We start from the raw sequence: 72,089 nt of genomic DNA on the forward strand, positions 1-72,089 counted from the left end.
AGGTGCGGGGACTAAAATAGCGGCAGAGGATGTGCGTCGGGTTCCAGGTCTAGGGCTATTCAGGATGGATAGCAGCTTCGGGTCCCCAGCACTCCTAGAGGGACACAGATACAGTATTAATTCGGACCCCAGGTAGGCCCCACCGGACCTGGCAGCACTCCACCACCTAAGTCCACACCATTGATGTCCCTGCTGATGTCACAGCAGGGCACTGAGGACCGCAGAAGGATCTAGTACCATGGCCGCGATGTGCCTCACCCACACCAGAAAGGCGTCAGCAATTCCCAGCCCCGCCAGAGTTCGCAGGTGCTCACCTCCTCAAACGTGCAGTTCCTGCAATCAAAGGGTGGCCGACCCACAAGTCCACAGCAGCACCTCAGAGCACACTCTGGCCCCAAAAAGGGGGAGTGGTCGGCTGGAGGCTCCACGGTCCGATCCGATTGTCAGTCCTGCAGTTAGTGCTAAAATGCTGACAGGTGCAGGATATGCTGAGCAGCCAAGGCCCGGTGCGTCACTCGGGAGGAGTAAGATGGCATCTCGGCCTCGGCACCGCCCGTGGCTTGGACTTCTACCCATCGACACAGGTCCCACTCTAGTCGGCGGGATCAGAGGTTCCGCTCCCCTGCTAATCAGCCCCCACCGGGGGGAGGGGGGGTTGGGGGGAGAGGGAGGGAGGCCTGCACCAGCGACTATGTTCCAGGGCATCTACAGTCTCCAGGCAGCAGGACTCCCTCGTCGGACACACGGGACGCCCATATTGTCACCGGGGCACACATCTATCTCCGGCCGCCACGGGGCCTTTAGCAGCGTAATTGGGCGTTGACTCGGGCTCCGCACACACTTGGGGCAAACCAAGGAAGGTCAGTGCGATTCTATTGCGACTTTGTTGCAGGATTAATTAAGGACTAGTGGTGGGCTGCAGGAAGCTCAGTTAAGGCGTGTCCGCCATGTCGGACCGCTTGGCCACGCCCCCGTAACTTGTTCTTCTGGTAGACGTCTAACCACAGATTCCACACCTTAGAAGAGATACCCAAGCAATACCTCTCTGAAGAGGAGTCTTCAGACAGGCTCAAACCAGGAAGTTCTGGAGGACAAAACAGGCAAAATACTCATCTCGACGGACCAAATGTCCAAGCAGTAGTGCTTCGTGACGTATGACACCCACATGGAAGCTTGGCAGATGTCCAGGATAGGTACCCTTTGGCTCTGTTGGAATGGGCCCTCTGGAGGCTGCTTATTAGCTGGTGCGTAGCAGATTGTAATGCAGAGTGCAATCCGTTTAGCGATGGCCTGTTTCTGCACATTCTTGCCTTTTTACTCTCCAGTGAACCCAATGAAAACTGTTCATCCACTCAGTGTTCTGTGGCACTATTGATGTAAAAAGAGAGAGAAGCGTTTTTGGGTCCAAACAATGGAGTCCATGTTTTTATTAGTAGAATGAGGCGGGCGAAAAATGTTGGTAGCATGATCCTTTGGCCGACGTGGAAAGGAGTCACCACTTTCAGTAGAAAGTAGGCCCAAGTCCAAACGACCAGTTTGTCTGGTTAGAAGCTGGTGTATGGAGGTGTAACTGAAACAGCTTGAAGCTCACGGAACATCCTGCCGATGTAATGACTACGAAGAACGCAGTCTTAAGGGTCAGTAGCTGCAGAGGACAGCTATGTAGGGGCTCGAACAGGGAGCACATAAGGAGTATCAGGACCAAACTGAGATCCCATTGGGGCATGAGAAAAGGTGTAGGAGGGAACAAGTGTTGCAGACCCATAGGGATACCTGTCACAACAAGTGACTTGAACAGTGAGGGCTAATCCAACAGCAGCAAAAAAAAACATGATGGCAGGAAGAGAAGCTTTAACTGTACCAAAAGAAAGGTTTTGACAGGATACCAACAGCACCTCTGACAAGGAGGCAGAAAGTGGATTAACATTAGAGGAGAAACACCAAGCTACAAAATTGTCCCAATGATAGGCGTATATAGTTTTTGTTTGGGGATGCCTGGCTGCCAGGATGGCATCACAGATCTCAGAAGATCAAAAACATGTAACAGTTGCCGCTCAATCTCCACGCATGAAGGTGGAGCGTGTCCAAGTTCAGATGTAGGACCCTGCTCAGTTGCTGCAACAGGAGGTTCTTCTTAAAGGGCTCGCGGATTGGAAGAAGGTGCTCCTGCTCAAGAGTTGGGGATACCAAATCCTCAGTGAACAATACAGAGCCACTAGAATGACTTGGGCCCAGTCAGACCCGATCTTCTTGAGAACCCAGGTCAGGAGTGGCATCGGTGGAAAGCGGTACAGGAGGCCCAGGTTTCAGTCTAATTGGAACACGTCTCTGAGCGACAACTGCTTTGGAAAATCCAATGTGAAGAAGTGCTTACATTGCTCATTCTTGGCAGTGGTAAATAGATTGAGCTCAGGTTTTCCATTTGTGAGCAGCAAGAAATGGACAGCTGAATTGGTCTGCCCTGGTGTTGAGAGATCTCGCCAGGTGCTGCATGTCCTGGAAGATGTACTGAGACTCCAGCTAAGTCCAGAGGCGCAGAAACTCCTGGTACAAGGTCCACTACCCCACCCCGCTTGGTGCAGTATCACATGGTATTATGCTCCAGCCTTCCTTTGATGGATAGGAGGAAGGCATTTAGTGCCAAGCTAATTGCTTGCAGCTCCAGAAGGTTTATCTCTGCAGGAGATCAGTGTTGTCTAATCTCCACCTCCCACAAGTGGCTACCCCATCCTAGTAGTGGTGCATCGGTCACCACCGTCAATTCTGGGTGGGCAAGGGAGAGGGGTCTACTGTTGACCCAATCACGGTTCACCAGACACCACTGCAGATCTTTTGCATGCTTCTCCAAAATCTGGACTAGATCAAAAACACTGCCCTGATGCTGAGCCCACTGGGACTTCATGTCCCACTGAAGAGCACGCATATGCCAACTGATGTGCTTAACCAGCAGCATGCAGGTGGTCATGAATTCCAGGAGTCTCAGTTAGTCTCACCAAATCCAGAACCAAGGCTGAAACATCAGGACCATAGCCCAAATGTCCTGGACTCTCCTCTCTGGAGAGTAAGCGTAAAACTGTACCGTGTTCAGAGTGGCTCCAATGAAAAGGAGCAACTGAGGAGTCAGGTGTTACTTCACCATGTTAATAGTGAGCCCCCCTTACACCTCAGAGGCCAAAATTAATAAACTAATTAGATTTATCAACTTTCTTCAGATATTTATTCACAAAACATGAATAGGGTATTTAAGATGTCCAAATCTCCAGGCAGTTTAACAGCAATTGACTCTGGCTGCTCCTGGTGCCTAAACAACACAAGTAGAGCCTTTCCTGAACACTGCAGTGTCATTGACATCTCATATATTGATAAAGCCCATGACAATATAAGATGGCCTGACTGCATCGAACATCAGCCCCTCTACTAATAAAGCATACAGAAAAGTAAGGTTGCCAAATTCTAATCCGTATTAATTATTCTGTTTCCCTATCAGCTTATACTTTTGACAAGTTACTGACTGCTAGTAAACCTGGATTACCCATTGACACATGTCCTCCTACGGTTGTTCTCCAGCTTAAAAAGAAACTTTGAGACCATTTTTTCCTGCACTTCTTTAAAAGTTCATTGCTGGCGGGCAGAATTCCAGTATCCTTGAAATCACAGCTATGGTCTATTTCTTTTTCTTTAAAGCCTTTATTGAAGGCTGAAGATTTGGCAAATTTTCGGCTGATATACCTTTACCCTTTCTGGTTGGAAACCAAGGGAAATAAATATATGGTGTACATGCTTTTTTTTTTTTTAACAATAAACGGAGGGTGGGTGTACACTGCCTCACATCCCAGCACTGTTTGTTCCAGTGCATTATGGTGAATGCAGTGCATGATAACACTTACATCAGTTGTAGTCTTCAGTTTTTCACTCTTGTTGGTGCAGCCGATGCTGTATATCTCTAGACATGTAATTCTGAATGTATTCCATCAGTAGAGAGCAGCAAGTCTTTCGCGGAGGGTTGCTGGAAATGCTGCCCATCTCTGGTTGGAGCACCTGCACCCAGTCAGGTCATTAACGCAAGGGAGCCTATGCAAAAAAAAAAAAAAATTAGGGTGGGCACACACTGCCTCACATCCCAGCACCAAGTTTGCCCCAATGCATTATGGTAAATGCCTTGTTGCATGATAATTCTTCAGAGGTAATTTAGGTTTTTTTCAAACTTACTCCTGCTTCATTCCCTTCCAGCGCGCTTTTGTCTGAATATGTGACTGTAGGAGTGGCTATCCTGAACCAACCTGAATTACTACAGATAGTGGCTCTGTTGGTTTTAAATACTGCTGACGAGCCATGCAAAATCAGAGCACAGTCGATCCCATTAACTAGAATGACATGCCAATCTTCATATTAAGTGTTAAGTGTTCGAATTCATCGCTTCCTTTTCTTTAAGAACTCAAGTCTCTTATTTGTCAACATACACCGGCACCATCGACAGACCCTCCAGAGTTTGCCCTGTCCCACATGATTTTCAACCTACGCCTTGCACGTCTTTCTTCTCCACTGCATGGACAAACTATTTCCTGGTCCATGTACACAGATGGTCTTCTGGGTCTGATGGAGCTAATGGGGTTGGCGTCGGAGATTGGGGGGGGGCGGGGGGGGGGGGGGTGTCCTGTTTCTTCTCCATTACAACCAGCTCTTGAGCTCATTCAGAATCAGAGATGGGAAACTGCCTAAAATAAAATCGCTCCAAACTGGAAATATTTCCGGTTTGGAATTAACTCAACTTTTGGGATTTGGCATTTTGGAATCCGAGGAAGGTCCCATATCATATTCCCATTGATTCAGTCGGGAATTTGGGAGTCCACATGGACTTGGATTTGTTTTTAGTGCCCCAAATTGACACTGTAAACAGATCCTGCTTCTTTCATTATAAATTTCTGCGCCAACATTTCACTTTTTTGACCTACTTGAGTAACTATGGTGGTCAGCATATTTGTCAATTTGAGACTCAATGGTTGCAACCTGGTCTGTATAGGTTTACTACTCAAATCCTTATTATGCCTGAAACATGATTTGGTTATTCTGGAGCTAGAATAATCCTTGGCTTTAAGAAATGTAAGCCTGTGTCTGCAAACCTGAAATGTTGGTACTGGCTTCCTGTTTGCAAGAGGATCTTTCCATGTATAACCACTTTACATGTGGCTCGTAGAGTTTCATTTCAGAGGTGGGATGTCAGTCTTAACTATAATGCCAAGTTATTTATTTTTTAATGTGCCTAAATGTACGCCTTGGAGATGGAAAGATTCAAGGTTCAATCATGTGGAATTTGTTTCCACTCTATTTAAAGAATCAAATATTCCAGCTTTTCAACACCATTTGAAGACCTGGTTGTTAAATGACTGATTCAATTAACTTTTTCTTAAGGGTTTATGCTGAGCTTTTATCAGTGTTGCTGGACATAGAGTTTCATTCCAAAAGAAGCAGTATTGTAGGTTCCCTACATACAAAAAAAACATATCAGGCTGCTGAGATGCTACTCACCACCACACCAAGAACAGACATCATATTTTCATCATCAATGCAAAATCACACACCTCTGGCCTCCATCTTCAGGGTCAGTTCAACCTTAAATCATGCTCACTCTCCCCATCCCCCAACAGCACAGATAATCGCTGTGCAACCTACAATCCTTATACACCTAATAGAAGGACTGGTGTAAAGCAAATGAACGAACAGTAAGCACATTTCAAACCAGTTTAATAATACCAGTCTTCGAACTTTGTCCAATGTGCTGCCATTTACAAAATATATGTTATGGTATCAAGTGTGGGTAGTAAATATCAATATATGAAAAAATACATGTCTATTCTGCAAGCAATATGTGAAATGTAAAATAATGCATTGCTTCTCATATGTACAAAATATTTTCTCCATTGCTCTTATAAAATCAGGTATTGCTGAGTTTCTATCCAACAAGTCAATATTGACCTCAAGTGCGACGGCATTGAAATCCCTGGACGCAAGCCTGTTAACATATAAAAATATATATCTTATGGAAGGTGCTACAGAGCAAAGGCAGATGCAGCACAGGCCAGACTAACTGCCTGAAAATACTTTGTGCGGTGGTATGGGAATAGGACCAAAAGTCAGAATGTAATACTGGGAAGATCAGTGTTTAGACCAAAGTGGTAAATAGATTATGCCGCAAAGTTTGTCGCCAAGCGTAAGTCTGAATATTTCACTGGGCCCAAACTACCGAACTGTCAAGAGAATGGCTAGGAAACAGGCCAGCTTGCTCTGAGAGTTTTTTTTTTAATTTGCTAACTGGAGCAGCATTTTAACCAGTAAAGTAAAATTCACCTCTGACCAGGCATACTAGCTACACACTGGTATCTTTAAATAAACTCCTCAACAATGAAACAGGACTATAATCTTAATAACTTTGCCGGCCTAATTTGTGGGAATTCTGTGGCAGATTGCCTGCCTGTTTTGTAAAGCCTGATCTGCTCTAAGGCTTTCAGGGATGTGCTTTTAATTTCGTTTCAGAGAGCAAAAAAGAGTGACATAATAATGTTAAAGGAAGGGGCAAGGACTCATGAGTAAGTTGATACAGGGAGGAAGAAAAGATAAAAATATTTAAAGACTACTCCAGTTTCAAGTGAAGTTTATGAACGATTCAATGTGAAACAGTTTTGTTAAAAATAAATAACCTTGGAAGGGTAATCCCTCAGTTAGGTTAAAGCGTATTTTTGTTTAGTAGCTTTCAAGATCACAGAATAACCATTGAGGCAGAAATCTAGAAAGAATGGACATTCTTGGGGTCTTGAAGCTGACAACCAAAAATATCTATTTGTCTGCTAAGGGGGTTACCCTCATAATAATTCATCTTAAAATTAACACTGAGCATTAAGTAACACATTCATGATAGTAGGAATTTCCTAATGGGAAGCATCTTTTAAAAAAACAAATAGAATGCCAGCGGTTACTTGATTTCAGAGTGCCCCTAAAATTGGCGTATTTTCACAAGATTGCACAATTCTAGTCAAGTGTCAAAAGTCCAGACTAGAACACAAGCTCCTGATTGTACGTGCAACAATTTACCAGAACACATAAGACTGGTGTACAGGGAGAAACCAAATGGAGGGAGCCTGTTTGACGCCAAACTTTACAAGTGGTCTTATTCCAGCAGAAGCGTTCCTCGCCAGTGACCCGGATGCACAGCAGTGCTAGATCTTGATGAACAGGACACCGGCTACCACAGAAAAGCCAAGAATGAGCACAATGAGCTTGGGGATGCGTTGCTTGCTAGAGTTCAGTTCATGGGGTAGGATCTCAAGGAAAGTAATGTAGATGAAGGTGCCCGTGGCTATGCCCTTCATCACACTGCGTGTCAGCTGGTTTACCGTGTCGCCCGACTCACTTAGGCTGACACCTATACCGATTCCCAGTGGTGACATAATGGCAAATAGGATCAGACAGAATAGCACCACACGGTGACGCAGCCGGCTCTGTACCAACTTTAGGGTCAGGCTGAATGCAATGATGGACTTGTGCAGTAGAAGTGCCACACAGATCTCAAGCACCTTTGAGGAGTCCTCCTGAAGTCCGACAGCCAGGCCCTCGAAGACCGAGTGCAGAGAGAGCGAGAAGACCAGGATGAAGGAACGCAGGGCAGAGTGCGAGTTTAAGTCTATATGAACATGGACCTCACTGTGGCGTCTGGATTCGGGCGCTGGTACATCGAGCCAGTGTGGGGCCTGGACATTGCTTTCAACAGATGAGCCCAGCAGTGCTCTGGTTTCCTCCAGGCCCCCAGACTGATCTTTGTAGGCCAGGACGATCTGCTCCATCACCAGGATCAGGAAGAAGCCCATGGCAATGATGAACTCCTGCAGTGGGAACTCGAGCTGTAATGAGAAAGACTGGTGTCAGTAGTGAATAAGCAGAGGCGGCAAGACAGGTAACGGGCTCCAGTTTATAAAGCAACACAAGCAAGGTCTCCGAAAGAAACAGAAACACAGTAGAGGGAACACCACTGGTGGGAAACTCAGGATGAGTGGCTGCGGTTGGAGGTAGAAAGAAAGAGAAGGAACGAGACACACCACCAGAACGATAAAGGAACACAGGTGAGCCCTCAGTGGAGAGGGAAGTCGAGGAAGATGGGAAAGAAAGTGAAAGAATTAGAGAGAGAGAGACTCTTAAGACTAAGCAAATAAAGCAACACTGGCAGGGCATTTGTAGATGCTGAAATTACAGACAGTGGCCTTCAAAGTGCCTGAGCAATGAGGGTGGAGCCTCCAGTGGAATAGAGATGTATGTTGGTGGGGTGTGCCCAGAGGGCAGCAAATAAAGACAGAGGGCCTTTTAGAGGATAAAGCAATATAGGAATATTTTTTTCAGGACAATGCCGAATAAACCAGGCAGTCTATAGCGGGGGTCCGGTAGACAGAGGTCTCACATTGATTGAGAAACACAGAAAATGGGCTCTGGGACAAAGAGAAATAAACATAAGGGCCTCACAATGAGAGAGAATACAGAGTCATAGGGTCCTGAAAACATGGAACAATTTAGGCAGGCCCCATAAATGAAGCAACAGAGAAAAGTGGCCAAGTGAGTGGCTACTTAGGCAGGGCCACTACAGATAGCATGTGACAAATACAGATCAGAGGGCTTCGAAAAATGAAGGACTAAAGTCAGGCTACTCTGGAATATTGACAAATCCAAACCAGTGGCTCTCATAGGATGGGGCTTTAATGCAGGAGTGCTCCCAGAGAGTAACAGATACAGCCCAGCCTTTCAGAGGGTGGAACAGTGCACTACGGTTTCTTCAGCAAACAACGCTATATAGAGAGGAGATCATTAAGACAGCGGGCTTCAGGAGAAAGAGCAACACAAAAGGAGGCACCACATGTAGTAAAGATCCAGATAAGGTGGCAAAAGGAAGAAAGCAGCAAGCAGAAATCAGTCAACAAGCATAAGAAAGACAGAAGCTTCTCCGGGAGAGATTTGACAGAAGGAGCAATAAAATGGGGTGGTGTTGAGGGGAGGACGGAATGGCTACTCAGCAAATAAGGACTGGTCTGGGGCACCAAGAAGAAGCATGTATAGATCTTCAGCCTCCTGGAAGTTGGAGAACTACAGAAGGGACTTGAAAGGAAAGAGTGCAATGCTTCATAGGTCCCCCAGAGAGGGTCGTCTGGCAGCTCAATCTACTGTGTAATAAGTGGACAGCATATTTTCAACCTTGCATTAGGTCCTTGCACATGGCCAGTATGTGAAGCAGTGCTGACTGGTCTTTGGACATAATGGGTGTGCCAGTGTAAAGTCACTACCCAAGTCTTGGCCTGGGGACAAGCTCTACCGCTAGTCTGACTTGCACCTGAACCACATCACCATTCCCATGTTTCCTTCATAGATGACCATCTCTGTTCTTGTTCTGACAAGTGTAATTATTAGTTTTCTTTGTGGTACTAATGTTTTTTTGTGAGTACCCTCTGCGTGTGCTTCCATTAATGCTAACAATCTGAGTTGTAGGCACTGCTGATTTTCTCTGCAGTTGGGCACTGTTTTTGGTACCACACTTGTGCTTAGCCTGCAGAAGCGTCTGTTGGAGTCCCATGGTTTTAAGTCTTCCAGTTTTCTCTCTAGGTACAAGATGAGGTGTTTCTTGCATGCTTTTTATTAGCCACTGCAAGTGTTTTTCTTCATCTTCAAGCCTACTCTTAACTTCAGTTTGATGGTGTCTCTCAGTTCAAGAGTATCATCCACCTCTCTGCTGAACATCACTTCATTTTACATTTTGAATAGCGGCTCCATTGACAGATGGTTAGCCCTTTGTGATAATGGTAAATATGAATCCAGATTCAGACTGTGGGAGATGGCTCCTCAGTGAGACAAACAAACCTGGGACCTCTAGGGAGATTTACACTGCAGACAGATCTCTCCTACTGCCAACAGTCTCTCTTTAGTGTATTAGTTTTTCAACAAACATACTGGCAATTTCACTTCCGTGAACAGATGTTTCTATACGAATTCTATGAGTCTATGGAATTCCTTTAACTTTTATCAGCTTTCTCTCAAATACTGCAGCCTTTGGTTAGGGGGCAGTGGGTAGCTGGCAAATACCACTTGTTACACATCCAGACAAAACGTACAGCCCAGCTGCCAAGTCTCAGATCCATGGAATCATGAGGTATGCAATCTCTTGTTGCTCGGAGAGGCCTGTGTCTTCCCAATAACAATGCCTCACTTGGCAGCCCGAAGAATCAGAAATTATGTTGGGAATGGTATCCTATTAGAAAGTGACGGCTGTTCTGGGAAAAGGCGAATACTGTGAAAATATCCATTACCAGAATTTCCTTGTTGCCGAGAAAGGAAAAGCAAGACTAATGCAGGAAGTTGTGGACAGGAAAAGGGCTGAAACAGAAGGCAGCTTCTCGTCTCTAGGGAGGGACTGCTGGCCGAGGTTTGAGCAGGAAAAGCAGCGACAAAAAAGGTGATATAAGCATTGCAAGGGCTTAGGTAGCTGTGCACTCATGGTAAATAAACACTTTCTGACACCTGTGTATCTTCAGACTGGGCGCCGCGCCCTCTGTGTGTCTGAAGTGTACCCTGAGAGTCTTGTTCCACAGTGTAATCTGAGAATGTACCAAAAAAGAAAAAGGTACCCCCTAAAAAAAATTATTCTAGGTCTGGGAAAGTTGGGAAAGCAAGACACCATGAAACAACATTTCCCACATGACCTGTATTACTTAAATAATAGCTCAGAGTGCCCAATGTCCCGACCATCAGCTACTACAAGAACATGAAATTGGTTTGTGTTTTTATTTGTATTTTTTCAGTTTTTATTTTAGTGGTAATCCTACCACATTACTCAACTAAAATATTAAATACATTATTTGTAATCATATTACCCATATACATTTTTAATAAGATGTTTCTCAGAATATTTTCCAAAATTACATATATACCAACTCAAAACACGACCTCATATTTACATACACACTTTTGTTTACATTGTTAGATTAATTTAAATCTACACCAATTAATTTATGTGCACTGCCCCATATACCAATTTACTCACTCCTTCACTCACCAAGCAAATATGTTCTCACTCCAGCCACTCATTCATACTCCAACCTCATGACACAAACACAAAAGATTACAACTGGGAGAAATCTCTAATTTCTTTTTAGGTATTGTGGACTGGGGTTTCCCAAACATACAGTCAACGCACGTTTCGGTGGAAAGAGAGAATATCAAACTACCTTCAACAGGACTACACGATCAACACCATATCCACTGGTGAATCAATATGGGGAAATCAACATTTCAAATTGGTCTTTGTCTTTTACTGAATGAGTCTCTTCTTTTATTCGTGTTCCATTATATAATAATAAAAAGGTGTGGAACAAATAAAAGTTTTGTTATCTAAAAAGAATCCCTCGCAAAAAATAAAATACATCAGTTAAACGTAAAAAATGTCAATGCAAGCATGGGGCAGCCACGTTTTGTTTTTTTCTCCATTTTTACGTCTGGCATTAGTAAAGGCACTTTGATTTTACTAAGAATATTTATAGTAGACTGACTTATGGGGGCTTTTTGTCAGTCCTCTTCATCCATTCGTCTGTAGTAGTCTCATTCAGGTTTTTCTTCCACCTTCTACAGCATAACATTAGGTCCGCCCAATTCATCCACTGGCTAACTTCACTGTGAGTGAGCGCATTCTGGTTTTTCACCAATTACACAATCACATAAAACAGGTCCATTCATTACCTGGGACTGGTTTAACAGGGAAGTTTGGCTTGTGAAGCCAGACAATATTTTTGCTTATAACCCACGTTTATTTCTTATATTGGCTGAGGGTCCGACAGCTCCTCAAAAATAAAGTTTTACCAGAACTATACAAGCAATGATAAATGGGAAAGGATTTGCATCATCTCTGCCAATAAGTATTCTGTTTGTGGCATAGACTTTCAAAAAAAGAATAAAATAAGAATTAAACACTGTACAGCTTGCGTACCTTGCTACGGACTTTTTTTTGTTTTTAGAATTCTCTTTATTAGTTTAAACTGAATGATCAACAACACTGCCGATATCATGAGATATGTTTCCCAGTACGCAGGACTTTGCCAATTCTGGCTGAGGAAGGGATGTAACAACTCAGATGGAACTACTTCTGAGGAAAGGTAAAGGATTATTATATTAGCAAGAGAAGGAAAGAGCACTGAAACACAAGACTGAAGGAAGTCAAGGCAACTGGACATGGGTCATTCATTGAACCAGCATGCAAACCTATTTAATGTCCGGTGGCTGCAGTGTACGCGCAGCATGCAAGTAGCTGACTTCCTACACTTTTCTCTCAATTTGAAAAACATTGTTACAATTCAGTGCACAGCGGTTTGCCTAAAACAACTAAATTATGCTGTGGTAGACTGTACTCTCTCAGATACAAACAGAGGCAAAACACACAGTACCCGCAGGCGTTGTGTTCTGTAAACAATGCCACAATCATGTGCCTGCATCATGTACTCAGTCTGTGCGCACTTCCACAAAACCCTGAACATGCAAATTTCTTTAATCATTTTTATTTAAAAAACAAAATTGTCATAATACTGCAACAAACGGACATAACAAGGTCTGCGCTGCACTTCATGCATTGGCTAGCTGTAACCTTTGTGTTAAGAAAAAATAATTAAAGCTGGGTTAGAATTTTTTTATAACAAATTGCCCAAGAGACCCCGGATCCCATAGCTTAATGAGACCACAGAGTTCTCCAAGAGAATACATTTACATGGTATTTCTATGGCATTACCTCTGCAATACTATATTTATATACAGAGGTTTAAAAAAAGAAAGTATGTTCTCTTAAGAATCTATGGTATTGAATATTACAGAGGCGATGTCATACGCTGCAGTGAAGGTTGACACGGCCCTTCAATGCAAATCAGATTTTTGAATCCTTAATAACTTGGCTTCTCCTAGACCAATTGTGGAGGAGTATCTGAGTTTCTCCCAATTTGGTACATGGTTGGCTAACTATTTGTCACGGGTCCAGCCCCCAGGAGCCTGTTACGGAAGACTGGTGGTCCGCCACCCCCCTCACACCCTGCACCTTTTCCCCACAGCCACAATTCGGTACTTGGTATGGGAACCCCGATGACATCACGAAGGAATGGTCCGAGGAGAATGAGTGCGGCTCCTTTAAGGCTTGGGACCTTGAGCACGGGACTCCACCCCTGATGACGTCAAAAGCAGGAAGTACCGACACGAGGACGGACGGCGATTCCCAGGCAGAGGAGGAGGACGCAGGACGAGAACGAGGACGAGAAGAAGACGGAGACGACAAGCCAGGAGGCCCACGGTTGGACGCTTCGCCCTGCCACGCGCCCACGGGAGGAGCGTGGCTGCAAGAGGTACGGGGCCGGGTCGCGGGCTGGGTTGGGAGGCGGAGGCAGCCACCCCCGTAGACATCTCCCGCAAAGAACCCTTCCCCGAGCACGAGCACTCCTAGCCACAACCAGTATCTCGAGCACTGTGCACTGGGTGCGTTCCCTCACTCCCGGTCCTTGTAGACGTTCCCAAGTTTAGTGTATAACTCGTTGCTTTCTTTTCTTTCTGGGTACACCGCGAGACGCCTGGGGCAACACCTTCATGAAAGTGAAACTACCAAGACCACAAAGCAGCGCGACGGGACCTATTATCCAAAGACTGTACTGTGATATCCATGAAAAGAACCTTTATTCCAATAAAGCCTTCCTTAAAACCTCTCTTGAAGGCACCGGTATTTCTAGTTGACCCTCCAGAACCCCCTCAGGTGGTCGATATCCCTGTAAACCCGGCACCCCCGGGACACTATTCAACAGTTATTTATTTAATTCAAGAACTTCCGGCCCATCTCCCTGCTCCCTTTCCCGGCAAAAGTCACGGAGAAGATCGTCAACAGACAGCTGACCCACTACCTCAAAGACAACAACATCCTGGACCTGTCCCAGTCCGGCTTCCGCAGCAACCGCAGCAACCACAGCACAGAGACCGCCCTCATCGCCGCCACCGACGACATCAAGATCCTTATGGACAAAGGAGAAACAGCCGCCCTCATCCTTCTGGACCTAACAGCAGCCTTCGACACGGTCTGCCACTGCACCCTAACAGCACGCCTCTATGATGCCGGAATCCTAGAGAAGGCCCTGGCCTGGACCACATCCTTCCTCTCCGGCAGAACCCAGCGTGTCCGCCTCCCACCCTTCAGCTCCAAGACCACCGATATCATCTGCGGCGTTCCACAGGGATCATCCCTCAGCCCGACGCTGTTCAATATCTACATGGCACCACTCGCCCGCGTCGCACGACAACATAGCCTCAACATCATCTCTTACGCCAACAACACCCAGCTGATCATATCCCTCACCGAAGACCGCCAAAGCCAACCTCCACAGAGGAATGAAGGCCGTCGACGAATGGATGAAGGACAGCATTCCTCAACGACGACTCGGCTTCTACACCCCCACCCGCAGCCTCCGCTCTGCCAACCTCGCCACAGTTCCACGCATCCGGAAGACCACCGGCGGCGGCAGATCCTTCTCCTATCGCGCTGCCAAAACCTGGAACACTCACCCTACCAGCCTACGACAGACCCAGGACCTGCTGGCCTTCAGAAGACTTCTCAAGACCTGGCTTTTCGATCAGTAGCAGCCCCCCTCCCCCAAGCGCCTTGAGACCCTCACGGGTATGTAGCGCGCTTTACAAATAAAATGATTGATTGATTGATTAAAACACCAAGTTTTTCATTCGTGTATAATATGCGATTTCCAATAGATTCTATTTTAACACTCTGAAACCACTGAACAAATGGTCACCAAATTAAATAGCAAGGTGGCCGAACCATTGTTGAATGCCCTTTTTTGCTTTGGTAAAAATCAGTTCAGCAGTTTTGGAGATGGAAGACAAAACAAAAGTGTCTAGTGTGCAAGTCAAAATATGTATATTTTTGTAAATAGTTCAAACTATGGATAAGATTGGAAACAATGAAAAATGCTAAATTGTACATGTATAGCACTTTGCGCACTGGAAACAAACAGCCCCAGAGCTAAAAAATAATGTAAGGGGAAAAAAAACACACACAAATGAGCAGGGGGAGGGCCAATGCAGCATATCTTTCTGCCTTGGGTTCCGGGGGCGGTCGTGTGTGGCGGGGCTTTTGTATAAAAATATATATGTGACGTACATTCGGGCCAGACTGTATGCAAACAGGATTGCATTTGATCTTAGAGATTGTTCGTAATAGGCGTGGGTTTTAGAAAAGGAGGCTATCGATTTGAATGGTAATACCAACAAATGTGTGCTGGATCATCATGCCTTTTGTTTAGAAACTCCTTCTTTTCTGATACAGTTCAAACTAACAAGTCAGAGAAAAAACTACTTTCCACTTCTCAGGAGTACGTGTTGTACCGGACATGTTGTACCTGTGGCTGCAAGGCAAAGATGAACTTTTAGAGATCTGTCTAGGAAGGAAGGAGGAACAGTAACACTAGCTTCCGAATGCTTCTGAAAAGGGGCGATGCTTTCTGATTTTGTAGCGAAGCAAGACTAGCATGAGGGACTCATCCTCCTTCCCAAGACATCACTCACAAAAATGGTATATAATGTAGTAGTGCAGGGATGGAGTCAGACACACAGACTGACTGCTGACCAGAGATGCTGAATGACTGGGTTCTAACTGCTGATCCAATGACAGCATAAAAGGTACACAGGCAAACAATTTTTTGATTAATTTTTCTCTTTTTAACTGTGAAATGAATTTTATCAGAAACATACGTAACATGTTTACTTTTACTGTGTTTTGACATTTTGTGTACTTTTATGGTTTTTCCATTGTGAATAAGCCGAATAAAGATTTATTATTATTATTATTATGGCTTGGCATAATACAAGCTTAGTAAACTAATACAGCCTCATAAACTGAAAAGTTAACAACATTTTAGACACATTGAGTGTAGAACAGACTAACAGGTTAGGGATGTGTGATTAAACCTGATTGGAGCCTATTTTAATTGTGCTCTTATTTGCCTATTATCTGCTGAGTTGATTATAATTATGAACAATGTGATACACATTATTTATAAACAAATAAATAATCATGGACTGCAAAATACCACACAATCAATCAGGAGTTTGTGTAGCGTGGCTACTCCCCCTTGAGGGTCTTAAGGTGCTGGGGGTGGGCCTTCTGATCCATCTGGGAGTGGAGGTTCAGTCATAAAGCCAGGTCTTGAGGTCTTTCCTGCATTAGTTCAGCGACAGGGATTGCCTGGAGGTGGAGGGGCAGGGTGTTCCAGGTCTTGGCAGCGAGGTAGGAGAAGGATCTTCCTCCAGTTCTGGTCTTGTGAATCCTTGGGACGGTAGCCTGGGCAAGTTGTGTGGAGCAAAGTTGTCTGGCGGGTACGGGGAATGCATGGCGGTGGTTCCGATATGCTGGTCCTGCGTTGTGGAGAACTTTATAGGCATGTGTGAGGAGCTTGAGGGTGATTCTGTTGTTAATTGGGAGCCAGTGGAGTCGTCGGAAGTGTTGTGTTATACGGCTGCAGGGAGGATGTCAAGGACCAGTTTGGCTGCAGCGTTTTGGACGTTCTGTAGTTTCCAGAGCTGTTTCCGGGTGACGTCGGCCTAAAGTGCGTTTCCGTAGTCAAGTCTGCTGGTGATGAGTGCGTGGGTGACGCTCTCTGGATTCTGTGGGGAGCCATTTGATTGAATGTCTTTCGAAGCAGGCGGAGCATGTGGAAGCAGGATGAGGATATGGCAGTAATTTGGCGGTTCATTGTGAGCGAGGAGTCCAGTATGATGCAGAGGTTGCATTTGTTGTCATCCCAGGCTGAGGGGGAGGGTCCAAGGGTGAGTACTTTGTGGTCTTGTCCGAGTTGAGCTTGAGGCAGCTGTCTTTCATCCAGGTGGCAACGGCCTTCATTCTGCTGTGAAAGTTGATTTTGGCAGCTGGGGGTTCAAAGGTGATTAGTTCACACATTAGGAGTGTGAACTGATTGATAGGTTTAAGGATAGGGTTCCATCATATCATCAACCGAGGATAAAAGGCACTCTTACAGGTTTATCCGAGTCCTAACGCTTCCTGTCTAACAGAGCAAAACTCACTTGTAGAAGAATGAGAGACAGACGCTTGCAGTTCTTTTTTCCAAAAAGGCTAAATTTCCTGTTGTGGCAAATGGGAACTACAAGATGTGATCCCAATTATTTTGGGAAAGGCACAACAGCTGTGCTCACAATTCAGAGTACAAGCAAACGAACAAATGATGGAAGGAATGCTGAACAATACAAACATTTACCCTCCAGTCACAAAGATCTGGGTTTAATCCATTGTTATTTTGCTCACCACACCATCCAAGGTTGGACCCAGCCATATACAAATCAATCTTGACCCGGCTTCTGACCTCGTCTGCCATTCCGGCACCCTGAGAAGACGCCGCATCGCGGTCCGCCCTCACCAGACTGGAACCAGGACACCTCACGATACCTGCCCAGCCCTGACCGCACTCTTCAGAACAGAGGACATTGCGCAGCGATCCGTGCATTGCTTCTCCAACTGAGGCCCTTCCGGTATATTAACTTACATCTAGGAGGACGGACTACTAAAGAGCATGCTGTCCCGCGGTCTGCGTCTATCATCTGTTAATAAGGATTGCTTACGATTTTAACCCATTTTGGAGCGTAATCACTAGAACTGAGGAGACAGTATTGCAGTGCATTTGTACCATCTCCAAATAAGGACCTGCCGGGAATCGGCTGTTATCTGTCCTGCATCTATTAGAACGGAGGACGCTGCCCTACAACTCTCGTCCCCATTTATCAGGACCGCTGGGGCATGTATCATCGTTTGACCTATAATCGACTGTGAGACTATCTACGCCACCGAATTTAAGGATCATTTCCGGATGGTGAATCTGTCCTATATTTTCTCAGCGTCCCCATTTGAAATAGAATCTGATTACTTCGGGACGCCAATCCAACGCCCTGTTCCCTCTTGGTGTGGAGAGAGTGATCTTGTCCTGCCCTCTCCCATGGCCTTCCTCGCCCTGACGAAGATGCAGCCTAAATAGGCACCGCATCGAAACGCGCGTCGGCGTGAACTACGTGGATGGCTTTTTATGTAGCGCAAGCTTTTCCATCCCATCTATTGTGCCCTGCCTCCATGTTATAGTTTCAGTCCGATTGGCCATTGAAAAACCTCCCCCCCGGACTGTCATGCATCCCCTTGTTGGTTTGTGTATGAATGTGTAAATAATTTGCTGAATGATGTTATGAATGAGAGTACTTGCTTTGGATGACTGTGGGAGAAAGTGGGATTTGATGAAATGATTTTGATTGATAAATTCTTGTGACTCATTGTATATTTATAATCTATGTTCGATCAACTATAAATAAAATATATCTATTTTTCATAGAGAATTGTTTGGACCTTGTGTCATTCTATGTCTGCTCTGATATGGCTACCCTTGTCACCTCTCATTGAACATGAGGATCCTCGAGTAGGACCTTACAATTTAACCCTGGCAGGGTTCTGTTCTTTTCTATTTTGCCGGCTTCTGATGGGAACAGTCCAGTCCGAACTGCCAAGCCATGTCCTCCCTGGATCCCTCATCAGCATGGTCACCTGGCTGTTGAGGGGTGATACCCCGAAACCGGTACCAGGATGCTTGTTTCTGGTCCAGTATTAGCTTACACTGAACTGTCACAAGATAAACTCTCTCGGGTACAACCCGGCCAGAACTCACAAATGTGTGGCAGAAACAATTAATTGTACACTGCTGAAAGCTCGTTAGCTTATAAAAAATGCAGTGGAAACTGCTGACTTTTTAGACAATGTTAACATTGATTTTGCCTTTGTTAATGAGTCTTGGGCAGACGCTGCCTCAATTCATATCCCCCCCCGTTACTCTCTAATCAGTCTGGATTGCACTGGCAAGAGAGGCCGCGGTTTAGCAATTCTTTTTAAAGACAAATTCAAGATCAAGTTTGACCCTTTATTCTATCCAGGCTGCGAAGCCTTGGTTTTTAAAATTGGTCTTTATAATCACTATTCTTTCAACAGTGCCCTTATTTATAGACACCCCCCCCCCCCCCCCGCTCCACAAATCTTTTCCTAAACATGGATAGTACACCATGGGATATCAAAGCCCACTCCGCTGATTTTACTATTCTTGGTGATTTCAACTTTCATTTGGAGAATGAAGAGGACGGCACATGTGACCTCATTGCTTCATTTTTTTTTAAAGACGTATTTTATTGATTTTCTGCTTCATACATACAAAGATACATTTCTTTTAATACTATAGTGGCGATTTGCCATGAACTGTGAATCTCCTCTTAAACTAGGTATATAAATTGGTCATGTTTGTAGCTTCATGCCTTTATTACATTCTGTTAAAACCCTTCTTCTACGTCAATTTTCTTACCCCAACTCCCTTTCTTCTTGAAGTGTTCCCTCCCTCCACCCACCCCAACTCTCGACGCTTAGAGTATTAATAGTCCTGTCTTTGAGTCATGCTCAGGTGTTACTGTGTAGCAGTCTTCCTGGTGTCCCGGTTATTTCTCGGGGCTTATTCTACGTAGTGGAGGGCGGTATCTGGTCTTCGTGTGTTTCATAATCCCTCAGTGCTTGCACCAGCGTTACCCATGCAGCGGCCGCTTCCAATGCCTTATCGTTGTTTAGTCTGCGCGCCTGCTGATAGCGTAATGTACTTTCACTGTTTGCCCATTTTATGAACTCGCAACACCATCTCCTGCTAGTAGGTCCCCCTGTTGCCTTCCAGTGCTTAGTGATTTCTCGCTTCGCTAATATGAGGCCCATATCTACAAATTTGCTCGTTATCTTGTTTTTGGATGTGTGAGGAAACCAATGTAACACACTAGTGGCTATATCAAACGTCAGCTGTTGTTCTGTAGTGTCATTCAACGTTGTCCCCACCTCTTCCCAGTATGTTCCCAGCATTGGGCAGGACCACAGCATATGTTCTAATTCTACACCTGCTCGCGCACATCTGGGACATGCCGCCTCCTCTGCTTTAAAATATTTACGGATTTTACCTGGTGTTAGGTACGCTCTGTGGAGTATGTAGAAGTGCACAAGCTGGAATCTAGCATTCCTGGAGCTCTTCCAGGCCCTGCGCACTATCTGCGACCAGGCCGTATCAGGGATATCTTTCCCTATGTCCATCTCCCATTTTCCCTTTAGTGTCTCCAAAGGTGCTAGTCCCTTGTGAAGCATTCTGGAATAGAGGCATGTGACTGCTTTGAACGTCCCAGCCGCCATCATAGTATACTGGCAAGCCATGGTCATCTTGGGCTCCGAGAGCCCTTCTCGCCAGTGTGCCTGCATCGCCCATGTCAATGCCGCATGTAACAAGTAGCCTCCCCTGGGAAGGTCAAATCTATCCCTCAGTGTCTGGAAGGGTAACAAAGCCCAATCCTCGTAGAGGTCTCCCAGCACTTGTAGCCCCGCCTCCTCTCAGGCCTGTAACTGCGACCAGTCTCCACCATGGGGCAATGCCGTGGCCATCCCCAGCGGGATCTCAGGTGCATAGGGGTGTAGGACTCTCGCTCTTCGTTGGGACCGGTTCCAGCATAACCGGAGTGTCTTCTCCTTCGTCGACAAATCTCTGAGGTCTAGTCTTTGCTGCAGCGCTATGAACGACAACACGTGGCGCGGTATACCTCTGCCTCTGTGTTGCTCTGGGCCTCTATATTCTCTTGCAATTGCTTGTGTTAACACTTGTAGCTGAGCAGCTAAGTCCGGGACTGCCAGTCCACCCTCGGCTTTAGGCCGCACTAGTGTAGCCTGCGCCACCCTTCTCCGATCTGCGCCCCAGAGAAAAGTTACCACTAGTGACTTCAGCGTCTTAAACATGGAGCTCGGGATCCATATTGGTAGTGTCCTGAAGTAGTACAGGAAACGGGGAAGTGCTATAATTTTTAACAGGGCAATCCGGCCCATCACTGATAGCGGGAGGGTGGCCCAGAAGGCCATGCTACTCTTCAAGGCTCGCACGCTCCTACCTATATTCCCCTCCAGCATGTCCTCGACTCTATGGTATATATGGACCCCCAAGTATTTCAGGCATGAGGGTTCCCATCGCACCTCCCAGTCCGTGGTGGGCTGGGTTTCGCCCCGCCTTACCGGAAAGAGGCATGTCTTTGACCAGTTTACCCTTAGTCCCGAGATGTCGCTGAAGCCAGTTAGCAATGTCCCGACCCTCGCTAGTGCTTCTTTAGCATCCTCCAGGAACAATAACAGGTCATCGGCGTACAGCGATATATATTGCTGCTCATCTCTGCCCCTCAGGCCCCCGTAAGTGTTTCCCTCTCGTATTTTCGCTGCTAGTGGCTCAACCGCCAGTGCAAACAATAGCGGGGAGAGCGAGCATCCCTGCCTCGTGCCCCTCTGGACTGGGTATTGCTCCCATATCAGAGTGCCCACTCTTACTCTAGCCATCGCTGATGTGTATAGCACTTTTGTCCATTGTATAAAGTCCGATCCCAGGCCAAAGCGTCCCATTACTCTATATAAATATCCCCACTCGAGGCTATCAAAGGCCTTCTCTATGTCCACCGATAGGATCATTGGGTGTCGTGCCTCAGGGTGGTCATCTTCCAACAAGCGCACTAGTTTCCTAATATTTGCGGCAGTGTGTCTGGTCGGTATGAACCCAGCCTGGTCCTCATGTATCAGTGTAGTCATGAACTGCAAGACTCTGGTCGCCAGCACACTGCTTAATATTTTAGAGTCCGCGGTCAGCATCGACAGCGGCCGGTAGGATGCTGTTTCCGTGCTATTCCGTCCCGGTTTCAGCAGTGGGATCACTAGCGCCTCTCTCATTGATTGGGGTAGTTGTCCTGATTCCTTCGCCTCTTTATAGAGCTCCTGGAGTCTTGGCGCCAGGAGATCGATATACTTGTCATAAAATTCTATAGGCAGGCCATCTACACCTAGGGTTTTATTACGGGCCATGCTCTTGATGGCTCTCCATATTTCGCCCAATTCTATTTCCTTTCCCAATTCTTTCGCCTGTTCGCGATCTACTTCAGGCAGTTGTATCTCCTCTAAGAAAGTGTCGATTGAGGGGTCCCCTGCTGTCATTGTATTTGTGTATAATTCTTCATAGTATCTCTGGAAGCAGTGTAGGATCTCATTTTGGGTGTTAACTACTGTCCCCTCCTCTGTGCTTAGTTCTAGTATCGGGGAGCCTCTTTTAGCAGGGTCGGCCAGCCAGGCCAATAATGTCCCTGCCTTGTCCCTCTCCGCATGGGTCCTCGTTACATAGGCTTTATGATCGAAGCTGCGCTGGCGCTCGACTTCTGCCGCAACTGCCTCCTTCGCTAGTCTAACCTAGTCTTGTAGTTCCGGGTGCCCGGGTCTCGCCAGTTCTATAGTTCGCAGTTTACTGTCAGCTACAGTCAGGTCATTTAATAACACTTTGCGCACTCCTGCGTGTTTTCCTATACAAATCCCCCTCACGATCACCTTGAAAGCGTCCCACTCGGTTGCTCTCGAGGTCGTCGAGTTAGCGTTCTCCTTGAAATAGTGGGTAATTCCGTCTTTCAGCCCCTCAGAGAAGACCTGGTCATCTAACGTCTCTGGGTGCAGCCTCCAGGTGGGTATACATGACGTCCCAGTCATCCACTGCAGTGTGAAAAGCAGCGGATTATGGTCCGAGATCGTCCTGGTTAAATATTCAGACTGCACTACGGCCGGCAACACTGTAGGGGAGCACAGCACCGCGTCCAGTCTGACATGCAGGTCGTGCATCCCAGAATAAAATGAGTAGTCCCTATCCAGCGGGTGCTGTCTGCGCCATACGTCAATCAGGTCCCACCTCGTTTGCCAATCTAGCCTGCCCTTGGATAGTCTGTGCATTGGTGAATCAGTCACTGGGGGATGAGACCTATGCAGCGACACGTCTGTAATGGAATTGAGGTCGCCGCCCAACACTAGTGGTCCCGCTAGGTAGCTTGCCAGGCATCCTGATAGCCGAGTTAAAAAGCCCAGCTGGTCGACATTGGGTGCATATACGCTACAAAGGGCTATATCCCTGCCTCTAAGTTTCCCTTTGATGGCTACAAATCTGCCTTCGGGGTCGATCATCTGACTAGTCAACTGAAAAGGGACTCCCGCCTCACCCAGATTAGAGCTCCTCTAGCAAAAGCTGAGTATGTAGTGTTATAAACTTGGCCCCTCCACCTCCTCTGCAGTGCTATTCCCTCAGCTCTCGTCAGATGAGTCTCTTGGAGCAGTGCTATGTGCACCCCCCTACGCACTAAGAAGGCATGGATTTTGTGCCGCCGCGTCATGGTGTGGAGCCCTCTCACATTCCAGGTTATACATCTTAGCTTAGAAGTGTCACCCATTCTCCCATTCTGGGTAGTGCAACATTAAGCATGACCCTGCGTGTGCGTCAATGTCGATCTTACCCCAAATTATCCTAGAGTTCCCCATTCCCCCCGCCCACCCAAGAACAGGACCTAGCAACAACCATCTAGTTCCCATCCAAACCATAACAAAATTCAACACTCTTCTAAGCCCAGCAGTAGGCACTGTGGGCATGCCTTAAGTGCAATGGAGGGGAGCTGCACGCCAGATGACAGCCGCCTTACTTTCACAATCCTGCATGATCCGCTAAGCCCCTTGGAATTAGCGCCTGCGAGAGATCCCCCCCGCCCCTCCAACAGCATTCGGTTAATCAACTACCTTCTTGTGTCCTCCCCACCGGATGCCCTTCATGGCTATCCCTGCATGGTGCAGCCGACCCCCCCAAGCCCAGTTACCCCTCATCCATCATCCCGTCTGCCGTCTTTGGTGTGACCTTCGGTAATCGATCGCCGTCTGCCTCGGAGTGTTCAGTGTCAGTGCCAACATTGTCTTTTTCCGACTCTGTGCCTTCCGGTGATGTGGGCCCTGGTGCACTGGACAACGTGGACACCGCTGTTAATACATCTCGGCGTTCTGCTTCCGTCTGTGAAGAAGACGGTCTCCTCAGGCCCCGTTGTCGATTACGAAGTCGTCTCGACTTCCACGGTTGGAGCCCTTCTGCGACCGTCTGTACTGTGCGCTCAGTATTCTCTCTTCCCGCTCTGTACAGTTCTAACCAAGCACAGACGTCGTCTGGGGTATCAAAGAAGATCGTTTTGCCATCCACAATGATTCTCAGCTTAGCCGGGAAGAGGAGAGAGTATTGCAACTCCTCCTTACGCAGCTCCCTTTTGACGGCCAGGAAGGAGGTGGGACGGCGCTGGGTTTCATAGGTATAGTCAGGGAATATATTGACCCGACTGTTCTCCACCTGGTAGGGGCCATCCGTTTGCGCCTTTTGAAGGACCGGATCCCGGTACTCTATGGGCCCTTTCCAGGGTGTAAAAATTGGAAAATCCGGGGGGCGTGGCTACGTGGGCGAAGATGGTGGACGCAGCTTGCTAAAGCTCCCACCGGCCCGTCTTTATCCGAGTACTTATCCTTGCTTCCTGACCCGATTCCATCACCCACACCACCGGCAGGAAGAGCGGAAGGCAAGTGGAGTCGCCCGCTGTATCCCTTGGAGCTCCCGGATCGCTGGCGGAGCCGTGCTCGGCGACATCAGTCTGCGGCCTAGTCCCTGCAAAGGAAGCCGGGGCCTCGAGTTTGGCGCACCCCGGCTGGGGGATCTTCGCGCCGGCCCGCCATCATCCGCTTCCCCGGGGCGGGCAGAACTCCCCTTCCTAGCGGAACACTGCGCTGCTGACGGGACCCTCCGGTAGTGAGGGGGGCCCGCTCTGACGACTGGAGAAGGCCGGAGGGAGTCGCGGCCTACTACGGGGCCGGGAGACCGGGACCTCGATTTTCGGAGGCCTCCGGGGATACCGGCAGTGGAGTGGCTGCCGGGGCTTGCCTGGGCCAGTGGATCGCTCGACTGGCGGACTGCCCCTAGGTGGCGGTGGCTCCGCGGAACAGTGGCTGGGTGCCTGCCGACCTTGCTGCACTTGTGGGACAGGCTGGGAGGAGCAGAGGCCTGCATCCTGGTCGGTAAGCTGAGACCGGGGCTGGGTGCACGCGAGACTGAGGCTGACCAAAGGAGATATTTCTGTGCCAGAGGTACACCGCTGCGCTGCTCTCTGGTGCGGACCCCCCCCTGGCCATTTCACGACCAGTGGCACAGAGCTTGATTGGGGTGGCCGACGGGCTCCTTTGTTCCCCCCTGGGTCGTCCTTGCAGAGGGCGGAGGTGGTGCAGGCGAGACGCCCGAGGACTTAAGGACCCCGCGGAATCGGAGGTGGACCACTGAGTGACCCACGGTTGCCCAGCAGGGGGGAGTCGGGGAAGCTGCCTGGTGATTTATTTACGCTGACCCATCGGCGCTGCCCAGACCTGGTTGGGAGCTGCTTTGTCTCCGGGGGCTGCGGGACCACGGACAGATCCACGTATTGGTGTGGGAGGGCCCCCCTGCCCCCTCTGTGGACCCTCTTGATCCAGTGCTTCACAGTTCCACGCAACTATGACCAGGGGAGGTGGTGGCCCGGCCAAACAAGGACCCATTGACAAGTTTACAGGGCCCAGTGGGGGCACTGGTGCACCCGGCGGTGGCGGAGGAACTGGGCCGGATAATGCGGCACTTATGGCGGTGATCACCCAGTCCAGAGATATGCTGGACGCGAAGATTGGTGCAGTGGGTGCAGACGTAACTCTGCTGCGACAAGATCTGCGGAATGCAGTGGAGCGGATTACAGAAACTGAGTCGAGGATATCGGTAGTGGAAGACGATGTGGGGACCCTGAAACGGAAAATGGCGGCGATGGAACAGGCCCACAAGAACCTCGCGACCAGGGTGGAAGATGCTGAAGGTCGCGCACGTAGGAACAACCTACGCTTCGTTGGATTTCCGGAGCGATGCGAGAAGGACAATATGGAGCTGTTTCTGACCCAATGGCTGGAGAGCTGGCTCCCCACAGGGGCCCTTTCCACTTGCTTTGTGATTGAACGTGCACATCGCGCCTTAACTCAGCGGCCGCCGGAGGGGGAGCGACCCCGGGCAGTCATCGCCAGATTGTTGAACTATCATGATCGGGATGTGATTCTCCGAGAGGCGAGAGCCAGAGGCACCATCATGTACGAAAATCGGAAGATAATGATCTTCCCTGACTATACCAAGTTGGTGCAGCAGCAGCGTCGCTCCTTCCTCGACGCTAAGGCCAAATTGCGAGGATTGAAGATTCAATATTCCTTGTTGTACCCGGCCCGCCTGCGGGTTATCTATCAGTCCCGAACCCACTTCTTCGATTCCCCGGAGGAGGTCTTCCAGTGGACCGACGAATCGGCGCCGATCAGGCCACATGCGCAGCCGGGTCTGAATCCTGGTGCCCCTGGAGGTTCGACGCAGGATCGACAGGGTAAGCCGGCCCGACAAGGCCGTCAGCGGAGGTCCCGGTCGAGGAAGAGGTCCGCCTCTGCCGGCGCGACCCAGGATAAGGGGACTGTTGCATCCGACCAATCTGACGATAACATTGGAGTCCATGGGTGAGATTGCACTGCTGCGGCTGCCTCGAGTGACTGGGAGGCCCACGGTTGGGCTTCATCCCTAGAAGTGTGGGCACTGTTTTTGATGCTAACTCTCTGGAGGTTTTGTTGTAATTTGGGTGGTGGTGAAGGGTTTGGAAGGGACTTGTTAGGGCCTTCGACTACCACGCGCAGTGGTTGTTGGCTGAGGGAGGGGTGGGTATTGCTGTTCTTAAGGGGTGTTGGGATCCATTGGTATGGTTAGTCTTGGGCCCTCTGTTTTGGACCCGGGGCGGCCCATGCCGCGACAGGTACTTCAATGTTCTATGGAGTATGGGGATGGGGGGTGTTGGCAGCAGGGTTTGGGGACGGGACATGTGGGCGCAGTGATGATTGGGAAAAGTAAACCTATTGGGGTAGTTTCTGTTGATGTTGGGAGGGACTGGGAAGGGCGGGGGGGGGGGGGGGGGGAAATGCACGTGCTGATTGTTATTGACCTGAAGACAATGTGCGGTGGGTGGAAGTGGCACAGGAGGCATACTTATTGGACCTCGATTGACTATGGCTGATTTGACTCATGGACTCCCCGGCGAGTCCCTACGGATCATCACTTGGAATGTCAGGGGAATGCTGGATGCCGTTAAAAGGGGGGCTGTTTTGCGTTGGGGGGGAAGAGGGAGGCAGCGGATGTACTATTGCTCCAAGAAACTCACATGTTGGGCACTAAAGTACTTAGTTTACAGAGGTTTGGATACCATCAAGTCTTTCATGCTGGGTTCGCCAGGGGCTCTAGAGGTGTTGCTATTCTGGTGCACCGCAGGGTGGCCTACGTTCATGAGAAGCAGTGGGTGGATCCTCAAGGCCGTTATGTCTTTATTAGAGGGATATTGGGCACAGAGCCGATAGTTTTTGGAAGTGTGTATGCTCCCCCCCCCCCCCTGCAGTGGGCCCTGTCCGAGAACCTGTTTAAAGTGTGGGAGGATATCCCGGAGTCCCTGGCGGTGATTGGAGGGGACTGGAATGAGGTGATGGATGTGTGTGTGGACCGTCAGAGGCGACAGGGGGTGCTTGCTGGCCCTTCCCCTAATTCCCCTACCCGGCTACAGGCCACGACTGAGGGACTGGGATGGGTGGATGGGTGGCGACATTTGCATCCAACGGTGCGCGAGTACACATATGTCTCTGCGGTGCATGGCTCGTTCTCGAGACTGGACTATATGTTTGTGCCTGGAATATATCTGCACAGGGTGCGCGAGGCTGCGATACGTCCGAGGGGGCTCTCAGACCACTCCCCAGTGTCAGTCACAATAGGACTGCTAACGAAGCGACAACCCTTCAGGTGGAGGATGTCGTCATGGCACCTACAGCAGCCCACCTATGTCCAACATCTACGAGAAGCCGTCGCACACTACTGGCGGGAAAATCTAGTGGGTGATATGGATGTTGAGGTGGTTTGGGAGGCCATGAAACCTACTATACGGGGGGTGGATATTGCATGGTGTGCCGAGGCCCGCCGTAGACGACGAGAATCGACCGCTGCAGCTGCCAGACTCGTAGAGGACCTAGAACACCGTAGTAAGAGAGGGGGAGATGAGGTGGCGCTACGGTTGCTCCTCCAAGCACAACAGTCGTACGCCTCTATCTTGATGGACGAGGCCAAACTGGCGTGGCTGGCCACGCGGAGCAGAATATACCAATGGGGAGATAAATCCAGTACCATGCTCCATAGGCTATGTCAACGCCGTCTCCAACCGGTTACGTTGCCGGGCCTCACTGATGACAGCGGAGTGACGATCACTGACCCAGCTGCACTTGCAGCGAGTTTTGCTGATTATTTCCAGTCACAATATGCCCCACAAGATACTCTCCACGCAGACGATATAGCTACATTTATTGATGACTTGCCGCCCCGGGCGGTGTCTGACGAGGCCAGGAAGGAACTTGAAGCTCCCCTTACGGCCGAGGAACTTGGGGAGGCGCTGGGTCAACTTAATGCGGGGAAGGCACCGGGTCCAAATGGCTACCCCTGTGAGTTTTTTAAGAAATTCCAGCTCCTCCTGGGGTCCCATTATCGGAGTACACTGGAGGTTGCACGAGAGAGGGGCAGATTGCCTCCGGACTGGCGGCACGCCGAGATCGTGGTCTTCCAGAAACCTGGTAAACCCCCAGACAGGCACGACTCGTATCGCCCCATCTCATTGCTTAATGTGGAAGCCAAAATACTGGCAAAGGCGCTAGCGAACCGCTTACTCCCGTATATGGTGGAGCTGGTTCATCCGGACCAGGCAGGTTTCATGCCACACCGTGCGACACGACACAACATCCGACGTGCACAGGCGGCGTTTGACGCGATGGGGACTCTGGGGGACAGGGCGGCTTTGCTCTTGGCAGACATCCATAAGGCGTTTGACTCTGTTAGCTGGGCGTACCTTTTTGCACTCCTGTCCCGCCTCAACCTAGGCCCAGTGTATCTGTCCTATATATCATTGCTCTATACTGATAACACGGCGGCTGTCAGGGTTGCTGGGGCCACTTCGGAGGCGTTCTCCATTGGACGGGGGACCCGTCAGGGGTGCCCCTTGTCCCCGTACCTGTTTGCTCTGGCCATGGAGCCTCTGGCTTCCTGGGTGCGCATAGATGCCCAGCTTCGGGGTTTTGTCTGGTCCGAGACCCTTTTCGACAGGATTGCCTTATACGCGGACGACGTCCTCTTCTTTCTCACGGATTTGCGTCGCTCGGGGCCCCGAGTGCTAGAAATCATGCGCATTTTCGGAGAGGTCTCGGGTCTCTGCTTGAATTTAGGCAAGTCCACCCTTTGGGTACTGGGAGGCGCGGCGGAAATAGACCCCTGGGCGATGGACTTGCAGCATGCCACTGAAGGTCTGAAATATTTAGGGGTTTTCCTTTCCGAATCCACCCATGTTACGTGGGAGCGCAATATTGTACCCGTGTGGGACAAAGTTCAAGAGGATGTCAAGACCTGGTCCCGAATGCCCCTCACCATCTTTGGTAGGTCAGCGATATTTAAGATGGTAGCTCTTCCGCGTCTCTTGTACCAACTACAGAAGTACCCTCATCCTATTCCTCCCCAGTGGTTTCGGCAGGTTAATTCTGCCTTGAGTCGCTTTCTGTGGGTTGGAGGCGCGGCTAGAGTGGCACTAAAGACATGTTTCCTTTCCACATATTGTGGTGGATTGGCCACCCCGGATCTGTTATCCTATTATCAGGCCTCGCAGCTGCTCGTGCTCAATGAGTGGTGGTATGGCGACAGAGGGGACCCAACATACGCCCTGGAGCGCTCCTTGATGGGAGATCATACATTACACACGATCCTCTACTCGGCCCGGCAGCGGCGGGGGTTGCCGTGCGTTACGAAAGTGGTCTTTGCGGTGTGGCGACAGGCACTACGTCGTATGGGTTGGTGGGGTAGGCTAACAGCTGAGACACCGCTATGGCACAATGGACGCCTACCCGAACTGATGACGCTCTCCGGGTTTGATGGCTGGGAAGCCATAGGTATATCAATGTTGGGACATGTCATGTCCGGTACTACTCTTAAGTCCTTTCAGGAACTCAGCGCGGAGTTCGATATGCCCCAAACTCAGTTCTTTCGTTACTTACAATTTCGGCATGCACTTACACCAAGCGTTGCGGACCTGGACTCACTCCCGGAGTTTAGCCCCATTGAAGCGAAGGTGTTCATGGGAGATCTTGGTACTAAGAAGATCTCTCGCATCTACCAGTCGATGGTGACCCACTGCTCATCCACCCTGCTCCCTCTGAAAGCGGCCTGGGAGGTTGACGTTGGTCCTCTAGATGAGGATGACTGGAGGGAAGCCCTAGAGTCCCCGCGCGGAACTGCAATAGCGATGCGGCTTCGCCTGATTCAATTCAAATATCTCCATAGATCTTATTATACCCGAGAGCGACTCTGGAGGGCGGGACTGATTAGCTCCCCGGAATGTCTGCGGTGCGGCGCGGCTGTGGGTACGCTGATACATACTGTGTGGTCATGCCCTCGACTGATTGGATTCTGGAGGGGCGTATGGAATTGCTTGTCTGAGGTTTTGGGTTGGGACCTCCCACGCACTCACCGTCTGGGCTTACTCCACGTACTCGAAGGAGTTGGTGGGAACATATACAAGCGCCACCTGTTGCTACTGGGACTGGTGGTGGCCAAGAGAGACCTGGCCAGAGCATGGAAAGAAGTCCGAGCCCCCCCCCTGTGTGCATGGAAGGCTGCCCTGGATTATTATATGGGACTGGAGCGGCCGATTTTTGAAGCGAGAGGCTGCCCCCGTAAACATTTTAAGATCTGGAAGAGGTGGGCGGAATATAGGGGGTTGCCGCTTGATCCCCCTGCGGCGAATGAGGAGGAGTTCTAGGCAGAGGTTCTGAGAGGGCCTCATTACTGTGTCACACCTCACGACCGTTAACAACTGAGTTTCATTCTACACGTGCATGGGGTTAGGGTGGGATACGGGGTGGGTAGTGGGGTAGTTGGGCCTTTGGGGATGTTGGGAGGGATAGGGGTAAAGGGAAGGGTAGCCTACTTTGCTTTATGCTCAATTTACTTAGCTTTACAATGACAAACATACAATGTGTTACAATGTTGGTGGTACTCTCCTGATTGTGGGGAACCACGGCTTTTGCTCTGCCTCCCTTCAACTGAATAATAAAAATTTTGTTGTGAAAAAAAAAAAAAAATTGGAAAATCCCTCCGGCACCACCACGGTTTTAAGCCAAGTCTCCAGGTACTGGACCATGTCCAACCCTTCAATTTTCTCCGGAAGTCCCACTATTCGGATGTTGTTCCTGCGATTGCGCCCTTCGGCATCCTCCGCTCTCCTTTCTAAGGCAACCACACGTTCCATTACATCGGTCATTGAATTTTTGAGGTCCTTCTGTAGTGGTTCGATGACCTGCAGTGCTCCCTCTACAGACTTGACCCTGTCGGCTAGCTTGCCATGATCAGCTCTCAGCAAGCCTGGACCCGTAGCTACCTGCGCTATGTCTCGCTGGAGCGCTGTTCGGGTGTCCGTTATTGCCTCTAGAATTTTATCCAGTTGCTGTTGCAGTTGCAGGTGGGGGTCTCGTGCCTGCTCAGTTTCGCCCTTCTCTTCTTGGTCGGGTAAGCTCTCTTCCGTTGGTGGCTGGGTGCCGCTTTTACTCCCTTTAGGTTTCCCCATGTCCAGGTACATTCAGTTCGATTGGTGGAGACCCCTCCCTGTACGTGTTATTGACCAGTCGCACTTTCGGTGCTATCCCACTTATTCGTCCTCCTCAGGCGTGGCCCTCTGCTTCTTTCCGTTAAGAGGTCTAACGCGGCCTTGCACTCGGCGTCGGGCAGCACAAGCAGTGAACGTCCCACGCCAATCGTCGTTGGGTGCGGCTGTGTGTGGGCTATTGCTTGCTGGGCGCGCCTCTCGGGTTCTCACTCACCCCTGTGTTGTCCTCTTAGTGTGTGGTCTCCCAGTCCCCTCTGCTGATGGGCTCTATGGTCGCCATCTTGGATTCAGTCCTGAGGTTAGAGGGCTACTACCAGAGCTCCAGCAATTATTGGTTCTGGCGCTGTTGATTGTTCCCAACACCCTTTGTACACCAGGCGCTGTGTCCTGCTATGCTCCTTCCCTTGTGTCCAGCCTCCCTCCTTACTGGGTTGCTCTCTGAAATGGTAGGCAACGTCTCTCTCTTGTTTCCCTGTCCCTTCAGGGGTCCACGCTGCTCCCCCCCTCTCAGGATCGCTCCCCTAGGTCTAGCAATCGCTCCCAGCTCTTGTTGCTGCTTTCCCCTTGCCTCTTCCGCTTTTGCCGATCTCACTGCTCCTGACTCCGCCGGTATAGCGCAGCTCTCAGGCGAGTTGGTTCCTTCTCGCGTGATAGCGGGAGTATTCAGGCTCTTTGGGTCCCGAATCCGCTCTCTCCTGCGACGTGCACTGCTGTGTCTCCGTGCTTTCCAGGCCTGTGTACTAGGAGGAGGAGGGGGGGGGGGGGGGGGGGGCTTTTCTCCCTCCCGATCCTCCGATCGCAGTCGCCGCTCCTCCCCCGCTGGCCGTGGGTGCCGGTGTGCGGGTCGTCCCCTCCTCGGGACTTGCAGTCCGCCGTTGCCTCGCTCGCCCCTGGCCGTTCCCTCCGCGCCGGGTCTCAGGGCATCTGTCCACTCACGTGTGCGCCATTTTTGGGGTCCGTCTTCGCAGCTCACCGGTCAGCCCTCCAGTTCATTTTCACGGGCCTCCAGGTCTCCTCTACCCCCGATTGTCTCCTCCGAGGGGGGGCCTTCGTTTCCCCTAGCGCCGTGTGCAAGGCGGGGGTCTCGAGGTCTCAGCTATCAGGATTAATGCGGGCTGAAGCGCGGAGCTCTCCGCTTAGGCAGCCACCTTCACCGGCTGCTAGCCACGCCCCCCGTGACCTCATTGCTTCATTATCTCTTCTGGGCCTGTCTCAATTAGTTCTTGACCCCCTGCATTCTAGGGGTCATACCCTTAATGCAAAATAAATTAGTACGCAGGTGTTATTGAGGTTCGCTCGCGTCCCGTGGCCCCTTCTTCCGACAGTTCTCTCGCCATGGAACAACAGATTGTGTAGTAAATCGCCACTGTCATTGCCCCCCCCCGCTGCCCCACAATCCACCCATTATTATTAGCCTTCACTGGGACACTAGCTCTAGATTACTGCGTTTTCATGCCTGCCTCCGGCAAGAGGTCAGCAACTCCTCCCCCCTCCCTCCTCCCCTCTGCCAGGCATGTCTCACATAGTAGGTGCCGATACCCTTAGAGTAGCCTACGCATGGAATTGAACTCAATTCACAGTATTCTGTGCTCTTGCCCCCATGTCTCTGTGTGTGGGCGGTCTCCAACTCCACCTATTGCCTCCTCACCGCTACCCAGAATAGTTTACAGACGATTATTTCCCGTCTCTCGTTCCTTCGGTAAGGGGGTTCATACCCTTGATAGCATCTTTTCTGACTGCCCTTTTATTCAGGTTACCTCCTCCTTACTGCATACACGGTCAGACCACAAGGCAGTGATGCTCCAACTTAATTTAGTGAGCCACACTTCTGAAGAGCCTACGCTCCCTCCTACCTCCATCTATTGACCTTGGCATAAATTATCGGAAGGCCAACTTACTGATGCCTTAATTTGATCTAATATACTAGTTTCCTCTGACCTTGACTCAGGTACAGATTACTACCATCAATGAATCAGTTTAGCCATTGATGATTTATCTGCTGCCAGACGCGGAAACACAAATTGACTTACACCTTCTGAGCCCTGGTTCAATGAGGAGCTCAGACTGGCCAAACAGTCCTGTAGAAGGTTGGAGAGGAAGGTGAGGTCTAACTACAGAGTAGAGGACAATGTCACCTACAAAGTAGAGCTTGATTAAAGCCAAATCAAATTTCTTCATAAATAAAAATCAATTCAGCTATTAATACTCCTAAGGATCTCTTTTCTATAGTGGTCAAACTCCGCAATCCTTCGCTGGTTAAGTACTCCAATACAGATGCCTCTTTTTGTAACAAACTCGCCACATTCTTTAAAGACAAAGTAGAGGCTGTCTATAATGTGTTTGCTGCAAACCATCGCTCTGTTGAGGTGTGCTAGGCTAACAACTTTCAATCAGTGATATCTGGTGGCTCCTAATCAGTGTCCTGCACTAGGTAAATAGCTAATTTGGATGCGGAGTTATTAGAGCCACCTCAGTCTTTGAATACTACTTTTTCCGCTTTCTCTGCCCTCACTATTGGTCAAGCAACAGATTTGTTCAACCAAATAAAATCAGGATCGCCTTTTAGATCTGTGCCCACCCAGAATACTACAGCTAGCCCCTACCATCATCCACGGCCACTTCCTATTGATCTTCAATCAAATGTTCATTCTAGGTTATTTCCCCCAAAAATTGAAAACTGCATCAATTCTCCCTCTCTTAAGAAAGCCGAGCCTCAACGCTGATAATCCCAGCAAGGCCAATTTCCCAGATTCCTTTTCTGGGCAAGATGGTAGAGAAAGCCATGAACACCGAGCTCTCTCTATTCATCCAGGAACATAAGCTGTTTGATCCCTCTCAGTTTGGCGAAGGAAGCCAACATAGTACGGAGTCAGCTCTTATCACTGCCTCAGAGTATGTCAGAACTACCTTAGACAAGGGAATGCTGCCTTGATTTTGTTAGATCTTTCAGCAGCATTTGACACCGTTAACCATGAACTCCTTATCAAGTGTCTGTTGAGTTAGGTGTCAGTAGCACTTCCCTTAAGCTGCTTAGATCCTTCCTTACCAACAGAGTTCAGTTTGTGGAATCTAATGGCCACAGGTCAACATCTTTTACTCTACCCTGTTAGTGCACCACAAGGCTCGGCACTGAGCCCAACTCTTTTGAATCTATAGGTTACTCCTCTAGCCTCATTGATTAAAAGTTTTGGGTTTTCAGTTATCTCATATTCTGACGACACTCAGATTGTAGTGTCGGTCACAGATAATCTTGACAAAACTGCAATATGCTTTCACGATTGTATGCAACAGATCGGGAGATGGATGATCCAACAATTGTCTGAAATTAAACTCAGACAAAACCGAGGTGCTAGTTTTTGCCAATCGCCCATCCTTTTGGTCTCCCAACTGGTGGCCGCAGGAAATGGGATCTCTCCCAATTCCTGTTCCTAAAAATCAGGGAGTCCAATTTGATGAGAAGCTTTCCTTTGTGGGACATGCTAATGCCATCACTTCCTCATTTTTAGGTTTCGCCTATTATCATTCGCTTGCGAATGTAATAGGCGAAAATTCAAGGGCTTGATCCGACTCGTGAAACCACTGGCGTTTCTTGACAGTGCATGTGAGTCACGGCGGGTCACGTGACCACACAAGCACGCGCACCTCAGGCCGGCATTTCTCCTCCCCTAATTACCGGCCGGCACATCAAAGGCTGCTGCTCCCCATGCGTCTTATCACCCGCCTAATTACCGGCCGGCACATCAAAGGCTGTTGCTCCCCATGCGTCTTGTCACCCGCCTCCGCAATGCCGAGAAAACGAGGAAATCACATTTTCATTCATTCGCTGCATAGTCACAAACCCAGTGGAGTGGTCAGTGTTCGCATGTGAACCGACTAGATTAGTAATACCAGGCTTAAGCAATGACGAATGCCGCATGCACAAACAGGAAACAGCTGCTCACAGGCTTCTCTTTCACGCAATCTGAACACTGGTCCCTAAAATGAAAACCTTCACCATCTCGAAGCCTGGCACTGCAAAACTTACATTTCTGAAGGCACTGATTTGACGATTTAGACTAGAGTTAAACTCTCTAGGAAATCACATTTTCATTCATTCGCTGCATAATCACAAACCCAGTGGAGTGGTCAGTGTTCGCATGAGAACCGACTAGAGTAGTAATAACAGGCCTAAGCAGTGACGTATGCAGCATGCACAAACAGGAAACAGCTGTTCACAGGCTTCTCTTTCACGCAATCTGAACACTGGTCCCTAAAATGAAAACCTTCACCATCTCGAAGCCTGGCACTGCAAAACTTACATTTCTAAAGGCACTGATTTGACGATTTAGACTAGAGTTAAACTCTCGAGGAAATCACATTTTCATTCATTCGCTGCATAGTATGGCATGCCTATTGTATGGTATGGCAATGTTTCTTACAATGTACACAAATTAGCTAACAAGCAAAAACAAAAGTGATTCACATTATGTTATTTTCATGTTAGAATGTTCTAGCCAAACTGCAATCATGCTAACAAACCAATCTAAAACAAAACTCTGTTTTTGAATAAAACATTTTAATCAAGCACAAGACATCAGATAAATCATGAAACGCATACAAAAAAAACACTGTTACAAACTCAACAAGTGATTACCTAATAGTAATGCTGCAAAGCCAAAAATACATGTTAAAATTATTGTTAAAAGTGCCACTAACTCTGGCTGCTGGTTCTGTTATGCTGCACCAAAGTGTAGAAGGGGAATGGATAACAAGCACTGGCGTTGCCAATAGGTTTCGCATTTGGAAAGTTGGAGCTATTGGTTTTGTAAATGACATTTTATATTTATATATTGTAATTGACAATGCCAATAACGATATATAAATATAAAATGTCATTTACAAAACCAATAGCTCCAACTTTCCAAATGTGAAACCTATTGGCAACGCCAGTGCTTGTTTTATGTTTAAATCCATTTGTCCTTCTTAAGGCAGTGATCACTGCACTGGTCTTTTCAAATTTGACTTATTATTTATTTTTCAAAGTAATGTTACAGAGGTAAGATGGTGTCAAGCTCCCAGGATCCTCCAAACCCCCCCATTTCCACAAAGAGAGCAGAGGACACAAAAGAACATCAAAAAACAAATAATACATTGGATAGACAAATATGTTTCCCTAAGAGTAAAGAAAGAAAAAGATGGCATAATCCTAAACCATCATGAAAGAATAAACCAGAACTATGGAAAAGAGACCCTATAGTTAGAAAAAAATCATGTAAAAAAAATGGAAGTAAAAAAAGAAAAAGCTTAAATTAGTTAATTAGCGCTATAGACTATTGTAATGGGTTTTTTTCTGACTTCCCACAAGAATGCTCTGCATATGCTCCACATGGTCCAAAATGCAGCAGCCAGACTGCTTCTAGGGATAACAAAACATCAGCTTTTAAGGCTCTTTCAATGGTACACCACTCCAAGACTTTAAAGATCGTCCTCCCAGGCTAATCTGGTTGTACCTAAAATTAAGAGGACCACTTGAGGAGGCAAGAGTTTTGCAGTGGCCACTGCCAAACTTTGGAACTTGATGTCTCTCAAACTAAAAACCATAAAAAACACCTGCTTACCCTTCGCAAAGCTCTTAAAACTTGGCTGTTTAACAATTAGCACAGATCTCAATTAGTTCTTCTTGGCTACTTGTTATGTCTGGTTTCACTTCCATCCCTTTCCGATTGACTCGGAGTCAGTGCCTAGACAACTACAGGTCGTAAGGCGCTTTATAAATCTTAATTTAATTTAATTTCAGCTACAGGATGTCTGCTGAACCTTCGGCCATTTAAAGAGACTTCAACAGATAACCATTCTCTACCACAGCGTGAAAAGTCCAATTAACCAGATTAGTTTTTATTTCACAGCCAGTAGATAAAACAGAATTTTCTGAGACAGGTAAGCAGGTGGCAAGGTTAGATGTGTGAAATATGAAGTAAGTAGATTTGCACTGATTTGATAGGTGAACAATGTATACGCATCGCATGAGACCACTCACCCCACCACCCAGTGAAGAACGAACACCTGAGCCCAGCACCCACCCAAAGGATGGGAACCCCCCAGTCACATATCTCAGTGCCTGTGGAGGTCCCTTGCATTACGCATCAGCCCTTACGGTGCAGTACTGGTGAACAATTAACACTCACTGTAACATTGAGAGCATCCAAGGCATTGTTGATACTGGACAAGTAATCCGGCAGCAGGTCCAGGAGGCAGGTAGCAAGGAACACACCACCGGCAAAGCAGCTTAATAGGCTAATGATCTTTCTGCGACGGTCTGCAACAAAACCACACAACAGCTGATGCAACAAAACAGTATGTTCGAGGGATGGTTCTAATAACTTACTCTTCATGGAGTATATCACTGGCATCTATAGGCTGCAAAACACTAATTAAAAGCAAATTCATGCATTAGTTCCCTAACTGAACCTCACACTCAAAGACTGCTCTGACCAGTCAACTCACACATTGTCACCGTAAGTTACATGGTATCGGCTTACTTTGCATAGGCATGCATGGATGTGTTGAAGAGATTTTGTCACATGGAGGACACTAGAGTGAGCTGGGAACTTTACACAGAGTACATTTCCAGCTTGTGTTTAATACTTCTGCAATCTGGACTCTGTTGCACGTTTTCAAAATCCCTTTGGGCATGGGAGTAAGTCCCGGCGCCTTTGGTTGTACTGTTTAGAGGCGTGGCTAGAATATGGCTGTTTACAACGAATGTGTTGTTCACAAATTTCATTACAACGCGGTCGTTCATACTTGCTGTAATAAGCTGAAAACAAAGCAAACTGTCACCTTTCCATTTACTTTAATCCACCATTTATTTGGAGAGAAAACCCATCCCTCATACCAGAGATGTCAGAGGTCAGTGCAGCTTCCACCATATATGCTAACATCTTCCTCAGCAACTTCAACCCTCCAAGTGAGGCATCAACACAAACTGTGAAAGATGCCTTCAACCGCTTATGAGACTCTGACGAAAACATGTAGCTGGTCATGCCGTCTATACATATAAAAAGGAACATCCTGGATTTCATCTGTTTCTCTATGAACAAACTCACATGCTATCCCCCGCTACAACTTAAAAGGCAATCGACTGATCATATACCGGTTACCTCAGACTCACCCCATTCCTCACCAAAAATGCTGAGGACAGCCAATGTCACGCAACACTTCTTGAATGTCAAGCAATTTGCACTGTGATACAGTCTGGAGCTTACCTAAAGCAAGCAGGTCATATAATGTCAGTAGAGATAGTGATGCATGAGCACTCATCAAGATTATAAAGCACTGCCTGCTAGCGCCAGGATGCCCTCTGGGTGACAGGACTGCGCTCAATAAATACACTAAATAAATAAATAAATAAATAAGATCTCAAATACAATCTGATAATGAAGGTGCAGCCTTCATGACTACCTCTCCGAGTAAGGCATTCAAAATGGACTCGCTTTAAAATCATAATCCTGAAGATCTGGCAAGTCGCCAATGATCGCTGAAGACCATCTCATATGAAGAAAAAAAATAACTGCTTTGTGGATAGAACATCAATATTGAAGCCCTCACCTGCTGCTCAAAAGTCACAGCCTCCCTCACATGAGGTTCCTTTCTAAACTCCTTTAAAAATTGACTTTTTCCATCACTGCTGTAGAAATTCAACCTGAACTCCAATGGCGTTGCAAATTACTGGTGGATCCTTCCGCTACGATTCCTGGAGAGGATCACAGTGATGGCAGTCATTATTTATCTATCTGTGCAGCTCACGTGAAATGCCTTCCTTTAGAGCTGCAATAAAGCAATTGCTAAAGATGCTCCAAAGACCTCCAACAACAGCTGCAACCCATGCCTCCTAATCATACTCAAACCACTTGGGATTTAGTGACGGCTGTAACACCCTTTCTACCATGTCAATGCTTGTTTAATGCAGCCACTCATGACAAGGGGTCTCCCCGTCCCTTCTGTACCCACTCAAGGCCTGCAGACCACCTTACCTTCAGAGCACGAGCACCCGGGCCTCCGGAGGACGCAGAGGGGGACGAGGCCACACAGGATGGTCAGCAGCAGCAGGGATACAAGTGCCCCCAGCTTCACCTCCAGGTCCTCGACCGACTGCGACCTGGACTCTAGCCCCGGGTTCCACTCCATGGGTACAGGGCTGGCTGATGGAGCTGGCGGCTCGGAGAACATTTCTGGGCCGAGTTGGTTCTTCGGTCACTGCTCAGAACGTGGAGCCCCCTTCACCGCTACGGCATGGCCAGGGTGTGCAAGCTGCAGGCTCCAGGGACCGTCATCCTGCAAGGAAACAGGACAGTGGAGCGTCAGGCACGGTCATCGTGACAGGAAGACCCGAAAATACTGCCTGCTCTCACACTGGAAACATGTAAGTGGTGTGTGAGCGCAGGGAAAGGGTGGTGCGAAGGGTTTTGTGGGCAGCCGCACAAAGAGCAGGCTGTGTACGGTGGGTAGTATGTAGGAGACAGGTGGTGAGGGGATGGTCTGTCAGAACTGGGCCTAAAAACAGGGACAAGTCTGCTGAGACGAAAGGATACAAGATGAGCGAAAGAACCTGTGGTGGTAGGAAGGTGTGAACAGGTTGCAGGATGGAAGGGGGGGTCTGTGGGAGGAGAGAGGTGTCTAGGAATTGGAATGAGGTATTTAGCAATCTGAAAGAGCATACACACTAGGGAGTCTCCCAGTCCCCAATCCCTTTCTTGCTCTTAGAAACCCCTCTACCTCAATGCAACCTGTGAGGCTGTCTGAGAAAGGATTACATTCGTGATGTTTGACTGTGACCAGCAAACTAGGAAAGGATAGTCTAATGGGACAAAGGAAGTACGGTAAGTAAGAGGAGAGAGGACTGTGAAAACCACAAAGGGGTACAGGCCCAGTTTTAGATGGAGGCCTGGGCCCTTTAAAGGCAGCTTCATGGCCTTCACAAAGCCCATTTACAATCAGAAAAACAGCTTTTGTATTTTTTCTTAATGGTTCACCTGTGCCTGCAGCCTCACTTTTCTGAGATAAATTGTTTAACATTCATGAGTAACCATGCCCTCGGCCACGAGAGGTGCCTGTTCCAGGTGGAGCATCAGTCAGGATGGTGGCTGTGACCGTGCATGTTAGAAAGTATCTGTGACCCTCCTGCTATATGAAGAGACCAACTCAAGTTCCCATCACACCTTGCTAAAGAGACACCATGTAGCAGAAGGAACGAGATGGATGACATACGAGTAAAAGAGTGAGTAGAAGGAAAAAGAAGAAAATGACAGTTGATTAGAGAGGAGTGTGTTAAGTAGAAAAGATAAAGATATTTTGAGAGATGGATGAAAGAGGATGAAAAAGGAGACTGAGGAAGTCGGATGATGGATCAGGATAACGATGAGCAAAGTGTTCGATGGGAGTAGGGCAATGGAGAGGGAAGTACTGAGAGGAGGGCGATAAGAGGTAAGTAGAAGAAGAGGCGTAGAGAAGGGTGGAGGCAAAGGATGAGGCTGTTGAGGGAGGATTATGGTGAGGAAGGAAGGTGATCAGAGAGAAGGCTGATGAACACAATGGTCAGTGATGGAGGAGAGGACAGAGAAGGAAGGCAAAGAAACAGAGACTGGAGGAGATTGGTAGAACAAAATGGACAGGAGGGGAGAGTGATGGCTCTAGGAGAGACAAATAGGAAAGAGAAAAGAACATGAAAGAGCAGTTACTTGCCGGCCACAATTTAGAAGAGACAATTCAGATTTGAGGAACTCAGATTAGCTGTACAGTTCCTCTTTTTACCCCTTAAAATACATTCTGCAAAAAAACTGACAACCAATTATTCTTTGAGAAAATAGCCACCATCTGATTAGTCCAGTCGTCAACCTGAGGTGCTGTATTCTTGGCACAGTAGGCGGCTACAAGTAGAAACAGGCCCACATTTGGTTCGCCTCAGGTTGACAACTTTGATTGCTCGTATAATTATTATCACGTTTTTGGGTGTAATTTAACAACAGTAGGCTATCCCAAACTTTAAAAAGTTCCACAACTCTTACTACCTCTTTAAAATACACACATAACCCCCTAGTCTTTGTAGATCTTGTTCACAAGCATGCCTTTTATAACCCAGGCCTTTGTGCTGTCACTGTTCAAATGTTGAGCTACCAGTCAAGAACATGTCCAATTGCACACGCCTGCGCCACCACACAATTCCACGCACACATTTGTATGGTGCTAGTTCGAGCTTCCTTTACACACACAAAATGAAGTGACCATTTGATAAAAACGCTTTACAAAACTCCAGAAATAAATAATCTAGTACTTCTAAAAACCATCACTGCTGCCAAGTAGCCGCAGGCCCTTTTTGGACCTTTAGCCACCACTTGCCTTTTAGCTAACAGGAATTTGTTTGCAGAGTTTTTTTAACCATACTTATGTTGTATTATAATTTCTATTTATGTAGTGCTTACTACCCTCTTGACGAGGCTTTGAAACGCTTAATGCCCGGCTCGCTGCTCTGGGAACTAAAGTTAGTCCAGTCTTAACTGGTTACTGGGATTAATGTTGTTTAGTCTAGGAAATCCTTCCACGCCGTGCTTACACTAGAAATTAAAGAAGAAGCACTGTATCGTCTAAAAAGTCAGGATTATCTGAGTTCGCCAGAGAGGACTGGCCCACCAAGCTGCTTTTGCACTGTGTACATTTCTAGGTATCAATAGGTCTCTCAACCTTCTTCACACACTCCCTGACAACAAGCCCCACAGAGCGAGCAAGTCCCCTCGTACAGAAGCTCCCTCCACGGGCACTATTCGCAGCATCCACAAGGCAAGCATTCTTCAGAAATGGGTCATGTTAACAGAACAGCTGCACGCATCAGGCCTCCGATCTCGAAACCCTGGGGGTCACGCTGCGTCACGGGACCATCGGCAACAATGCGCCCCCTCATGAGGAAAGGGCTCACCGGCTTCCAGGAAACTCGAGCCCGGCGTCTAGCATCAGCAGTTCAAGTGCAGGCCGCGTGACGTCACGGCCAGTAACTCAGACCGCTGGCAAACTTGCAACTACTGGTAAGGGCTAGGGCACAGCCTGACTCATGCAAACCATTAGCCGCGGAGGAGCTACGCGGGAATAGGAGGGAGACAGAGAGAGAGCGAGAGAAGGAGGGAGAGGGGAAAGAGAGAGAAGGAGCGGAAGGGGGGGGAGAGAGAGAAGGAGGGAGAGAGAAAGAATGAGAAAGTGAGCGAAAGAAGGAGAAAGTGTGAGAAAGAAGGAGGGGGAGAGCAATAGAGAGAGGGAGCAAGAGAGAAAGAAGGAGGGAGGGAGAGAGAAAGAAGAAGGGAGGGAGAGAGAGAGAAATGAGGGAAAGAGAGAAGAAGAGAGGGAGCAAGAGAGAGAGGGTTTTATTTTCGTGGCTAAAACACTGGTCACAGATATACATTAATCAATCAGTACATGTTACACTAATAATTGTAATGGCCCCTTTAAAAAAAAAATAGCCCCAATATACCACACCCTTCCTAGGGGGCATCTCTCGGAGGACGTTGTCTCTGTTAATTTGTAAATGAAAAAACGACCCCCCCCCCCCCCCACATAGTGCCCCTCTTCTGGGTCATATCTTTGACACAACCCGTGGATCTTTTTTCCTTTTATGTTTCTCCTCTGCCATTACTAATTAATAATGACTAACATATTCAAAGTGCTTTCTGTCACAGGCTGGGACTTCATAACACTAGAAATAAATAAGTCAATATTCCACACTGCGCCAACTGGGGTACAATTCTGAGCCTGCCTGATGTGATTGACAGACAGGCAGAGACACACTCACCAGTGATCACATTAACCAATTGAGATATCTTATTTGGCACAAAAAGATTATTTTTTGGGGTAGTTTTATATAGTGCAAATTTGACCCGAGATATCACAGCACTTTACATGAGCACCAATTACATTACACAAGGTCACATTCATTTGGAGGCACAGGAAATTAAGTGATTTGCCCAGAATAACAGGAAGTTTAACTTGCATTCATTTTCTAGGGCTCGTGGCGTTAGCCGCGCGAAGCGCGGTCTCGCCAGAGACCCTATTGTCAGCGTGTCTGCTTTCCAGGAGAGGGGACAGGAGCTGGCCGCGCGCTCGGAATTGAGCGGGCCACGCGCACGTGAACGCGCTCGCTGTGCCCAGCTCCTGTCTCCTCTCCTGGAAAGCTGAGCCACACCTCCCCCTGCACGCATGCGCACACACACGAACGCACCTACACACAAGCACACGCACCAACGCATACAGACACCCCCCGCCGTCGCACACATACACACACACCAGCGCACCATACACACACGCGCACCCCCCTCCCCCCAAGCCCCACTTACCGCCACTCCGGACTAATGCATCCTCCGCTGGGCTCTCCCTCGGGCATGGGAGCCCCGCGTCACCAGCACTGCTTTTCTGGCGAGCCACTCCGTGGGCGCGGGCTTCCGAAGACGGAAGTCCCGCCCCACGGCAAGTTTCGTTTTTGGCCACGCTTTCGTTTTTGCTTACTTCTTACGCCTTATGCCGCATATAATGCTGTTCCTTGTCGGAACCACTGGATCAGTGTCAAACGGGGGATCTGGAGCCATGTCGGGGCTCTACTACTACGAGAGGCGGGAACCGGAGCAAGAAGTCTACCTGCTGAGGATCGTGGACCAGCATCGCTGCGCCCAGATTATGGCTGAGTGGCTGTTACACGTTGTGTTTTTTTTATTCCTTCCGTCGCCGTTGTAACCTTTGGCTTTCCCTTTTGTTGTTGGACTTGACCCGGCGAGCGCGCATGCAAACACCTGGTCTCCACCGGTTTACGCACAGCTATTTTTCCTTTCTTTCGGGAATTGGTAGAATTTGCGTGTTTCTCTTTAGTTTTAGCCATTTGTAATGTTCTGGGTTCTTGGCTTCCACGGCGATACCTTTTCATCATAACGCGCTCCACCAAATGAGCCTGTCTGCCATGCCTGGTCCCTTGCTGTTAACGAGGATGCTCGCGAGTGACCGAAGCAACTCAGGGGGTGTCGGGCAGCTGCTCCTGGGGTGCTTGCATCTCTGGCTCAATCTCTATTCTAAATAGACGTCTCCAGAGTCCAGTGGTGGCTGTCACTCTGCTGTTATTGACATCAGAGGGTTGGGGATGGCCACCCTTTTATCCGCGTGTGATTTACGTGTACCACCGCTAATTTGGCGGGGACATTACAGAATATATTCAGATGTGGAGCCAATTATATATTTTCTGTGCCAAAGTAGCCCTAAAAAATATTCAGTCTGCAAATCTGCTCTGTGTGGTTAGTCACTTTCAAAATTAAGTAGCCTTTTGGCTTGCACTCAGCTGGAGCTCTCGGCGGGGACTGTCTGCTCAAATGTTTGCATGGAAAGCGGGTTTTCCTCTGCCCTCAAGACTAATATCTATGGAAATGAAGGTTTCAAAATCCATTACCGCAGACGGCACTTACACGTGCCTGTACCACCAGAATCTCGGTGCACACGAATATCAAAAAGCCAAAACAATTTTTAGAAGCTCAAAAATATGATTTAAAGTTAAACACTGCAGAAACCTAGCTGTTAATTCTTTAGAAAACCCCGAAACACTTTATTGAAAGGAGTTTCTCAAATTATATTGCATGTCTGATCTTGTTCTTTCGGTTTCCGTCTACCAACCCAAGAATACATTCCTACATTTTTCTGCACTATACTTTGTGGAGGGAATCTCTACAGAAAGCAGCTGCTATCACCACAGCCTCCTGGGGGTGAGGGGGGTTGTCTTTGAGGAGAGGCTGTCTAACATTTACATCCTGGCCTTACAGCTCATGTATATAGTAGCCCCCCCCTTACTTTCAGTTAAATCACCGGACTCTGGTGCTCACTCTTCGGTGTGCTTCACATCTTAGCAAAAGCACCTTAGAAAGCAGCGCATCTTCATATTAGCAGAGAGTTGTAATGAAAAGGTACTTGGTGCAATAATATTTGGCACTTTCTAATTTAGTTTTTTTTTTTTTTAAACCTGCTATACTGTGTTCCCTCCTCTTTGATAGAACGCTGGATACTTTTTAAAGGCTTGGTCTGTTATCTAATATGTAGTGATGTTCTTGAAATATAAAAGGTCACCCTCAGTTATAAAAATAAATAAATAAATAGCTACCATTATGTTTTTGAGAGTGAGCACTGTTGGGTAAGAAAACTAGTTTCTAGGTGCTTCTAAAGGAGCAGGATAACGGAGGGTTTGGGAACAAAAACGCACCTAAGTGAAGTTTTGGTACATTTTGGAAGGCAGGGAGTTCCAAACCCAAGCAGCATGAGACCCCCTGAAGACAGCCTGCCCGGGCGCAATAAAGTAGCTTTCCACAAAAAACATCTCCAGCAGGTAGTCTGGAAGGGTGCACTTTGGAGGAGCACTCATTCTGCCCAGCCTGCTCCTGACGTCATCATTGCCCTGCAAGGGGAATTTTGTAGGTTAGTTCTTCCTCCACTGGACATAAAAAATGAAACAAATGTACACAGGGTGCATGGGTAGGGGTTGAGGGCTGGAGCCGAAGCGCGGTCTCGCCAGAGACCCTATTGTGAGCGAGTCTGCTTTCCAGGAGAGGGGACAGGAGCTGGCCGCGCGCTCTGAATTGAGCGGGCCACTGTCAGTTTGCTTTACAAAATCCTCTATCTTTACATTCGGAGAAAGAAAAGTAAACTCGACACTCCACGTTAAAACAACAAGTACCAACTTTCCAAAAAAGCCTGACATTTGACCATCTTTTAAAGCGCATCAAATGTGACAAGATAAAAAAAATTGTAAAAGCATTTTATTGCTCATTTATTTCCTGAATTCCAGCATGTTTATTTTGGGGGTACTGCATCACCCTTACTATGTGCACGCTGCACAATGCTTCACTCTTCACCCTCACACCTCCTCACCCTCAAACACCCTCACCCCCTCTCAAACTTACACACCGTCACTCACCCTTACACCCTCACACGCCCTCACCCTCACACACCCCCTCACACACCCCCTCACCCTCACACCCCTACACCCTCACACCCTCACACCCTCTCGCACCCTCACTCAACATATGACAGTTTGCAAATCATCTTTATACACCAATTCAGAGTTTTCGGAAAATTTATGCAACGCATTGTCATACACAATGCCAATAACTCAAACTTTAATGCTGCGAGCCCTATTGCATTGTAAATGCTTGTTATTTCTTTGTGTGTGGGTTACTTTTTTGCCTTCATAACTGCATATACAATAAAATCCTTACAGAATAGTTTGTTCTTCTTAGCCACCTCTTTGACCCAGTCATCACAATCACTGACCCCCAGCCCCCATAGCACGGTTTTTATACTTTACACTTCAAGCCTGTTTGTAAATGAAAACGGCCTGGAAATGCGCCAAATAAAGAAGTCTACACTTACAGGCGATCTTCATTTACACTCATTTACCCAGGCATTTGTGCCCCCTGGGAATGCTGTCCCAGACCCCCAGGGAGGCGCGCTCCACAATTTGAAGACCCCTGCTTTAGGAGGGGTCATGGCTCAAAACGGGCCATGGGCAAGATGCATTCAGGTTCCGGGGCTTCTACCCCACCAGAGGCTATCCTTGTCACCGTGGATCCAGAGGCAGATCAAGAGATGGTGGCAACACCACCCTCACCCATGGTGAGTGTATATCTTCATTCTCACAACAAGCTGGGGGGGGGGGGGGGAGGGAAGACTAGCACACTTTGTTCACAACTGGAGGGTGGTGACTTCGGATCTGTGGGTCCTCCAAACAATTCAGGGCTCTACGGCTCCCCCTTTCATCCCTACCCGAACCCTATTCTTCTCCAACGCGAACGCCGCTCTTATCAACCTGGAGGTCACAGACTTACCCTCCAAAGGGCTATCACTCCATTGACTGTCCATCCCACTGGCTTCCTCAGCAACCTTTTCCTGGTGACCAAGCTGACTGGGGTCCACGTCCTGTAATCAACCTACAGAAATTCAACGTACGGTTGGTCTTCAATCACTTTTAAATGTAGGGGATTCATCTCCTCTGGGACCTTCTGAGACTCAACGATTGGCTGGTGCGTCTGGTTCTCAAGGACGCCTGCTTGACCATCCTGATATACCAGCTTCATCGTCAGTTCTTGGAGTTACAATGGAGACTCCAGACCTTCCAGTTCATGACCTTCCCTTTCAGCCTCTCCTCTGCCCCTTGGTTCTTCACTAAGGTTCTGAAACCGGCGGTGGAACACCTTGGGCCCGGGGGTATCCACAGGATTGTATATTTGGACAGCATTCTCTTCATGGACCAATGACCGAGGACTCTGTTGGTTCATCTGCGGAGAACAGTCAACCATCTCCAGCCCCTGGGGTAAATTATCAATGGGGCCAAATTCATCCTCATCCCGACACAGCCCCTCACATTCTTGGGCAAGACTACACTAATCCTTCCCTCCAGGAAAATCACCAAAATCCACCACGAGATTTGCAGGACTCTAGCCAAGCCAGTCACATCTCTCTGACAAATTGCGAGGATAGTGGGACTCCTCTCTTCCTGGATACAGGCCATATTTCCAGGACCTTTGCATTAAGGGCCCTCCAACACCTGAAGGCTTCTCACCTCCGCAAGAGTCTCACATACCCTCAGCAGGTTCCTCTGTAAAACGACACCAAAGGCAAGCTTCACTGGTGGCTCACCCATATGGAATCCTGAAAAGGATGGGCTATTTTTGGTTCACAACTGAATTTAGTGATAGAAGCGGACACCAGTGGCAAGGGCTGGGGGCACAATGTGGGGATTTTGCCATCGGAGGCAGATGGTTCGCCTCTGAATAATCCTTATACATCAATTGCCTTGAGCTGGTGGCTGGCTTCTTCGTGGTGTGATGTTGGACTAAGGCAAAGGCGTGCTGTGTGCCCTCTTAAAATTGGACAATGTGGTGACGGTCCAGTACATCAATCATCTGGGCGGAACGAAATCCAAGGCAAGCTTGGATCTGAATCAGAACTTCTGAGACTACTGCCTCAAGAACCACATCTCTGTGGTAGCGGAACCTCTCCTGGCCAACCAAGTGGCGGATAAGCAGTCACGCGACCTGAGAGATGTGAGCCTTTGGAAATTAGATCCGGCTGTGTTCCAAGCCATATCGACCAGTAGGCACAGTTTAAGGTGGATCTTTTTGCCTGTCGCCTGGACCACCAACTTCCCTGGTACTTCAGCTGGAGACCACACCCCACTGCAGTGGCGACAGATGCTTTTCAGCAGGAATGGACAGCAGAGGCACGTATTGTGTTTCCCACCTTCTCTGTGATAATGAGACTGGCTACCCAAATTCAGAGACAACGAGAGGAGCTGCTGTTGGTGACCCTGATTTGGAGGACTTAAGTTTGGTTTCAGGTTCTGATGGAACTTTCTTGGGATTTTCCAATCTGTCTACCGGTTTCAGTGTCTCCTCAGGGGATCCCTCCAGGAATCCCACCATCTGCTTCTGCAGGATACTTCACAACTTATGGCATGGAGGATAACAGCACACGATGGCAAGTCCCAGGTTGTTCACGAGATTCTGCGGACCTCCTCTCCAGAGCCTGGGATGCTAACACAATAACGACTGGCCTGGTCTCCACACATTCCACATTTGTAAAGCGCGAACAATCACCGTAAGGGTCTCTAGGTGCTGGGGGCCGTCAGGAAGATTAAGCAAGCTATTGCCCAGAGTCACATGGTGCTGGGCTAACCTGCCGCCGGAGCCGGGGATCGAACCGTGATCCCCAGATTCCAGCGTCAGTCGCCCTGGCCACGGCGCCACACCTCTCGCTGGATGGCTTGGTGTCAGCAGAGATGCTTGGTCCCATGGAGATAGATGCTGTCCATATCCTGAACCCTCCAGCTTCTCTTGCCACAGAAGGCTTGGCTTCCAGGTCAGTCAATACTTTCCGTTTGGCGGTATCGGCGGGCCACACCCACATTGTGGCCACCTAATAGGTTAACATCTCCTGGTCCGGAAATTGGTCAGAGGAATCCAGTTGTCCCTACCCTGGAACCAAGGTATTCCGTTTTTTGGGATGTCAATAAGGTTTTGAACTTGTTTTTGACCTGGCTTCTAATTGAAATCCCGCCAGGAAGGAGATATTGGCAAAACTGGCTACGTTGTTATGTTATGTCTGGTATCTTGTCGGCGAGCCTCTAATGTCAGAGCATTAAACATTACGGGACGAACCTGTACCCCAGATGGGCTCACCTTCCAAATATCCAGACTGACCAAGTGTAACTCTTGCGTAGTTTCATACCCTGCTTACCCCTAAGCTATGAGTGGTTTGTTGCATTAAGTCATGCGAAGCCATGACTGAGGACATCCTTCGCCAGGTGAGTGACAGGTTCTTATTGATATCAAGAAACTGTACAAGGTGGCATCTTCTACGATTGCACTGTATATATGATGGGTCATGCAAGAGTATGGCATAGATATGAAAAAGGTTCTAGTGCAATATGGCCTTGGTGCATAACAGCACCAAATGGCAGGTCTATTTGACTGAACCAAATATGTACCCCTTAAATAGGGAGTTGCTACAGTATTGGAAAACCGCAGTGTATAGGAGCACCAAGGGGCAGGTCAATTCAACTGAACCAAGTATGCACCCTGTAAAAGGGGAGCAGTTCCACTGCTAGAAGAACTCAGTGTATGATAGCAGCAGGTCAATTTGAGTTATGGTGTCCCAGTGCTGTGGTGCATACTTTGTTCATACCCAGTCAAAAAAAAGTAACAAAAACAAATCAACAACCCACAACCACCAATGCAACACAAAAGGCTTGTGTGGTTCTGAAAGAGGCAGGCACTACTACCCACAGTCCGCCAGCATGTGTGTGGGAGTTCTTGAGATAGTAGTCAGAAGACAACATGGGGAAGAGTACAAAAACAACCTGTGACTGCCAATACAAAATGGGGACGGCGGTGTGAAGGGATGACCTGTGAGCAGGGTAGAGAAAAAAAAAACACTAAAGCATTGACACAATTTTGTGGGACAGGGTCAGGAGCACAACTGAAAAAAAGGGGACCATACATATAAAAAATAGCATGGTCACTGACCCTATATGACACTCAGCAGTAATACACACTAGCAAAAATGAAGGCAGGAAAGGGGCGGGTGGAGAGATGGAAGTCAAGGACTGCGATCAGGAAGCAGAATTTAGGAAGGAGAGTTGCACCTTCAGCAAGCTGGTTTCCTGGTCGTTGGGGAGCAGAACAAGCAAAACCACTGAGAAGCAAAGGAAGCAGGTTAAGGGGGTCGTCACTGGGCTAGCATTAGCTTGTGCGATAAATGCCAAACCATTCAGAACTTCTAGAATATATTACCTAAGGAAAAACTGGTACGCTTGTAGGTTGCTAATTTTCAGCAGCAAGTTCCCTTGGTAATAATAGCTTTCTACATTAGCATGGTGGATACAGGAGCCTCACTTATCTTCACCAGTCCTTTATTAGAAATCCTGGCACTGATGTACCTCTCCAACACGCATAATTTTCTTTCACACATCAGGACGACAAACACCAAACCTATAATACCGTCAATGTAATGAAGAACTCAAAAGGTGCTTTACTATACAGAAGGTTGTGTTTGAAACATTTTGTTTTCTTTTGCTTCTTCTATCATACAAACAAGTAAGGGACGAGCTTGGAACATTTCTAGTCTTCCATATATTAATCAAATACATTTACGTTCCGTTTCAATTCTTTTCTTTTTTTAAACTGTGAAATGTATTTGTCATTGTTTTGCCTTCAACTAAGAACTGCAGCTGTATGGCCACACTACGGTGAGCACAAATAAGAGGTTGTGGCTTTAAGACAATAATACTGTATAAGGGTCATTCTTATCAAGCAATGTTTTCCTCTGCTGGCCTGAATCCTGTACTGACTGTGATAATGAGTTAATAACGTGCTCGGGGTGCTTGTAACATTAGCAAACTAAAAAAGAAATACAAATAAAAACACAAGCCCCCACTGGATCATTTCTAGTAACACAAACAGCATACATGTATTAGCCATTGTACAACAATGTTCAAAATAGCAGCCTATCGGTGTGTATATTGGTAAACAACATCAAAAAAACGTGGTACACTTCAGACTTAGGCATAAAAAGTTAGTTTCTGCTCCTCAGTGTGAATATTAGTACACTTCATGCACAGAGATATGAAAAAAGATATTTCGAGATGCATGGAAGAAAAATGGAAAATCTTCAAAACGGTCGCTTTAATCCCAGTTTTTCTCTGCAAGTAGTTCAAACTCCTTATATTAAATAACACTGCGAATTCATAGAAACAGAAAGTAAAACATCCTTCTGCTATCCCAAAATGTCCTAACATTAATTTGTGAAAGATAAAAAAAGATGTGAATACAGCTCTAAAGCGATCATGGTGTGCATATGTAGGAACATTTCTTGATTATTTAGTGACGTCTTAAGGTACTTTTCAGGTCGTTTTTGTAAACCGAATTTCCCCAAGCTTTAACAAAACTATTACTTTAAAGCACTGGACAGAAACAGTGCACAATAATATGTATCATACATACTAACACTTCTGATTTGGCAATAACGTCATTACTTTTTATGCAAAATGTCTATTTCGACATTCATTTTCTAATAGGAAACTTTCACCTTCACGCAAGTCAATCGGGAACTTAATTCCCCCATCATCTTTTCCTAAATGCCCCTTTCACTGCTCCTAAATGTTAGCAAACATGGCACACACATTGTCCTCTTAGGGAGGCCAGCTCCAGAGACAATGCTAATATTTACATTAAGCCCACGTCTGCTTTTCTTTTTTTTTTTTTTTTTTTTAAATCAACCACACAAATTACTATTTTTGCTCGAAATTAAAACTTTACGTACCCCCGCCCTGTTGTAACTTCTCCTTTTTTGCGCTTTTGTTCCGTCGATTATTTGAACCCAGATGGACTCTTACAACTCCCAGACTTACAGAGAAGAGTCCGCTCCCAACTTAATGTCCGGCACCCTGAGTGTCCCGAGCCTTCCTCCCAGAAGTTCAGCCACAGGGTTACGTGGGCTTAAAACACACACACCGCCGAGAGGGCACAGATGGACAGGCCGAGGCACCACCGGAAATGACACACTGTTCAACTGAGGCTTCCCCGAAAAAAGCGAGACTTACCTGCCATCACTCGTGGAGGAAACCCAAACACTTTCTGCCTTGTTGTGCTCCGCATACTGCGACTTAAGAGAATGATTCTGATCGAACGGCAAGAAATCCAATCAGAAAGTTAGTTTACAAATAAGTGACACCACTAGGGGCGGTGTTAGGCGCTGCCGGGTAATTGCGCGGCCTCCCATTGGCTAGTAAAAGGGGAGACCCGCCTATTAAAGGCGGTCCATCCGTATGGAAGAGACTTGACTGTCACGTGATCCGGAAGTGATTGCTCAGTTTATAAGATAGGTTCCCTCGAGGCCTCTAGTGCCTGTTTCATGCTGGAGGTAGCCTGCAGGCACGTACTAGAGGCGCCGGTAAGTAATAGGACAGATCTGGAAACTGTCGCAATCTAGGGCGCGGGGAGACACTTGGTACGGCACTAAGGCCACATGTCATTCATGATGTACGAAAGGCTTTGTTGTTGCCATTTTATGTAATTCCAAAAATTGCAATAACCTAAAATAGCGACTACAAATAGGGAATCCCAAATTGCGCTTTCTTTAGCTCATGTAATAAGCATTTTCTAAATGCAAACTGTGCATTTAGGAAAATGCTATTACCATTGACATCAAGTCGATGGTAACCATGTTTGAGTTTTGCAAAATGCACAATAATACATTTTTCAAAGTGCTATGAAGCACACAAAGGCTCCTAGGGCATGTGTGCATTTTACATGTGCACATGTTTTTTTTGTGGTACTTCAGGGGGCCTTTCATTAGCTAAATTAGCTATGATGTGATTACCAGTTAGGCAATCGCAAATTGGCCAATGCAAAACCATTCACACCTGTTGGCCCATAGGAAGGACTGAAGTAGTATTAACTGATAGCGATTACCTATTTACCGAATCGCTCTTTGGTAATATTAAGGATTGCTAAATCTTTGGCGATTCGTTACATACATAGCATTTTGTGATTATTAAAAAGTGATTCAGTAAAAATCGCTATTTGGTAATCGTAAAGTTCTTTTTTGATACATGTGGCCCTCAGAGAATTCAGGCTTTCGTGCTTTGAGCAAGTTGCGACGGAGCACTGAAAGAAAACACTCAGTTTTTATAAAACTTAGCAGTGAGCCCCAAATAGAATATTTGGCGACATCAGACGACACGATGTCACATACGCCCTGGAATCAATAAGAGGAAAAATTGAGTGAATTAAATACAAATCTAAAGAGTAAGTAAAACAATATCGATAACATTTGTGGAGTAGCACTTGGCTATAGCTACGGTGTCCCTGCCATTAACTATGGGGGCCACTGGAATTATGTGGCTGGGTTGGCCAAATTATGTGGCTGAGTTGAGTTAATTATGCGGCAAGAAAAAGCTAATTATGTGGCTTAATGCAGCAGATTTTGTGATACTATTACTTCATTATTTTGCCCTTTATACACTTGTTGAAACTGCCTGGGCTTTGGTTGCACCTCATCAGTATCAGTTTAACACCCAAATGCACTAATGAGCAACAGAAATGTGACCAGTCAGCTTTTGCAAAAGGAGTTCCACTGCGCTTCAAAACTTGTTGCTTCATTATTAACTTTTGAACAGTTTGAGCGCGAAACAAAATCGTTTTTTGTTAAAATCTGAAGTTTATGCAGCAGTCCTGCCAAGTATCACGCATCACACGTGACTCTAATGCATTTCAGTGTGGTGATCCGCATCACCGCACTGAAATGCATTGTCACGCATTTGCATAGTGTCTGAGCATCACCTTAGTGCTGCCTAAAACGGTAATATTATGGAGTGTGGCAGCTAGCACTGCAGCGCGGGCTGCTCCTGCTGGTTTGGTGCTGTAGCTGATGAGCTGCTAGGCAGCTCCAACGTATGAAAATTATGTCCCTGCATGTTTTCCTGCTCTCGCACGGTAGTGCGCAAAGGCTGCGAACATCAGAGGCAGGGGAGCCCCAATGAGATAAAGCCATACCTGGCGCCACTGGGTGACATCACGTTCTGCTGTGCCTGCCGAAGGCGGGGAGTTTAATTTGGAAATACTGTCCATCTCCTGACTCCTGCGGCGTGTGCGGGCGCCTTACAGTCTCTCTCTGTGGACTGCACTGACTTGTGCAATGGGTATGGCAGCTTGCGCTCGCAACATAGACTGCTGCGCATTGTGTGATCCCGACGCGATAAACCCGACCCCACCGGCCTTCTTGTGAACTTGCCACATTTCAGGTACAGTTATGGCAACATTATTTATAATTATGGCAGAGCTCGAATGCAGGCGGCGGCCGCAACTTAACAAATGTCCGCATGCACATGATTGCTGCCAGTAGTGTGCTCGCTAATTGCCTTGCGCCAGTCTTGTAGCCGTAGCCGCAGCCCGCCCTAACAACCCCCAGCACCACCATCCACATGTTATGTTATGTTATACATATTTTTATAGCGCACGGCTGCCCCAGCAAAGGGGCGTCCCGGCGCTTAGGACAGGCAAAGGCACAACACAACAGAACATCAGAAGGCAGGATGGCAGAGAGCCTAAGATACAGAAGGGAACAAGTGGGTTTTTATAGCTCTCCTGAACTTCAACAGATTATCAAGTGCCCGAATTTGAGATGGAAGTGAGTTCCATAGCTTAGCAGCTAGAACTCGAAAGGAACGTCCCCCAGCCCGGCAAAGCTTAAACCGCGGAACCACAGCTAGATTTTGGCCCAGAGACCTAAGTGACCGCGATAATACATAGGGAATAAGCAAATTCTCCAGTATCTGGGGGGATGATTGTTTAAGAATCTTGAAAGACAGGCACAAGATTTTAAAATCAATCCGCTGTGTCACAGGCAGCCAGTGTAGTGACCGTATAGTGTCCCTCACGGAACAGAACCTCGGAAGGCCCACCAAGGCTCTAGCGGCATCGTTTTGAACGCGCTGCAGCCTGGTGATTACAGCCTGATTGGCCCCCAGCAGGAGCGAACTGGCATAGTCAAGCCGAGATAGAATAGTGGCCTGCAGAATCAGCTGCCTAGTAGGGGCGTCAAAAAATTTCAGAATAGGTCTGAGCCCTCGCAAGATTCCAAAACAAGTGGCTGCCACTTTTTTAGCGTGATTATCGAAGCTAAGAGCAGAGTCCAACCAAACACCCAGATTTTTTACCTCCGTCACGAAGGTTGGAGTAGCACCCAGCTCCGGAGGCCACCACTCGGCACCCCAAAGGCCGCTCTCTTTGCCCACGATCAGCACCTCTGTCTTCTTAGCATTAAGCTGGAGACAGTTGTCTGTCATCCAGCCTGCTACTGCTAAAAGTCCAGCCCGAAACCTAGGGGCCTCGAGGTCGGCTCTACCACTCAGTGTCACCGCCAGCTGCGTATCGTCAGCGTAAGAGACGATATTCATGTCCCAACGCTTTGCGACCGCAGCCAGCGGTTGCACATACAGATTAAACAGAGTGGGGCTCAGTGCCGACCCCTGAGGCACACCCTGTTCTAGAGCATAGGATTTAGGCTGAAAGGGCGGAATCGTTACCCTAAATGAACGATCAGCTAGAAATGACCGAAACCAGTCTAAGGCAGCACCAGAGATACCAGCCCGCCACAGACGTTGCAGAAAGATCGAGTGCGAAACCGTATCAAACGCGGCACTGAGGTCAAGTAACACCAGTGCCGCAGTCTGACCGGAATCGAGCACTGACCGCAGATGTTCCGTCATAGAGAGCAGAGCCGTCTCGGTACTGTGACCGGCCCGAAAACCGTTCTGGGTAGGATCTAAGATTTCGGCCCTATGGAGATGCTCCGACAGCAGGCCGTTGACATGGGCCTCTGCCACCTTTGTTGCCCATGGCAATAAGGAGATGGGACGATAATTCTCCAATTTGAGAGGGTCTGACGTGGGTTTTTTAAAAAATCGGGGTGACTACCGCCTGTTTCCATTTGGTTGGCACAATACCCGAGGAGAGCGACAGGTTGATGAGCTGACGCAGGAGAGGGAAAAAAAGAATGGACGATTCCCTAAACTGTGCCGGTCTAAGAGGGTCCGCAGGAGAGCCAGATTTTACTTTAATAGCCAATCTGTTAAATTCCTCCTCCGATAAACAGTGAAGAATAGAGAGCACAGCATGCGTAGGCAAGATAGCTCTAGACGTCTCGGTCGAGAGAGTAGAGGAGGGGAAGGAACGGTAAATAGTCTGAACCTTTTCCAGGAAGAAGGCCGCTAAGTCTTCACAATGGGATTCAGAAAAAAATTCTACTACAGACACTCTTTTCCCAGTCAAATCTTTCAAGACTTTAAAAATCTGTTTCGACGCATTAGAGCTATTTTTAAACTCCTCAGAGTAAAAGGCCGCCCGGGCTCTGCAGATGGCTCTATGGTAAGATTTGAGTTTGGCGAGGTATATGGCCTTCCTCCCAGCTTCGTAGGATTTCCGCCAGGCCCTCTCAGCTTGTTTACATTCTCTCTTTAGTAGCGACAGAGCTTAGGATATCTAAGGCCCGGCTTATCCAAGCACATAAGATTTCATAACCAGACTCCACCTCATTAAATGACCCCAGCGGATTTTCAACAAGAAAACAATGAAAATCGTCCAGCTTCATTTTTTTCCAAGGGCGCTTAAAAGTGACCCTATCTGAAGGTTTAAAAGGAGAGTCACCGATCACAAAGTACAGTTTCACTAAGAAATGATCGGACCAGGCAACCGGGCATGGCTGCGGCACCTTGGCCCCCACCAAATTAGAGAATATGGGGTCCAGTATATGGCCACCTACATGTGTAGGAAGAGTGACCAGCTGGCTTAACTGTAAGGCCTCCATATCTACAATAAAGCTGTTGATCGATGAAGAGATGTTACGATCCAGATGGAGATTAAGATCTCCAAAAATGCTGAAGTTAGCTGAGCTCATAGCCAGCGAACTAACTGCTTCAGGGAAAGCTTTCCTGACAGCAGTATCATTGCTGGGCGGGCGGTAAACCAGGAGTCCAGAAAAAGAGAAATGATGGCTGATCATAACCTTCAAATGTGCGCTCTCACAGCCGACGAAATTCATAACCTTCCAGACACATGGGTAACACGACTTAGCTACCATAGCAATGCCCCCTCCCCTCGAACTACGATTGTGGGTATAGGTGGAATACCCCTGTGGGAGTGTCAGATTTACTATGGCAGTCGCCTCATCCGACAGCCACGTTTCAGTCAAAAGGAGAACATCCGGAGCCTCCTCCAGAATGAGATCATGGATTGCCGCATGATTTTTTACCATCGATCGCACATTCAGATGTAGAACACTAAGTTCACGGTGGATAGAAGACCCCACCTGAGGGGGATCAGCATTGAGAGGCTCAGAAAACGCTAAAATAGGAGTAGGGGAACTAAGGGAAAAATTACCACAAGGACAGCTGAAAGGACCGCATAGCGGGTCAAAAGGACCACGCACACAGCAAGGCAAACACGTGTGGAGGACAGGGATTCAGTTAGGTCTCATCTGCCCTCCTGCCTCCTGTCACGTGTGGGCTCTTTGTACTCCAATCCCTTGCGAGTGGCGGCACACTGACTAGGGAGAGAAAGTCTGCCTTCAGCTGACACAAATCACCTCATGCACGCATCGGCCACTGCAGTTACCGTGACTTCACTGGGGCCTGGTAGCAGAAAACAGCCTGCAGTGTAGCATGACACTCAAGGGCTGCACACACACACACTATTCCTCTCGGTGCACTGCAGAACGTGATTATCTACTGACTCAGCCTTCCCTGTCAGTCATTTCTGGTATGGCACAGGTGAGTCAAGCAGCAATGGGGGCAGTGTCAATGCGTGGGCCTTAGGCATGGTTAAAAAGGACATTATTCTGTATGTATTTTTGTTAGTGTTTCACCTTTACCTTTACACATCTAAAGCACACACCTTAATTGAAAGATAAATGCAAGTTCAAGTAAACAGTTACAATTACACTCTTACATTGTGAACCCCACCTGGTTAATTCAGTCTTCCTGCAGATGTCTGTCTGTTTTTAAGGAGAGAAAAATAATTTAATGCTGCTTGGCGCAGCAGGGCATAGTGTCTTCTCTATTTATAATGCTGTGACATCCCCTGCTTCTGCGACTGAGAAAGCACTTTAACTATGCAAGGCATTGATTGTAATGCGCACAGTAGATAATCGTTACTAAAAGTGTCAATGATTTGGCCGTAGAATGCCACTCCTAAGTATTCTGAAATCATGGAAATACCACACAATCAAACTGAAAACATGGCAGTTATAGAGAGTCATGATAGGGCGGACAGAGTCCCCCAAAACCCACGGAGGGCTGTAGGTCGTTGAGGGCAATGTGATGCCAGGCACTTAGAAGCAGAGCACCTCTCACATTCACACCTAAGTGCCCTTCCATTTCTGGCACTTTGCACCTGTTTTAAGTTCTGAGTTTCTCGTTGCTCAAATGGATGTAATTTCTGATATTTATAAGTTTCCGTAGTAGTCATTGCTTGATTTTGATAAAATAAGTGTCACTCATCGTTGTTGAAATGTCACTCATAATTACACTCAAACTTTGAAAATGTCACACATAGCAATCTGAAACCTTGGCAGCTATTATGCAGCAAATGATGAATTTTGTGGCACATCTATAATTTTGTGAAAATCACTGCGGCTCTTTTATTACATATTTCGAGTGGCCCTGACTATAGCGGTCTGTATGACGCATCTCTTCTGGTAGGAATGGTTCCAGGGGCCCTTGCAACTCATAAGAGATGCTATGCCTATGCCATCAGTATGCATACAGCCGTTCTAGCGAGTTAGCGTCTTGTCAATGATAGCTTAACCTGATCTCCCAACACGTGTTCCTCACATTCAATGAATCTCTGCTGAATGTGGAGTGTATCCCCTGGCAGGAGACACAATACGATGTAAGTGTTTTATTATGGCTTTTTTTCCTGAGGTAAGTATTGTCCAGTGAATACCCCCACCAAACTATCACTCCAGACTCAGCTTTTGTGTATTGAGGTGCTTCACACAGCAGGTGGCAATGAGGCTGCTCCAATCACTAGTACCCAAATATGGGATGAAGTGCGAGATCACTGCACCTAGTTGTCATCAACATTCTGAAGCAGTTAACTGAGGACAGACAAGAGTCAGATGTGGCCTAGACACTTCCTCACCTTTAATAACAGAATTACAGTCACACCCTTTAAGGCCACCATCAACTAAATGGCAGCGTCGAAGTTTAATAAATCCCCATCTCATGGAATTTCCATAGGTGGCATTGTCTCCCATCGTCCTATCTTAATTCTCTGGGTATCCACTCGCCAGCTACAGAAATGCAGGTAATATACTACCACTGTCTGTGAAAGCGAACCTCAACCCAACTTGTGCCATACTAAAGCAGAGATATCCGAATTGAATCACACTTTGCTTTTGCAAATAATACACTGAGCCAAACTTTTAAGGGTGAACATGAGAAGCATCCGTCTCAGTGTTTGTGGAATGAACATTTCTATGTTTGCATTTTTTACCCCGTGCATTCTCTCACATTGCGATGATTGTGAGGTTACTGCTCCCTTCCAGCGCTGGGTAAAGCCATGATCTTTCCATATGGATGATGCCAGCAGTGGCGGCTCCTCCGCTTGAGGAATAATAAAATGATAATAACTCTTAAGTTATTATCATTTTATTTTTTCTTTGTTATAGCAGCTTTGCAGCAGGGACGGGCGGGACTGCTCTGCTGGCAGGGGAGGAGAGGAGTGGTTTGCACTCCCTAAAGTGCGCTTGAATGTTTGGCCGGACTGCTGGGGCCGGCCAAACATTCATGCGCACTTTGCATGTTCTCCATGCAGACTGCATTACAACCTGCATGGAGAACATGCCCAGCCTCCCATTCTCTGGCTGAGCGCCGATCCACGGTGCGCAGACCAATCACAACATTGCATTGCAGTGTTGTGGTTGGCTATCAGGGACCGGGTGCATCCTGCTTCCTGTCCTGGAAGTGGAGAAGAGTACCAAGAGATGGCGGGTGGCAGCGGCAGACGGGTAAGTCTGTATTTTTTATATTTCATTCACCTCCACCCAGCGACCCGCCACCCCCACCGTTTTTAAATACCAGCCGCCGCTTGATGCCAGCTATATAACGCTTCCAGACTGAGCTGATCAGCTTCCCTTGCTGAAGCAGTGGTCTGTCAGCTTTGTAAGAAGAATAAAAAAATGACAAAAAAGGGGGGGAGGAGCCTAGCTCGCGACCGAGATGGCCGCGCTTTAGCTCGGCTCCGTTCGCCCGCCTGTATTTTCACATTTATCCTGCTGTTATCCTGCCCCGGGAAGCCCTCTTTGCTGTGTGGTAGTGCTACGACGCCCTGCAGGCACTTGCCTCTTGTTCCGGTTGTCCTGGCTGCTGTGGATCCGGTGCGGTGCCCCCGATCGTTTTGGGGAGTCGGAAGCGGACTGGCCTGGATCTTCTTGCCGGCTCCCGGGCCGGACGGAGCCTGCGGTGCTGCCCTTCGGGGCGCAGTGGAGGTGGTCGGACGGCCGTTGTTCGTGTGGGCCGGAGGTCCTTCCTGGCTGATTCCCGTGGGGAGGAGGCCTTTGGTGGAGGCGCTGCCTTTCGTTGCCGGAGCTCCTCGTGTATCCGGCTTGCTCCCCCTTTGTTCTCCGGTCCGGCCATTTTGATTTTACCGCCCGGACTCGGAGAACGGGTCCGGTGGCGTTGGGTGGCCGGTGAGGTCCCTTTCTTCTGGTGGCCCCCCTTTCTGCCCGGGGTGCTCTGCCGCTGGTCGGCGCAACTACACTTGCCTTGCCGTCGCCCCGGCGGAGGTTGGCGGCCGCGCGGCCTTGTTGGGCTCTCAAATGGCGACCGACCCCGATTGTCTTGGCCGGGCCTGGACGAGCGCTGGGGGCCCGCCGCATGGCCCGGGTGCCGGATACTGTAAAGGTTTTCCTACACTTAAGGAGGTCCTGGATGCCCTGCTCTCCTGGCGACTCTTGGTGGCCGCGCCTGTCATGACTTCGGAGGTGGTTCCTCGCTGCGGGCCTCTCGGGCCCCCACGGCCAGATGTGGCTTTGCCGGTGCGGGGTGCGGCTGGAATTATCCTGGCAGAATTGGCCCCGGCTACGACCGCGTCCGTGGGTGTGCGGAACTTGATGGCGCCTCCTCCTCCGGCTTTGTCTCCTTTGCCTCGGGCCCGGGAGCTGGATTTTGCTTGGCCTGGCCTTCATGACTCGCCCGTTTCCTTTTCGCCGCCACTGCCCGGCGATCTCTACTGTGCTGGCCCAGATGGGTCGGTTTCTTTGGACATATCCTTGGACCTGTGCCTGCATCGTTTACTACACTTCGTGACTTTCCTGGATCTTCCGTGTTGTACTTCACGTGTATTTTCTGGACTGCCGTTGGATTTTCCTGCTGTCTGCCTTCTGTTCTTCGTGACCTGGTCCTCGCTGGATTGGACCGTTCCCACTTTGGACAAACAGGGACAGGGCTGATGTGCACTGACATCGGCATGCGGTAGTCTTGTACTGGCTTGGATGGTCAACGTGTCCTGGTATGGTTATGTGTGACTGTTTGGTGCTCCTGGACTGTAACCTGATAATCTTTGGCTTCCCGGGTTCTTGGACCTTCGACTCAGGCGGGTGGCCGGGTGCGTTTCCTCCTGTCTCCCGGCCCTCCCCCGTGTATGTGTATGTATGTGTCTCCCGTCCCGTGTTCCCTTCCCTTGCCCTTCCTGTTTTTGTCTTCTGTTTCCGACTCAACTTTGCTCTGCTATATTTCGGGTTCTAATTAGGGCGACAGGCACGCTGCGGGGGGGTAGGCCGTAGCCTTCTGCAGGGGTGCAGGGTGGGCTTTAGGGGTGGGTGGGGGGGTCTGTCTCCATTGGGGGGTCCTTTTCCCCCCTTATTTCTTCTTTTTTTGTTCTATGGCTCTTGTGTATTCACCTTTTCGGGACTCTGTCTCCTCATGTGTCCCCCTGGGGAGTTTCTGTGGCGTTCGTATTCCGGTGTGTGTCTGATTGTGGCCCGCTGGTTATTTTGGTATTGACTTTTTGGTATATCACTTGCCGGATCATGTTGTCCTGCCTTGTCTCCTGGGGGGGCGTGATTTGGTGGGAGTCCCTTCTTTCGTCCCCCTTTTCCCTCTTTCCCTTCCTCCTTTATGGGGGTCTCTTTATTTTCGTTGGGGTGCGTATCGTATTGTATTTTGCAATGGGGGCCTTTTTGGTTCTGTCTCCTCAATTTGGGTGGGGGCGGTGAAGGGTGAGCGCGGTTTGACTGATGCCATTGTAGCTTCTTTGTAATCTGATTGTGTGTATATTCTTTGGTAGCTATGTTTGTATGGCTTTTTGTCTCTCCTGTGTTCATAAAATGGCGGCTTGCCGCGGCCCCTCCCCTGTTGTTTCTTTCACGGCCCGTTATTCTTCTGTTCCCCCGCCCCGTATTAGAAAATTAACCTTTTGTTATCCTGTTTTTGCTGATTGCTCGATGGCCTTTGTGGTTTCTCCTGTGCTCCTGGTGTCATATCCTGTGAAGAACTTATTCTCCTTTGCTACGTTTTTTACCGTGTGGTGGCCAGCCCGTGGGGTTGTAGGCCCGTATTTGTGAGCTTTCTTTGTACAATAAAGGTTTTAAAAAATAAAAAATAAATGACAAAAGATTAATTCAATCTACAAGATAAAATGCACCTAAATGTTCTTTCTAGTCATACTTCTAAAGACTAACACCAGACTTTCATTCCAATCCTCTAAATAGGATCAACGTTAAAACCTTTTGCTAATTCTGTAGAACAGCATAAACTTCTAGTCAGATTGGAATGTCTGACCTAATATTCTCAAGCGTGCCATATTATAATACAAGGCAACCTGGAGCATGCTGTTTTCAGTTGTTGTTTTCCAGTTCCTTTAGTGCAAAGTCCAAGTATTTTACTAATGTACAGATCAGTTGCCTTTCATTATCCAGTAAACATGCAGCACTGGTATCATTAATTCAGCTGAGCCTCAGGCTAATGAAATAGGGCCTCAGACTGTTTTTGCATAGCTCCTTTAGTTACGGGAATGTGCAAATAATGTGAATCAAAGATTCCGACCAATAACCACACTCTCTACAACACTTGAGGGCCTAAGGCTTTTTGTTTTCCTCGTATCTTCTAATGGTAAAAGTTAAAGTAAATCCTGAGTTTTATAAATTTGGCTTTGGTGGACGCTTTCAGGTTAATTTTCAGGTACGTCTGGGCTAATGGAGAAGTAAATGATGGTGATAAGTGTTTCCCTTGATTAAGATTCATAAGTTCCTCAGGGTTTTCACTGAAAGAAACCGCAATTACAGCTTTTGCGGTCATTAATGTAAATGAGCTATACTTCCTGTTATTGTTACATTCATCATTCAACCCCAGCCTGTTAAGAATTCTGTTTGGATTTGGGATACCATTAGAAGTACATATTTAGGATTATCATAGAGCTTTTTCCAAATCAGGTTCTTTAAAGTACCTTCCTCAGAATTTCTCATTCTTGAGTAGTATTTAACAAATAGAAGGTTAACTACCCCAGGCAGGTTTTTCATACACAATTCAAGTCTTAATTGACATAAGGGGAAGCTGTTTGGAAGACCAAAAACCTATCTGACAGCAAGCAACAGTATTTTTTTTTTACATATTTATGCAATTTTGCTCCATAAACAGGAGAATCATAGGTAATAGCTGTAAGGAATTTTGCTCTGAAAAGTTAAGGAATAAATGTTACAGTTGGGCTGTTTAATTTGGTAAACAGTTGCCTAAGTTGAAGTTGCAGATACTGCGCCCTATTTCTCATTGGCCTAAAGTTGGTAACTTTGCTTCATATTGCTATTTTGTCAAACACCCTTATATTGGTAAGAGTGTTTGGTCGATCATTTCATCGCCAATCCTACATAAGTAAATGGTCCGGGTCTTGCACATTTCTGAATCTTGTTTTTTCCAAGTGAAGCAGTGGTCTTGCGGTAGCCTATCAGTGGACGGACTTTCCCAAATCTAGTGCCTGTCAAAAGTACCGAAAAAAGCAAATTTTCAGATGCAAATAACATTGTTTCTTTCTGCAGTACCAGACACCCAATTTCCATCCACTGAATTAATCTTGGGTAATTTCGGAGGATGAAGCCTGGAGTAAGGCCATTGAGAATTACAAGTACCTAGGCCTTGGAATGCTATAATCTAAAAGCTAAGATCAGAACCCAATTACATACAGTTCAGGAAACTCTTAAAAATTTAACTATTTGGGCTTGTTTTTAACCTATATCAACACAGAATAATGGTAGGATCAAAAGAACATTAAGATGGTTAATTATACGTCTATCTGGACATTGATCTCCTTGTATACTTTTGTATTTCTCACATCACTGCTGAGATTTCTGAAATATCCAAAAGGAAATAGCCATAGTATTTTTATATCACCTCTTAATAAATAAATCAAAGTGTGTACTCATTTTAATGTGATGTCTGGAGAGATGCATGTGTAAAATGAAGGTCACACGTTCAAATCCTAGTAAAATGCTCAGACAGTTATGCACTTGCTCCAATTTGGTGCATGTCACTTGCGAAGCATAACTGTGGATCCTTGCAGCTTTAACTCAATCTTTCTTTCTTATAAGAGTGATAAATATGGGTACCACTGAGTTAGGTGATTTAAATTCCTCCAATAATTATTTGAGGAGTCTGCTAAATGTGTCTATTGTTAGTGAAGTTCCACACACATCCATACTTACTAATTCAATACAGATAAAGCTTGGGGAAGTAAACCACTCTCGAGTTATCTTTTGGCTGACTTGTTTTAAAATGAAACAAAAACTGTGTTTTATGTTCCCCAACCCCCCCCCCCCCCCCCAACCCCCTCCCAACTCGGAATGAACAATGTCAGTTTCTAGCAGCGCTTCCTGTCAGGACATCATTCTGACAAAAGTATGCCCCATATGCTTCTGCTGCGCTCGGCATGAGTTAATGTACTCCAGTGTTGCTACATGTGTCCGAAGACCGTTTTTAGGTTTCGCCCTGCTAATCGATCGCGAAGCGATCGTCGCAGCGAAACCTATTGTGATCGTTTCTGCTTTCAAGGAGTCAAGGGAGACAGGAGACAAGTGATGTGCACGCGCAACCTTCCGAACTGGGATCAGGTCGCGTGCGCTTCCTGTCTCCCATGGCTCCTTGGAAGCAGGCACACACACGCACTCACACACACACATACAGACCCCCCCCACCGCCGCGCATACACACAGTCTCACACACGCACACATAGAGATCCACCCCAACCCCCCCTGCCCCGCCGCCGCGCATACACACACACACACACACATAGAGAAACCCCCCGCCGCGCATACACACACACACACACACACACATACACACATAGAGAACCCCCCCCGCAGCCCGCATGCACACACACATACATACAGAACCCTCCGGCGCTCACACACACACACACACACATCCCCTACCTCAGCTCGGCGTGTCTTCCGGCGTGTCTTCTCATCATTGGCAGACGGGCGGGGCTAAGGGCCATGATGGCCGCTCGGAGCTGAAGATCCGTGGTGAACTCGCACTCGGGTATCCAGAGCGGCACTTTCCCGCGGTCATATCCTGCTGGAAACACCAGTCCCGAAATCGGAATGCTGGTGGATCACGTAGAAGGTACAACCGCCTTTCTACGATCCTGATCGGCCAAATTATGAGCAACAATGCCCCGTAAGAAAGTATGGGAGAGTGAGGAAGATGGCGGCGTGAACTCTAGGCGCCGCGCCGGAGGACCAGACTAACCCTAATTGCGTAGCATTTCGCCAAAGAAAAATGGATCCTGACCGATAGAAACCAGAGGCTTTTTCCACCTTGAAGAAATCTCACCACACCACTCCGATTCGGCGGGCGGACGGCGGAATGAGTGAGGAGCAAGGCCGTTAAGAAAGCAGCTTTCATGACAGATAGAAGGGGTAATAAATAATAGGGTCGCAGCGGTCGAAGGTGCAGTAAACAGTAACTTTTGAGCCCCGATGCCTCTATGCAACTGACCTGAGAGGTGCTGGGCCGTGCGGATTTGTGGGTGTTGTGCCCGCTGACATCGACGGCAATATCGTGACCGAATTAACACTGTGCAGTTTTTTGGCTTCTTAGATCCCCCCCGTACCGGACAACAGCAGAGCTGATTCACATCCATCCTGCATACCCGGGACTGACCTGTGAGCCCGCTGAGGATCGAAAGATGCTGCGAGTCGGCACACACTCATGGCCGAGAGTAATGGATTCACCTGGATCTGAGGGGAGCGGTCCCCGCGCGGCAGCCTGGTGCGGTGAGTGCTGGCTGGGGGTTGGGGTAACAGACATGCCGACCCTCCCGATTCAGGCGTGAGACTACCGATTTGAAGGCTAGTCTCCCGCCTCCCAATTCCTGCAAGCAAAAACCCAATTCCTCGTGGGTTTCTGCTGACAGGGCTTGGTATTTATTGTGTAACGTGTTAATTCTTCCAGCAATAGTCAGAGTGGCGATGCAGGGGCTCTAGAAAGGATTAAAAACCAACAAAGCGTCATTAACAAGGGAGGGAATGGTCTTTTAAAGACAAATGCGAAACCTATTGCATTGTAAATGCTTGTTAGATGAGTATCAGGGGCTGGAACACATCCCTTGTTCTGGCATGAGAATACCCACTGGAATTGAAAACCAGATTTTCCTCACCCTATTTCAGCAGTGCCTTTGCTTCCTCCTGCCAATCTTTGTTTCCTGATTAGCATTCCAAATGTCTCTTTGGCTTCACTGGTCTGTGTTTTGCTCGCAGAATTGGAATTGTGAGGACTGTCCCTGCCTTGCCCAAAGTGTAAACAGTTATTTTATTTCCTGTGGAAGCCATTATCTCCACGATTTTAGGCATGTAGAGTTCCAAAAAAGTGACATGATTTCCAATGTTGAATTGAGCACTGGTGCATGAAGCTCTGTGGTAGACCAATTAGGCATGGGAAAAGAACTTCGAGTGCATGGATGTGAGGGGGTTCTGAGAGTGTAGAGTAATTTTATTGAGGACACACTTGGAAACTCTGGGAGAAGAGAACTCTAAGACATTGTGAAAGCATAGATGCCTATGTAAATTTCCCTTCTTACAGAGGGAAGGAAAAGTATGTTTCTTTGTCTATGTTCCAGAAGTTAGTATCACTTGCTGACAAGTGTTCCTTTGAGGATTCAGGTCTTCCAAACCGTCCAGAGTGGATTGGTATCAACCAATTGGCAATACATTGTCTTGTAATCGACGAGAACAATAAGATGATGGCCTTGCTGAGCCACCATGTTGGGCATGACTCCTGTGGTGGTTTTGGGCAGTCCAATGCCATTTGGGTACAGGCCTCCACTGGTCGCAATCCTGACTCAAACGTCTTTAGATCCTAGTTTCTTTTAGGTTGAGTAGTTAGGATCTTGACCCTGAAGTCATTAGACCTCAGTCTCCCGTAGGGTGCATGCGACTGGAACCCTTAGTGACTTTATTTCTACAGCACCTGCTGTGTCCATCTATAGCAGTACGGCCCGGGGCCACTTGCAGCCCTCCTGACCTTTACATGCGGCCCTTGAACTGGGCTGCTGTTCACCCGACTCAGCACTATCAGTAAAACGATGTTCAATATAAAGGCAAGCCTTTATTTAAAGGTTCCTTGAAGTTAAAGAAAGAAAATAACTAGGTTGTCCTGCACCACTTAACTTTTGAAACACCTTCATTTTCAAAGCCATCTTGCACCAAAGGTGCCACCCCTCCTGCGGATTGCCACCCTGCTAGCATCAATGCTGCCCTCAGTCAGATCACAGACCAAACTTTGCGGCCCTTGCGAATATGTTTGTGAGTACCCATGATCTATAGTAATACCAGCCTGAAAGGCAGTAAAAAGCTATGTTTGATTCCAAAGGAGTGTGGGTATACCAGTGTCCAAATGTGAATTTGTTTGCAGTGTCATTCTTGTTTTCTCCATGCAGACAGTATGTACCAGTGGTAGAAGAAGTGCGGGTGGCAGCCCTTTTTTTTTGGGCACAGGCGTGTAGGAGTACGTGTGTATATGATATATATATATATATATATATATATATATACATAACATATGTAAAGGAATACAAGTCGTAACTTTGCACTGGAGGGCATCAACGCCATTAAATTATTGTTGTTTTAGATAGTCTTTGATTATTATAATTGAAATGTTTTGTACAATTAAGTATTAATTGTGAAGCATTTTTATAATGGATGCAGCAGGATTCACTAGGAATGTGAATCTTTAAGTCTTGTTAATCAATTTCAGCTGCACATGCCACTTTCAGAAATGTTTTTAAAATATGGTGTAAAAAAGAACAAAATGGCGACCGCTCTTTGTTGTGAGAAAGGCCGCATGGACAGCCGAAACGTGTTACCTGAACATGCCACAATAAAATACGTCTTGTGAATGCAAATGTGCTGGAGCCTGTTTCAGATTAATGGGACAGGCATTGGAGTATAGTTGTTCAAATTGCTGGCACTGGAATCCGGCACGCTCTCTCGATTAGGTGCACCGCGGTCACTGGCATTTGAGAAGTGTACAGAGTTATATGTCAGGGAGGACCCCTAGCAAAAATTACGAAGAACGGCTGAGCTGCTGTCATCCGCATGTTGGAGAATGCTCAGAATTACGGTAAGCCATGCCACATTAGTGGAGGCAGTGGGGAGAGAGGAGAGCAGAAATTTCCTGCAGATCGGGACACGGAGAACGCTTGAGGTGTTGTGGCAACAAGAATCATGGATTAGCTGAGAGAGAGGGATGCTGCTGCTAAAAAGCTATTCAGCACAGAGGAGGTGCCGGATGACACCGGCAACCAAGCCTCACGGAGAAAGAGCGATCAGCTCGCTGAGGCTAAAGATTTAGTGAGACAGTTGGAAAAGCTACAGAGGAAAGAAATATCCAAAAGGTGGGAGAGTCAGTCTCTCCAGTAGTATCTGTAGGTGGGACGTGCTCCGATGGTCCTCCATATACTTATAGCGCCTACCTACAAAAATCCCAATCTGGACATTCTCCGTGAGTGGGCTGATAACAATGCAGAGTTGTCCAAGAGGATGGTGGTAATACTTATTAAGTATGCTGTGAAAGATTGGGAGGCGCTTGTGAAAGAAATCAAGCACGTCTGATGAAGTAAGAGCAGACTATTAAGAATTGGAAAGCAACAAAACTCAAGCGTGACAAACTTGATTATCAACAGGGACGAATCTTTACTTTCGGTTAAAGATTCGATAGTCTACGAAGACAACATTAAAAAACAAGCATTTACAATGCAATGGTCTCGGCATTATTAAAGGTAGAGCTATTGGCATTGCTCGTGACATTTTTTTAAAAACATAAATACATGGTATTGTCATTTACAATGGCAATAGGTGAGCAGTAGAGAGTATTCATGGACACAGAGCCACGCACACACACACACACACACACACACACACACACACACACACAGACAGAGCCACGCACACACACAGACAGATTGTATTGTATATGGGGGGGTCTTTGGCAAAGATTTGAGTTGTGTTGCACCCTTAGGTTCCTTTGCAGTTGGAACCTTGTTCTTGGTATCCTCCTTTGTACCCCTCCTTAACTTATCAAAAGGCAGTGCATCTTACCACCCCATCACCTTTACTCTTAAATGGGCAATGCCATTCAAATATTACTCCTCCTATATTCCTTTTCTGCAATCATAATTAACCTTCTAGCAACTAATGTCACCCGAAACATGATACACTCTTTCTAAAACTCTTGTCTTCATCTCAGTCCATGGCAACCGGCACTGTCGCTGAATTACTCACCCAAATCTGATACCGTCCCTCTATGCATATCTTCGTCCTGCGGTAGCCAGGGCTATCTTACAATGTCCCACATTCCTGCTCCCATGCTCAGTACTTTACTCCTCTATCGCACAACTGATCTCCCACCGCTAGGCACTACCCCTGCCACACTCACCACCACTATTATTCGTCTGCACTTATTCCTCACCGAGACAGGTGCACTTGGTTATATACAAGGTGTTCTTTGCCTCCCAGTGATCAGTACCATACAAATGTCCGATCCAAAAGGCGATGCTACGCTGCTGTACCCGGTATCAGTTTACCAGGAGCAATGCCATGCTACTCTACCCATTTCATGTGTTGCAAAATCTGTTGCCAACATACTTTAGTCCTTCGAATACAACAATCGGTACCGTCGCACTGTATTTCCTTTCAGCTGATGCCCCCTCCCCCAAACTAATTCTATGGCAGTGGCACTTATTATCTAGCACCTGAGGGCATCAAGAACATCTGCTGGGACTCTCCCTTAAAACAGTTATAGCATCCTTATTCCAGCGGCCAATGGTATCTTTCTGTATGCGCCTCTAAAAGTGATATTATACTACGAAACCCAAGCTTTCCTACTGGCGATGATGTCATCCGACCCCTTCACTGAATAAGCAGTATTCCCTCCAGCATCCGCTTTTGTCCCATATCCCAACCCAAAGGATGTATCACCATAGCTAATCCCTCCTACCGTTTTCTGTGACAGACATGCCATAATAATGTATTACAAACAACCTGCAAAAGCAGATGCATCAAGAACATCATTCCTTCACGCTGACTGCAACCCTGATTTCTCCCTTGTTCGAACAAAATGTGGTACAGTCTTAAGAAGAGAAAAGGAATCGTCGAAACGCTACACCATTAGCAGTGTATCTATATTTTTATTTTATTACGTGCGTGGACAACGCACAACAGCATGAATACACGCATACGGTATACAAAACTAATGCAGTAACAGTTTATATGACACGAACAACTTTGACATCATTCGTGTAGCTCTCAGCTCGCAGTGCAGACGAAGAGAGCATGGGTGTGTTGGGGTGTCATTTACTCCGCTGTAAATGGAATACATTGAGAAATGTGGAAAGAGGGAAAGGCGGGATATTGAGAGATGACACCGGTAGATGGGGTGAGGGTAAGACGGGTGGATAGAAAGAGAAATGCGCAGCAAAATGAAGAGATGTGACAGTTGTGACAAGCAGATGGAGAGAGGAAGAGCGTTGTATAACAGGTGCCACAGCCCAGAAGAGGGGAAGAGAGGTACACAGAGTTGAGAGAGGTAGCTTGAGATAGATGTAAGAGAGAGACCCGCTGAGGCAGACAGTTGAGCTCATCGGAAAGTGGACGATAAGGACAGTAAGGGAATACAAGATATAGGAGAGACAGAAGGATAATGGAACAGACGTCGGGCCGAGAAAGAACGCACTGTTTCAAACACTCCCACACTAGTTACC

The 72,089-nt window shown here is 47.6% G+C and overlaps 1 protein-coding gene across 1 annotated transcript; it reads right to left on the reverse strand.

The window, feature by feature from the left end:
• Window positions 1-5,725: 5,725 nt before the first annotated feature.
• Window positions 5,726-52,985, reverse strand: SLC39A1 (solute carrier family 39 member 1). The gene is made up of 4 exons (XM_078670843.1): window positions 52,883-52,985; window positions 39,753-40,053; window positions 37,905-38,035; window positions 5,726-7,892 (listed from the first exon to the last, which is right to left on the reverse strand). The coding sequence occupies exons 2-4, from the start codon at window positions 39,946-39,948 to the stop codon at window positions 7,212-7,214; spliced, it is 1,008 nt and encodes a 335-aa protein (XP_078526969.1). The 5' UTR covers window positions 39,949-40,053; window positions 52,883-52,985; the 3' UTR covers window positions 5,726-7,211.
• Window positions 52,986-72,089: the final 19,104 nt, after the last annotated feature.

Source organism: Lissotriton helveticus, chromosome 12 (assembly GCF_964261635.1).
Source record: "Lissotriton helveticus chromosome 12, aLisHel1.1, whole genome shotgun sequence".
In the NCBI taxonomy this organism is placed as follows: domain Eukaryota; kingdom Metazoa; phylum Chordata; class Amphibia; order Caudata; family Salamandridae; genus Lissotriton; species Lissotriton helveticus.

Excerpts from the sequence above, each read along its gene's own strand:
- SLC39A1 (XM_078670843.1), bottom strand. The coding sequence starts at position 39,948 with ATGTTCTCCGAGCCGCCAGCTCCATCAGCCAGCCCTGTACCCATGGAG. Across the intron at positions 38,036-39,752 it reads CGGGTGCTCGTGCTCTGAAG|ACCGTCGCAGAAAGATCATT; the intron begins GTAAGGTGGTCT and ends GTTTTGTTGCAG. Across the intron at positions 7,893-37,904 it reads TGGATGCTCTCAATGTTACA|CTCGAGTTCCCACTGCAGGA; the intron begins GTGAGTGTTAAT and ends TTCTCATTACAG.